Source organism: Girardinichthys multiradiatus, chromosome 14 (genome assembly GCF_021462225.1).
Source record: "Girardinichthys multiradiatus isolate DD_20200921_A chromosome 14, DD_fGirMul_XY1, whole genome shotgun sequence".
Classification (NCBI taxonomy): domain Eukaryota; kingdom Metazoa; phylum Chordata; class Actinopteri; order Cyprinodontiformes; family Goodeidae; genus Girardinichthys; species Girardinichthys multiradiatus.
In genome coordinates, this window is record NC_061807.1 from 3193788 (window position 1) to 3265876 (window position 72089).

At 41.4% G+C, this 72089-nt stretch overlaps 1 protein-coding gene across 1 annotated transcript; it reads right to left on the bottom strand.

The window, feature by feature from the left end:
* Nucleotides 1-9645: 9645 nt before the first annotated feature.
* LOC124880977 lies at nucleotides 9646-52920 on the bottom strand. Its single transcript, XM_047386446.1, has 3 exons — nucleotides 52865-52920; nucleotides 45776-46369; nucleotides 9646-9707 (listed from the first exon to the last, which is right to left on the bottom strand). The coding sequence occupies exons 2-3, from the start codon at nucleotides 46350-46352 to the stop codon at nucleotides 9646-9648; spliced, it is 639 nt and encodes a 212-aa protein (XP_047242402.1). The 5' UTR covers nucleotides 46353-46369; nucleotides 52865-52920.
* Between the last annotated feature and the right edge of the window lie 19169 nt (nucleotides 52921-72089).

The window sequence follows — 72089 nt, forward strand, 5'->3', positions numbered from 1 at the left end:
GGAGGTGCTGCAGCGCCTTCTTCCTCCTCCTCATGCTGTACCACTGCCAGTGTAGCAGGTAGCTGCTCTCCTGGAGGCTGCCGCCTTTGCTGTCTGAAGGCAGCTGTAGTCTCCTCCTCTGGCCGCACCAAAACTGCGGCTGTTAACTTTTCTTTTCGCTTCTCCCTCTTATCCTGCCTCTGTATGTCTCTCAACTTGCTCTGTTCCAACCATTTTTCTGAGCGTTTATATTCAACCTTCCTTTGTTCTTTCTTTTGTCTCCTTTTGGTTTTCATTATATCTAATTTTAAATCCCCTTGTAATTTTTAAGATATCGTTAATATTTAGTTTACCCAAGAAACCATGTTTTTTATTCAATCTATGACAGATCATACCTGCTCCTTTTACATAGTTCTCCGTAAACTTTACATCCCCTTCTAAGTCAATTAGTTGACTTTGTTTCTTTCCCATTATGTTTTATGTCAGTTTAATTGTAGTATGAATGTCCCAGATCAAAGGTCACTGGCATGAGACTTTAAGGAGAGGACATTAACACGCCCTTCTACTGCGACTAATTCGCAGCGGTGTTAATTTTCTGGAATGAAATCCGACCTTAATCTCCAAAGTCACCAGTACGTAGATTTAATCTGGGCAAAAGAAAACACAGGACTAGCAGAATCCTGCTGATTCTATTAAAATGCTTAGTCCTCCATACACACACAACACAGTCACACAGTTAGTTTCAGGTACCTTGTAATTTTTTCTAAGTTAACTTGGTGTTATTTTATGAGCTCAATTTACTCCGTTCTTTTTACTTTTATAGCGCTTATTCTATTCCCTCGCAGGGGAATAACCCTTAGTCGTTTTATTTGGCCCCCTTCTTGGCGGGGCCCTATCTTAATTTATCGCTATTTCTTTCACGGTGGAATAAAACCTTCCCAACGCAGTGTCCTTACCAGCGACACACTACCAACGACTGTTAAGTACTTTTCTTATGAACTGTATTTTAAAGCTGTCTCACCTCGGAGTTGACTTCTTGGTGACTCTCTGAATCCCATGAGAGTCACCTGGCGTCGAGCAAGACGATAATCCACCGGCCTGATGCAAATCTATACACCGGGACTTTCAGCCATCCAGGCTAAGGGAGGCCGTGCGGCAGAATTCACTCGACGTCAGGCTTCCCCCACGGATCCCAAAGTCACTGTTAAAGCAAAGAGAAATAAGGTTGTTGAGTTAATCCGGCTACGAAGGACCAAATAAATGTTAGGTATTATTTAGTCAACTCAGAGGTAAGAATGATACAGGTTCAGTTTTACTTGTGACAAGGGTAGCCCACTTTGTAGTGCAACTACAAAGTTTTGGCACCCTATCTCTTTATTTATATACACAGTTCAACAGTTCAGACAGGGTGTATATGTGTATGTGTGAGGATGAAAGGAGGCTGGTTCTCATGGGAAATAGATAACGGTGATCTCACACACAGGGAGGACTGCATACCAGAGTATGATACAAAGCGGAGTGCAGGTGCCTTGCTGCACAAAGTTTTTACATGAATGATAACAAGTCCTCGCACCCATCCAACAACCATAAAGGCAATATTGGCTTGTTTTTCCTAAACATAAAGTTTCTCAGGAAATGAAGTGCATCGTTTCACAGAGGTTGTTGCTATTTATGTTCTGTTAAAATCAAACATCTGACATCCAAAGGTTTCATTATCAAATTAAAACAATCAACGATATGTTTTCAGAAAACCGTAGTAGGACTTAGTGTCATGATTTGTGATCGACCATGTTGCTCAGCTTAGCACAACTGTCTGATCAATTCACTCACCTGTTTCTCCAGTATTTCTACCCGTTTCTCCTCCGATCCCAGATCATTTATTTGCCTTGCCACAGCGTTCCAGCAGTTTTCATGATCAACTTATTGTCAATGACCCAGTTTCCGTTGCTACATCTATGATTCTTGCTAAACACTTGTTGGACCAATCCTTCCGTGAATGCTCTTTTGCCTGCCTGCTCGTACCTCCTCGTCTTGCCACAAGTCTTCTAGTAGGCTTGTTATTCTCTGCCTCCTCTGTGTATGAACCTATTCTGAAGACCATTTCAGTTTAAAACATTATAAATTGGGGAAAAACTGTACCTGCTTTTTTTCTAGGTCTTTCCTAGGCTTTCTGTGAGTGCTCCTTGACTCTTGGACAACTTGTTTGATTATTCTTTTAACTCCTCTGTCAGAATTCAGTTTTATTTATATAGCGCCAATTCACAACACATGTCATCTTAAGGCACTTTACAAAGTCAATTCAATCAAATCATACAGATTTCAAGTCAGGTACATACATTCCAATTAATCATGACTTTCAAACAGTACAGTCAATTCAGTTACTTATTTAAATTGGTTAAAACATTTTCTATCTAAGGAAACCCAGCAGATTGCATCGAGTCAGTGACTTGCAGCATTCACTCCTCCTGGATTAGCATGTAGAGACTGGACAGTCGCTGTCATTGACTTTGCAGCTTCCCTCATACTCAGCAGGCATGTATGTGTATGAAAGAGAGCACATAAATTTAGTCACAGTGGTTAGTAGTTAGTCACAGTAAAAGCTCAGTCAGTAGCTATGTCTAGGAGAAAGATGGGGTTAAACACTGAAAGACAGGGTCAAGTTTATCATCGGTAGAAGGTAAACATCAAGTTGTTGGCAGCAGAAGCTTGGCCGATGCCCCCCTCCAGGAAGGTGTCACAGGTAGATACAGTGTCAGGCTAGGTGTCGCTTCTAGGAAGAGAAAAGAGAGAGAACATAAAGTTAAAATCTGAAATAACAGCAAATAATGCAGATTTGGAGAGTAGTATGAGAATGTAGCAGAGAGAGTGAAAGTGGTCATTATGTCCTCCAGCAGCCTAAGCCTATAGCAGCATAACTACAGAGATAGCTTAGGATAACCTAAGTCACTCTAACTATAAGCTTTATCATAAAGGAAAGTTTTAAGCCTAGCCTTAAAAGTAGACAGGGTGTCTGCCTCACGGACTAAAACTGGGAGCTGGTTCCAAAGGAGAGGACCCTGATAACTAAAGAATCTGCCTCCCATTCTACTTCTAGAGACTCTAGGAACCACCAGTAAACCTGCAGTCTGAGAATGAAGTGCTCTGTTAGGAACATATGGAACCATCAGATCTCTGATGTATGATGGATCTAGATCATTAAGGGCTTTATATGTGAGGAGGAGAATTTTAAATTCTATTCTGGACTTAACAGGGAGCCAATGAAGGGAAGCTAAAATAGGAGAAATATGATCTCTCTTTTTAATTTTCATCAGAACTCTTGCTGCAGCATTTTGAATCGGCTGAAGGGTTTTAACTGCATTTTGTGGACATCCTGATAGTAACGAATTACAATAGTCCAGCCTTGAAGTAACAAAAGCATGGACCAGCTTTTCAGCGTCACTCCTGGACAGGATATTTCTAATTTTGGCAATGTTCCGGAGGTGAAAGAAGGAAATCCTAGAAACTTGTTAAATGTGGGATTTAAATGACATATCCTGGTCAAAAAGAACACCAAGGTTTTTTACTTTATTATCGGAGGTCAATTTAATGCCATCCAGGTTAAGTGATTGTCTAAACAGTTTCTTTTTCAAAGATGACAACTTCTGTCTTGTCTGAATTTAGAAGCAGATAATGTAAAATCATCCAGGTTTTTATGTCTTCAAGACATGCTTGTAGTCTATCTAACTGGTTGGGCTCATCAGGATTTGTGGATAAGTAAAGCTGAGTATCATCAGCATAACAGGGAAATTTTATCCCACGCTGCCTGATAATTTTACCTATTGGAAGCATACAGATAGGAAAGAGACTTGGCTCCACAATTAACCCTGGAGTTTAAAGATGATTTATCATTTACATGAACAAACTGGAATCTGTCAGACAAATAAGATTGAAACCAGCCAAGCGCTGTTCCCCTGATCCCTACAGCATATTCCAGCCTTTCTAAGAGAATATTGTGGTCGACTGGATCAAATGCAGCACTGAGATCTAACAGAACCAGAACAGACACAAGTCCATTATCTGAGGCCAGAAGAATATAATTGCTGACTTTCACCAGAGCTGTTTCAGTGTTATGATGAGCTCTGAAACCTGACTGAAACTCTTCAAACAGGTCATTGCTGTGTAAATGCTCACACATTTGATTAGCAACTGTTTTCTCAAGAATTTTAGATGAGAACGGTAGATTGGATATAGGTCTGGAATTTATTAAGTCACCTCGATCAAGCGAAGGTTTCTTAAGTAAAGGTTTAATTACAGCTACCTTAAACCAGAAGACCAGACGTCTTTCTAGGGGCACCTGACTTTGACTGGTCTCCATTGAAATTGTCCTTTCCACTTCAGGATTATGGTTGCAGCGGCGCTCACTGGAACAGTCAGAAGCTTAGAAATGCAGCTGTAATCATTGCCATTGGTATGTTTTGCAATAGTAAGACCTTTTTGTGAAGGTCTCTTTGCTTTTACCAGTTTTAGCCCTCTGTGCAATACTTTAGTAATAAGAAACCTTCTTATAGGCTATCAATAAATATTAAACCAGCTGATATTGATTTGATCATATAAAAGATGCTTTCTAAATGCTGACAGATTTAATATGGTTGTTGGCTTTTTATACACCTTCAGAGATCCATTTCTTCATGGGTTAAATCCTTATTCTCTGTCATTCCAAGTTTTTACCCTTAACTTTCTTTGTGGAATAATTGGCTTTAATTTCTTATTACATGAGGAGTATTTGATAGTTGCCAACATCTGGTGTGAATTCTATGTCATTGTTTTTAAAATTTATATTAAACTGAGAAAAAGTTGACATGTTCATTGCTTATTATACCTGCTTTAAAACCTGATTATTCCACATAGAAACTAGTTAAAAATATTAATTATACGGCACACTGTAAACAATCATAGAGAAGCGAGATGGAGAAAAACATTATTAAAATGGTTTTAGTATATGGTTGTTGAGCTTAAGTGAACAGATCATGACATAAATCAACAGACATGAGAAGCAACAATGCAAAATAAAAGGATAAGAATAAATGGTAATTAAACAAAATAATTTAATGTAATTAAAGCACCTAAATATATCTTTATTAAAAAGTGACTCAGTCCAGGCTGAAGTCAAAAAACGTTCTAATATGCATGATGTGTTTCATTGTTTCCTGCAGATGTTAAGCAGATGCTGATGGTTAAAGAAGCAGCTCCTGTAAACCATAGACCTTGTGCTGGCCTACATGACCCAAAGCTCCACCACATAAAGGAGGAACAGGAGGAGGTCCTCACCAGTCTGGGGGGAGAGCAGCTCAATGGGAAGGAGGAGATCGATGCCATCAGGTTTCCAGTCACTGCTACTCCCATAAAGAGTGAGGATGATAAACAGTCCCCTCTGCTCTCACAGCTTTATCAAGACCAAATTAAAGGCAGAGCGCTTCCAGAAGAGACCGATGGAGGAGAAGAATCCATCAGGATACAAGATCATGGAGATGGTTCCATTTCCTCAGAAACTGAAGACACTGAGAAGGATGAAAAGGCCGATGATGTAAAGCACCCCGTCTCTGAGCTCAAACACTTGTCAGACTCTGGACTGAAATCTAAGGACATGGACAATGACTGGAAGGACAGCAGAGCTCCTGAGTCAGATGGAAACATTAACAAACCTTTTAGCTCCCCTGAGTTTGAACAATTTGTTCACCGTGGCTTTCTTCAGAAAGACATGATAAATTCAGAAATAGGATCTTTAAGCTCACTGGATGGGAAGAACTGTTTCACAGAGAAGAAAAATGTTGAATCGCCAAAGAAAGTCCAAACAGGAGTGAAGTTTAGTTGTGAAGACTGTGGTAAAACCTTTATTGGAAAATGCACTTTAAACATACATAAGAGAATCCACACTGGAGAGAAACCTTTCTGTTGTGATCTATGTGGAAAAAGATTTAACCAAAAAACAAATTTAAACAGACACATGAGAATCCACACTGGACAGAAGCTTTTCTGTTGTGATCTATGTGGACAAAGATTTAACCGAAAAGGACATTTAAACACACACATGAGAGTCCACACTGGAGAGAAGCCTTTCTGTTGTGATCTATGTGGACAAAGATTTAACCGAAAAGGAAATTTAAACACACACATGAGAATCCACACTGGAAAGAAGCTTTTCTGTTGTGACCTTTGTGGACAAAGATTTAACCAAAAAGGAAATTTAAACACACACATGAGAATCCACACTGGACAGAAGCTTTTCTGTTGTGATCTATGTGGAAAAAGATTTAGCCATAAATCAGGTTTAAACACACACATGAGATTCCACTCTGGACAGAAACCTTTCTGTTGTGATCTATGTGGACAAAGATTTAACCAAAAAGGACATTTAAACACACACATGAGAATCCACACTGGACAGAAGCTTTTCTGTTGTGATCTATGTGGACAAAGATTTAACCGTAAATCAGGTTTAAACACACACACGAGAATCCACACTGGACAGAAGCTTTTCTGTTGTGATCTATGTGGACACAGATTTAGCCACAAAGGAAGTTTAAACACACACATGAGAATCCACACTGGACAGAAGCTTTTCTGTTGTGATCTATGTGGACACAGATTTACTGAAAAGGGAAGTTTAAACACACACATGAGAATCCACACTGGAGAGAAACCTTTCTGTTGTGTTCTATGTGGACAAAGATTTAGCCACAAAGGAAGTTTAAACACACACATGAGAATCCACACTGGAGAGAGACCTTTCTGTTGTGATCTATGTGGACAAAGATTTAACCAAAAAGGACATTTAAGCAAACACATGAAAATCCACACTGGACAGAAACATTTCTGTTGTGATCTATGTGGACACAGATTTACTGAAAAAGAAAGTTTAAACACACACATGAGAATCCACACTGGAGAGAAACCTTTCTGTTGTGATCTATGTGGACAAAGATTTAATCAAAAAGGACATTTAAACACACACATGACAATCCACACTAGAGAGGAAAATGGTTAAGGTTTAAATGCTCAAACAAATTACGTTCGCTGTAAAATTTGTGATGTGAAGTTCAAGGCCAGTGGCAGGAATCCTTCTAATCTGAGGAAGTACCTAGTTAAGTACCAGATTTTCGTCAAGGCTGAAGAGTTCACAATTTTCTTCAGCCTCAGATATACAGGGGTTGGACAATGAAACTGAAACACCTGGTTTTAGACCACAATAATTTATTAGTATGGTGTAGGGCCTCCTTTTTTGGCCAATACAGCATCAATTCGTCTTGGGAATGACATATACAAGTCCTGCACAGTGGTTAGAGGCATTTTAAGCCATTCTTCTTGCAGGATAGTGGCCAGGTCACTACGTGATACTGGTGGAGGAAAACGTTTCCTGACTCGCTCCTCCAAAACACCCCAAAATGGCTCAATAATATTTAGATCTGGTGACTGTGCAGGCCATGGGAGATGTTCAACTTCACTCTCATGTTCATCAAACCAATCTTTCACCAGTCTTGCTGTGTGTATTGGTGCATTGTCATCCTGATACACGGCACCAGCTTCAGGATATAATGTTTGAACCATTGGATGCACATGGTCCTCAAGAATGGTTTGGTAGTCCTTGGCAGTGACGTGCCCATCTAGCACAAGAATTGGGCCAAGGGAATGCCATGATATGGCAGCCCAAACCATCACTGATCCACCCCCATGCTTCACTCTGGGCATGCAACAGTCTGGGTGGTACGCTTCTTTGGGGCTTCTCCACACCGTAACTCTCCCGGATGTGGGAAAAACAGTAAAGGTGGACTCATCAGAGAACAATACATGTTTCACATTGTCCACAGCCCAAGATTTGCGCTCCTTACACCATTGAAACCTTTGGTCACTCATTGGCTTGAGTGACCAAAGGTTTGGCTATAGCAGCCCGGCCGTGTATATTGACTTTGTGGAGCTCCCGACGGACAGTTCTGGTGGAAACAGGAGAGTTGAGGTGAACATTTAATTCTGCCGTGATTCGGGCAGCCGTGGTTTTATGTTTTCTGGATACAATCTGGGTTAGCACCCGAACATCCCTTTCAGACAGCTTCCTCTTGCATCCACAGTTAATCTTTTTGGATGTGGTTCGTCGTTCTTGGTGGTATGCTGACATTACCCTGGATACCGTGGCTCTTGATAAATCATAAAGACTTGCTGTCTTGAGACGTGCACCAACAATTTGTCTTGTTTTGAACTCTGGTATGTCACCCATAATGTCGTGTGCATTTCAATATTTTGAGCAAAACTGCTCTTACCCTGCTAATTGAACCTTCACACTCTGCTCTTACTGGTGCAATGTGCAATCAATGAAGACTGGCTACCAGGCTGGTCCAATTTAGCCATGAAACCTCCCACACTAAAATGACAGGTGTTTCAGTTTCATTGTCCAACCCCTGTATGGCTACAACTCCTACATTCAGCACCGGATGCAATTTGTGCATTAAATTTGTGCCTTATTAAGAAAACAAAAACTGTGTAGTTAAGGGTTTTCATGTTGAATAAAATGTTTGAAACATCTGAGATGTTACAATACAAACAGCTGGATGTTGTTTTGATATATTCAATAAAGTTTATATATTGAGAAATACATACACTACCGGTCAAAAGTTTTAGATACACTTTTTCACTTAATGGGTCTCTTTATTTTCATGACTGTTTACATTGTAGATTCTCAGCAAAGGCAACAAAACTTTGAAGGAACACATATAGAGTTATGTAGTAAACAAAAAATGTGAAATAACTCTAAACATTTTTATATTTAAGATTACAGCTTTATTTTAGATTTACAGTTTCTTTAAAAGCTTTAATTTTTCTATTTTAGATTCTTCCAAATAGCCTCCCTTTGCTGTGATTACTGCTTTGCTCTCGTAACATTCTCTCCATGAGCTTCAAGAAGTGGTCACCCGAAATGGTTTTCCAAAGAGTCTTGAAAGAACTTACTAAAGCTTCATGTGGAGACGGCCAAAGGTTAATAATTCAGTCATCACAGCAAAGGGCGGCTACTTTAGGCAATCTAAAATATAAAACATATTTAAAGTTCTTTAAAAATTTTCCGTTTGCTACATAAATCCATATGTGTTCATTCACAGTTTTGAGGCTTTTAGTGAGAATCTACGTACAATGGAAATTGTCATAAACACAAAAAACATTGAAAGATAAAGTGGTTCTAAAACGTTTGACAGGTAGTGAATGTTAAATGGAAAACCTTTAAGATTTTATAACATTTAATGCCACATAACACTCATAAAAGTACCGAAAACTGGTACCAGCAAGTACCGGTTTAAATTCCCAGGTACCAAGTATTGGTGCCGTATTCTGTTCAAATGTAAAATGGATCCATCCCTAGTCAGGAGAGGAGGATCAGACTACATTTAGATGTCTTGTCATTTTCAAATGAATATATTTTGGAGCGTTACTGTTTTTTGCCACAGTCAATGTATCTCAATAATATTCTCAGCCCACACATTGCTCCTATGACACAATGACTGCACGTCGTTTTTATGCCAACAACAGCTTTTTTATATAATATAGGTGATGCAGAAAATCCTTCAATGGCAACTGTATGTCGTGCTGTCAGGAATGTTACTGTTGCTCTTAAACTGTTACTGTACAGCAGAGGTGTCCATGGTGTCAACTGCAAACATTCAGTGAAGTCAGGTTGTCCTCCTTAGCAGAGTGTTTCGTGTCCCTACCTGCCACACAGGACACCAGGGTTTAATTCTGTGTAAAAAGTGTAATTGTGGTTTATGACATCAGACATACATAGCTTAGGTTTAGTTAAAGTTTAACTGTGATTCTAGATGGGAGCCTCCACCACTCACTAACACACCAACACACAAGAATAATGAAAGAATAATTTCACAGAACTGCAGGAATCAGTGAAAGCAGTAATTTAGTTGCTATCACATTTTGAGACTTCAAGCATTATCTATTGATATATTTCTGGGTTTCCAGGCATCATTCACTGCATACATAGCAGTTACATTCACTGCTCCTTCACTGAATGAAGGTGATTGTTTTTATTTGTTTTATATTATATTGCAGAGTTTATCATCTGCTCAACAAGTGTTAACATTGATTCTGTCATCTGACTATGCTGCAACTCTCATTGAATTAATCTGAGTATGCTTTGTTGATAACCACACAGTTTGTTCAAATGTAAATTTAATGTTTCCTGGGTTTTATTCTCCTTTATTCTACAGCCTCTTCAAACTTTTTGTGACTCCTGTTTTTCCCAATTGGTTCTTATAGCTTCTATTCGGGTAACTTTTTCTGTGGTTCTTGTAATGTATAAACCTTGATGCTTTCATTGCCTTTTGCTTTGTTTCTGACACACCCAAATTTCTCCCATTGTGGGACAATAAAGGATTTTCTTCTCTATTCTGTATTAAATACTTATTTAATATAAATGTAGTTAACATAGCATCTGTGAAGATCATGTATGATGCAGCCACATTATCAGCAATGTCTGGGTCTGTCCATGACTCCATACTGAGTTCTAGGCTTGCCCGTGGTGAGTTTATATATAATCATAGTTATAATAATTTCTGATTTACCAATCACTTCTCTAACTAAAGACAATTGTCCTTTTATTTCATTAATTGTTCTTTATTGCCTTGAAGTGAAAATACAGTAGTTTTTTGTTAAACAAATAAAATCATCCACCTCTAGGGGCACCTTATCCACATTTAACTGATGCTCCAGCAGTTTTATTTTACATTCCTTTTTATATGTGCAGACATGATGACTTACTTTGTTTTGGGTACATACACAGCAGGCCACTGGTGAGGAAGTATGCCTGTTCTCAGTCTGAAATATTCTGGGCAGGTAGGCGTAAAATCGATGATTAACTATCCATGAGCTTCTCTCGTCGCATCTTCAAAACTCTCCAACAAGAGACCCTTTTGAGATGGAAACATTTGGCAGGCCAGTATATCCAGCTGGAGTTTATCTCTCGGGTTTTTAAACAACACCATATAATTAGCGTTCAGGCTGATGGTGGGACTGTACTTTCCCTGATGAAAAACATTCTGAGTCAACATCATGACGCTCATATTACGATGGTGACGAAACTGGGTAAAGACCTTCATCACGTTTTCATCATCTGAGGCTTGAGCGATAACATCGTCTAGAATAATCAGATGATTCTGATCAGGAGGAAACAGGTTTTCATCTTCAAAAGAATGAGGCAATCCTTCCACAAAGGTAATATTTTTATTCATCTTCTGCAATTCAGCATACATAAGTTGAAAAGAAGTGTAAATCCATACAATATTTTCAGGTGCAACATCCATGACATGATTACAATTTTGCAAAATACTTTTTACAAAGAATGTTTTCCCGCAGCCGCTGGGTCCAACAATCATACATGAGAAAGGTGCTCTAAATCTACGATCAAAATCAATCTCCTGTATATCCATGGAACTTTTTATTTTATTTCTTCTTCTTCTTCTTAATAACCAAAAGGCAGATTTGTCCCGTCAGAAAAAGGACGTCTCTTATCATACACCAACCGAAACTTTTTAAGAAATGTTGCGTTTGTCAAACGGAATCTCTTTTTATCCCCTGATCGTGTGCTGTGGAATTTCAATGAAACCCTCCCTTGACTTCTGTAAGTAGCCCTCGACCAGCCCTTTGATGCTGTCAAAATTGACCCTCTCGCTGCATTCATGTGTCTGAGTAATGCCTTTAGCACGTATCACTACTTTTTTACGGTTTTTGGTCTGGTATGCATAACTCTTGGGTCCTGTTGATGCAAACTCTGAAATGCTGTCACCATCTAACTTGTCAGTAAGATCACCCAGATAATTCCCCAGTTCCAGAGGAGTTTCACCACTTTTTGTCACATAAATCAAATTGTCCGTGTCAATATAAATCAATCTGTCCTGTAACTTCTCCATGCTACTGAGAAGTTTTAAACATGCGTAAGCTGTGGTGAATGCTGCTATAAACACATTATTTGCCTTGCTTGGAGGAAAGATGACACGTTTACTAAAATTCCACTGCACTACACAAATTTCAGGGTTGAAAAAAATGAAAATAGTTAACTCTATATTTAATCGAGAACATGAAGCTGAAAAATTCTTCAGGGTTACTGATGACTGTGGTCTGAGACAGATCACTTCTTTGCGCAAATTTCCCCCAAAAACTGTTTAAGCACAATTTTGCAACCTGCCTTTTGGCAGGATTCACCTCGATTTTCTCAGGGTCTAATTGGATGCCCTGATGGAGTTTGTAGTCTCTTACATACTTTGACTTGCTCTCCTGATCCACTGCTTCAGACGGGTAGCCTAAAGCCTCCTGTTTACCCTTCGGGAAGGTGTTGATATACCCTTTGAAGATTGTGTCACTGCTCTTTTCAAAATGCCACACCTCTGTGATTTTAGCAAGGCAATAACCACACTGCAACGCTTTACTAAACTCTACACTCACCCACACACCCGTCAGAGCTCTGTCCTCATCCTTATGCCTGCAGGGACCTGATTGGTTATTTATTTCAGCACATGTGCGGCAGAGAGTAAACACCAGTTTACCTTGGGATGTTCTGTAAGGCAAAACAGGGAAAAAGAGCCCTCGTGGGGGGTAGACCACAGCTTTGATTATTCCGAAGTAGCTGCTGGGGTCATCAAAATCTTTGTAAATGATGGTGGGGTGACCGAGGGGAAAAACGCAGTTGGCATTTACATAAGGATACAGAGATGTGTAATCCACATAATGTACAGTTTTACCCGGCCCCGCTGTGTACCTCAGTCTCATAGGGCAGGTGCGTCCACCATACAGAGCATCCCGGGTGGATAGCGGTTCGGGTGCGTTAGCTTTCTCAAGAAAGCTGATCACCCCACGGTGGTTTTTTTTCATTTCAGTCCACTCATGCTCCCAAATGACCTCGAGACGAAGGCTGTACACAGTTTGGAGCACCTTGCTTCTCTCGATTGTCGCTGCGTAAAACTGTTCAAATACGACCCCTCTCAACCGACACTTTTCATGAGGCATATAACACTTTTTACAGCCATGGAAAAAACAGCCGTAAAATTCAAACGCAACTTTGACACCGTTAATCTCTGCATACCCATCCACAGTATATGGGCCAATTTTCTTTTCACCCCTATTTAATGCATGCTCGATAAATATGGTTCTGCTGTCTGCAATCCAGCCGAGCCATTGAATGGACACGCTGGAGAACGTTTTACTGCTACGTCTGTAATCCAGAAGTGAGGGGATGGCTAAGGTTTTAGGAGGAAGGAAATTGGTTACAAAAACCTTCATGCACGCAGATGCTATTGTGATGCATTTAAACGGATCCACACTTGTCTCCTTAAAGAACTCGTCTCTGAATTTTAAGCAGCCTTGAGAAAAAATTTCAACGTCATTTTTACAATAACCAATAGCTTCTTTCTGAAAGTCAAAGACCTCTTTGCTCGCTTCTCTGTACCAGCTGTTAAACACCTGTTGTTCTTGAAGACTCATGCGTTCTACAGCGTAGCAGGATATGACCCCACGTACTGGAAGCGCTTTTCGGAGGAGAATAGGTGGGGGAAAAAAACCCTTGCTTTGATCAGTAAAGCCTAACGCTTTCGGCATGGCACTCAACTTCATACACATGAAGGACAGGCTATCAATGTATTTTAACCTGTAATCAGGGTCGGTTAAACAGAGAACTTTACTTCCTAGCATGATGAGATGAGGTTTAATGTCTAACTGCAGCATAGCTGTGAGAATCAGGTAGCTGTCATACCCACTTTAATGAGCTATTAAAGTGAATCCTTTGTACATCGGCCTCCTGAAATGTAGAATAAATTTTTGGGTAAAGTCCAACCCATAAGCATGCCATTCATCACCTTTCAATGTTTTAGCACAGACCAGTCGCTGTGGGTGAGAGTACACAGAGCCAATGATCCATTAAATACCTCGTCTTGATCCCTGCAGATGTAGTATGTTGATTTCTTAGGAGCATTCAATTCACGGGATGAATGCTGGTAGACGGTCACTGGGGTTTCGCACAGAACTGACGTACCTCTTGGCCGACCCGAGGTCTGATTTTCAACCGTGGTTGTTGAAGTTGATGTTGGATCCTCATCATCGGTAGAGTATGTTATGACGGGAATCCCGATAGGTATCTCAGTTGTGGAAGTAGATGATATAGATGATGCAGTTGCTTGTTCAACATCATCTTGACACGCGTTGCGTTTCTCCTCCGCTTGACGATAAACTCTCTTAACTCTAGCCATTGCTGAACGGGTGTTCTTTTCCAATGAATGCTGCATGTAAAGTGCAGAGTTTTATCCCTGTATTTAAAGTAAACACTAAAACACGCCCCATTGTTTTCATTGGGTTATTCAAGGTTTAACGAGGCTTAAAAACACCCCCCCTCTCTATTTTTAATTGGTGCTAATGCCATACAGTTTCTGATAATACCATATTTGTCTTGTTCTATTTATAACAAACACACCCCTGTGTTTTAATTGGTTCATTTAAGGCCTTCCCCGTAACACCCCTTAAACACACCCCCTGTGTTTTCATTGGCTCATTTTAGGTTTCGCCCCTAATGATGACAACCAATCAGCATCCACGGTTACGCCCCTTAGACACACCCCCCTGTTGACCCCATGACCTCCCTGCCCCCATGGCGCCATGACCCCCCTTAAGGTCAAAGGTCACCTGTCAAAAAGTTTGATTGAAGGGTGTACTTTAGTCTCTCTCAGGATTTTGAAAAACGTGCACATGCAGCCATTACATTGAAATAAAAAAATATAGATTTATATTATTATTTTTATTATTATGCTTTTCTCTGATCGGAAGTTAGATACAAACCTCCCTAAAGATAATAAAACACTATAGAAAGGGAATCAACTTTGGAAGAAGAAAAAAATCTGTTTTTATTTGTATGAGAATGAAACTGTCATGTCGAAAACCTTCTCAGTAATGAATAGAAAGTCTTTATTGCCAACCACAGTTCTTATAATTGCTAAAAAGCTTTTTCCAGTGGTATATTTGACCATTCATATTTTGTGATGAGCTACAAGTCTTTGAGGTTGGAACCCCACTTTCCATCACCCTAATCTTTAGCTCCCTCCACATATTCTCTCTCTGACTGAAGATGGAAGTCTAAAAAAATAAAATTGCTTTCATTCAGAAGAAACATGTTGGCAAAATTAAAAGATGACTTCAAATCTAAATCTCCCAAGGGGTGTGATTTATTTTTGGCATTTACTGTAGTTATATTCTGCTATCTCACTTACCTTCCCTCTCTTTTCCTCCTTTAAGCTCTAAGACCTACTAAAGCAAAATGGCAAACAACTCTTCATCCTGATATTTCAGCTGTGATCATTCTAAAAGGGAACAGATGTTCTCCATGACCATCATGATCACCAAGTTTCTTGCTGTTGTACCCCTTGTCATCCTCGTCCTCAGCTTGGGTTACCGGCAAAGGCAGCGTTCCTCCAAGATGTTCGTCTGTGGTCTTTACATTGGTCTCTCAGGTGTTCTAATGGTGGGGATTTATGCAGCAAACATTATTTTTCCAGGAGAAATTGCTCTTCAGATGTTGACAAGCATGGATCACCACCTGGCCGTTGTTCACTCCATAACTTACCAGTGGCTAAAGCAGTGAGGTGGGGTCAGGATCAGAAATATCAGTATTGGCTGTCTTTGGCTGTTCTGCTTTGGATGGGTTGGGGTTGTAGCTCACTTTTACCCTGATACACCCTACATTACATATTTCTCCTTGCTGATCAGCTCCTTAATAAGCATTTCTTTTTCCAGCTTGTCTGTTCTTTGTGCTTTGATTCATTCAGGACCGGTTAAAATTGACAGGAAAAAAACAGAGGGCCGATAAATCATAAAAGAAGGCTTTCTTTACCATCTTAGCGATACTTGGAGCTCTCCTGGTGTATTTTGTGGCTGTCAGTATGTCTATTTCTGTGAAAACATTAAACCTGCTTAGTCATGAAGATGGCTGTCTGATTTTAATTTCTGCACAGTGCTTTGGTGTTCTCTGCAGTTTGGCTTTACCTCTGCTGTTCCTACAGAAAGTAAAGAAATGTTAGTGCTGTGCTAGAACTTAGCAACCAATAGCGAAGCTTTTGCTGAATGGATCAGCTGTAAACAGTCTCTGTCAGTATGTACAGTGGAAAAAATAAGTATAGAGCTCAAAGTGTTTCTCTGTAAATATATTTCTAAGGTCTGCAACATCAAAAAGAGCGGGAACCGGCACTGTTTTCACAGTCTTGCTGCTAAAAAATATATTTTAAAACTGCAACAAGCAATTGTTTTGAGGAGAAGAAAGTACAGGAAGCGAAGGAGGCTTATACACCAGACTCTCACCGCACCAGTGTTTGATGGAAAGGTAACTTCAGTGTTACGTCCTACTGACTGCCCAGACTCACTCTGAACCCAGTGTTATCTTACAATGTGTAGCCTGGAAAACCAGTAAAAAAAATTTTTTTCGGCTTACTGTCTAAAATTTACGCAGCTCTAATTATTCTGATTTCATGGTGGATTACATTGATGGTTGTGATTGGTTTTTGCTCAGAACGTCATCTGCAGCAGTGAATTGTGGTGAAGTCCACATAGATGCGCGCTTAGCCGAAGTGTGGATTGAGGGCACAATGGGGACGTGGGCTAGGCACCTCGTACTCGTACTCGTCGTCTTCCGCTTTATCCGGGACCGGGTCACGGGGGCAGCAGACTCAGCAGAGACGCCCAGACGTCCCTGTCCCCAGGAGCCCAACGCGTTCCCATGCCAGCCGAGAGACATAGTCCCTCTAGCGTGTCCTGGGCTGTCCAGGAGGCATCCGGTATAGATGCCCGAGCCACCTCAACTGGCTCCTCTCAATGTGGAGGAGCAGCGGCTCTACTCCGAGCCCCTCCCGGATGGCCGAGCTCCTCACCCTATCTCTAAGGGAGTGCCTGACCACCCTACGGTAGAAGCTCATTTCAGCCGCTTGTATCCGGGATCTCGTTCTTTCGGTCATGACCCAAAGTTCATGGCCATAGGTGAGGGTAGGAACGTAGACCGACCGGTAAATCGAGCGCTTCGCTTTTCGGCTCAGCTCTCTCTTCACCACAACGGACCGGCACAGTTCACCCTCTTAGCAACATTCTCACACTGTGAGATCTCTGCTGGCTGGTTCTGGCACTTCATTGTTCTCAGCTGCAACTCATCCAGCTAATGAGCTCATGGCTTTTTAAGACAGCTGCTGACACAGTCTGTTGCTGGAACATAGTCTCTGTTATGTGGACTTTTGTCAGCCTGCCCGATCGCTTGTTGTCCTGCCTTCCTGTCGATCTGCCCATCTGTCTGCCTGCCTGTCGCCATATGGAAGTCTTCTTCAGGAAATCTGCACTGTAAATATTTCCACCGCCAGAACACTCTCTCTCTGCTCGGATCCTTGGGGCTTCCTCATCCTCTGGCTTCTAACAACTCTAATCAAGGTCTACCTAAGTTGGAACAATAAAACCTCATTTCAATCTAATTCTGTGCAACGAATCTGTGTCATCTTCTGATTTGGTTATATTTCGACAACCTGAGTAAATTAATGATAGTATGTTCCAGCCAGCAGCCATGTCGAAAAACAAATCAGATGAAGATGAACAGATCTCCTGGAGGGAACGCCTCCAATCCACTGAGACCATACTTCAACAGTTGCTACAACAACAAAGGACGACAGATGCCCATCTCACGGAACTTGGTTGTATGGTACATGCCTTAAGTGAAATATTAACCAAAATCTCACCCGCTCCTTCCAATCCTCCAGCTCGTTCTGAGAATCCTCAGCCACCCACGACCCACTCGTCCGGGATCCGAGAACCTGATTTCCGTCTGTCTGAATTTTTGATGGCAACCCTAATAATTTTGGTGGGTTTTCTCTCCAATGTGAGTTGGCTTTTAGTCGTTCCCCCTCTCTGTTTCCGACTGCTGCTTCCAAGATCAATTTTATTGTTACCTCCCTAAAAGGATCTGCTTTACGCTGGGCGCACGCTTTTCTCACAACTAACCCTATTGAGTCTCTGAGTTACGCTGTTTTTTTTCAGTCACTTCAAGGAAGTCTTTGATCAACCACTCCAACAGGAGACAGCTGCTAAGAAGTTACTTACCCTCAAACAGGGAAAGAAGGCATTGGCGGAGTTCGCCATCGACTTCCGGGTGGCAGCACAGGAGGTGGGTTGGGATGAAGCGGCACTCAAGGGTATTTTTGTGAATTCCCTTACAGATCAGATAAAGGACCAGTTGGTTTTAAGAGATCAACCCGTGAGACTGGATGATTTAATCAAACTGTCAATCCGTATTGACAACCGCCTAAGAGAGAGACAAGCAGAGAGGAATCATAAGTCAGAGTGGCAGCACTTTATGGCACCTCGGACCGCTTACCTTGATACACCCACTTCCTCTTCGGAGGGATCTGTGGAACCTGAGCCTATGCAGGTTGGTCACACTTGTCTCTCTCCTGAAGAGCGACAACGTCATTTTGGGGCTGGTCTTTGTTTGTATTGTGGACAAGGTGGACATTATGTTGCAAGATGCCCTAAGAAGGGAAAAGAGGGGGCTCGTCAATAGGTCAGGGGACTTTGATGAGCATGTCCCATTTTTCCCCTATATCTCGTCTGTGTTTTCCAGTCACTATTATTATTGGCCAAGAAAAGTGTCCAGTGGATGCTTTTATTGATTATGGTGCGGAACAGAATCTTATTTCCTTGGATCTAGTTGACAAACTTAAGATACCTTCTCAGTCTCTCAACCACCCCCTTTCTGTTTCGGGCATCACTGGTCAAACCATATCTCAGGTGAAGTTTAAAGTGCCCCACCTTCACATCATTACCTCAGGTAACCACCATGAATGGGGTGAGTTCTTTGTTGTCTCCTCTATCTCCCCACAATTGGTTCTAGGATTTCCGTGGTTGCAGAGACATAATCCCGCGATTAGTTGGGTGGAGGGCAGAGTAGAGAAGTGGAGTGATTACTGTCTCCAGAATTGTCTAAAGACTGCTGTCTCTCACTCTAGCAAACAAATTGAACCACCTGAGCCTGTTGATCTGTCTAAGATTCCTCCTGAATACCACAATCTTGCATCTGTTTTTAGTAAACAGGGGGCTCTTTCTTTACCCATGCATCGCCCCTATGACTGTGCTATTGATCTCCTCCCAGGTGCTCCGTTACCATCCAGCAGACTATACAATCTCTCTGGACCGGAGAGAAGAGTCATGAAGGAGTACATTGAGGATTCCTTAGCATCCGGGATCATTTGGCCATCTACCTCCCCCGTTGGCGCCGGCTTCTTCTTTGTGGGGAAAAAAGACGGCACATTAAGACCCTGCATTGATTATAGGGGGTTGAATCAAATCACAATCAAAAATAAGTACCCCTTACCACTCATTGATTCTATACATGACCAATTACACTCTGCCAAGATTTTTACCAAGCTCGACCTGCGCAATGCGTATTATCTGGTTCGGATCCGAGAGGGTGACGAGTGGAAGACAGCTTTCAAGACTCCCCTGGGACATTTTGAATATTTGGTGATGCCTTTTGGATTGACTAACGCACCCGCTGTTTTTAAGGCTCTTATAAATGATGTTCTCCGTGATTTCCTCAACCTCTTTGTGTTTGTTTATCTGGATGATATTTTGATTTTCTCTCAGAACATTGATCAGCATCACCAGCATGTCAGGACCATACTCACTCAACTTACCTCCTCTCTGAAGACATTCCATTGGTCCCCTGAGGCAGAGAAAGCTTTTTGCAAATTGAAAACTTTATTTTCTTCTGCACCCATTCTGACTCATCCTGATCCTAGTGCGCAATTCATTGTGGAGGTTGATGCTTCTGACATCGGAGTAGGGGCCATCTTGTCTCAAAGTTCTCCTATAGACAACAAGGTGCATCCTTGTGCTTATTTTTCTCATCGTTTGTCGTCAGCAGAGCAGAACTACGATGTGGGAAATCGAGAGCTTCTGGCTATCAAGTTGGCGCTTGAGGAGTGGCGGCATTGGTTAGAGGGGGCGGAAGTCCCTTTTCTCATTTGGACTGACCATAAAAACCTCTCTTACATCCAAAATGCCAAGAGACTTAACTCCAGACAAGCCCGTTGGTCCCTGTTTTTTGCTCGTTTTAATTTTTCTATCTCTTACAGACCCGGCTCCAAGAACATCAAGCCCGACGCTGAAGCTTCCATCTTACCGGAATCCTGCATTGTGGGTGCCCTCACCTGGGCCATTGAAAAGGACATCAGGGAGGCACAACAATCTGAACCGGACCCAGGTACTGGTCCTGTAGGCAAACTGTTCGTTCCGAACTCCGTCATCAATAAAGTTCTGGATTGGGTTCATAATAATAAACTTACCTGTCATCCGGGGATTAATCGTATGATCACTTTTACCAAGAGGTATTTCTGGTGGCCCACTATGAATCCCGACATTAGAGAGTTTGTCGCAGCTTGTCCCACATGTGCCCGTAACAAGAACTCAAATCAACCTCCTGCCAGTCTTCTTCAACCTCTGTCTACCCCCAGTCGCCCATGGTCCCACATCTCTATTGACTGAATTGAATTGAATTGAACCCTGAGTCCCCAGCCTCTGTTTCCACCAGGGAATGCATGATGGCAGGATTGAGGAGATCCTCAAAGTACTCCTTCCACCGCCCGATAATGTCCCCAGTCGAGGTCAGCAGCTCCCCACCCCCACTGTAAACAGTGTTGGCGAAGCAATGCTTCCCCCTCCTGAGGCGCTGGACGGTTTGGCAGAATCGCTTCGGGGCCAACCGGTAGTCCTTCTCCATGGCCTCACCGAACTCCTCCCAGGTTCGGGTTTTTGCCTCTGCCACTGCACGGGCCGCGGCACGCTTGGCCCCACGGTACCCGTCAGCCGCCTCAGGAGTCCCACAAGCCAACCACAGCCGATAGGACTCCTTCTTCAGCTTGACAGCGTCCCTTACTGCCGGTGTCCACCACCGGGTTCGGGTATTGCCGCGGCGAAAGGCACCGCAGACCTTACGGCCGCAGCTATGGGCGGCAGCATCGATAATAGATGCGGAGAACATGGTCCACTCGGACTCTATGTCTCCAACATCCCTCGAAATCTGGTCAAAGCTCTCCCGGAGGTGAGAGTTGAATACATCCCTGGCCAAGGGGTCCGCCAGACGTTCCCAGCAGACCCTCACTATGCGCTTGGGCCTGCCAAGTCTGTCCAACTTTCTCCTCCCCCAGCGGATCCAACTCACCACCAGGTGATGATCAGTGGACAGCTCAGCCCCTCTCTTCACCTGACCCTCTCATCCACAGGGGTAAACCCCAACACGATACGGCTGAGCTGGGGGCGACAAGCAAACCCACCCCAGCCCGCCGCCTCTCCCCGTGGGCCACTCCAGAGTAGAAGAGAGTCCAGCCCCTCTCGTGGAGATGGGTTCCAGAGCCCACGCTGTGCGTGGAGGCGAGCCTGACTATTTCTAGTCGATATCTCTCGACCTCCCGCACAAGCTCAGGCTCCTTCCCCCCCAGCGAGGTGACATTCCACATCCCTAGAGCCATCCTAAGCATTCGGGCATCGGGCCGCCGAGGTCTCCACCTTCGTCCGCCGCCCAATCCTCTTTGCACCGGTCCCTCACGGTTCCCCCTGCAGGTGGTGGGCCCACTGGGGGATGGTCTTGCGTCTCTTGTTCGGGGTTGGCCGGGCCGGGTTCCGCGAGGAGAAATATAAAGATAACTGGAAAGAAAAAACAGGCTGAGATAAATAGGATAGAGGAATGGGCATCTCAATGGGGATTCAAATTCTGAATTGAGAAAACAAAAGTTATGGTATTTTCACCGATAAAAATAGAGGAAACAAAGTTAAAATTATATAATCAAGTATTAGAACAAGTAAAAATTATAAAGTTTCTAGGCAATCAGAAAAGCTTTATTGCCAAGTACATTTTTGGACATACAAGGAATTTGTTTAGGCGTAGTTGGTGCAATACAATACAAATTAAACAGTATAAACATATCTACAATATAATATAAATATATGTGCACAGTCTTAAGTGAGTGAGATTAAATATAGAACAGTATAGGGTGCGAGAGCAATACAACAGTGCAGGTGATCATTGTGCAAGTATGGCAGTGCAAGTAAAGCAGGAGTCCATGCTGAGCGTTAATGTAACGCATAGAGTTGCAGGTTACAGGTGTCCTGTCGGCAAAAAAAGGGGGTGTGGGGAAAGGGAGAGTGTCAGGGTGGTTTCCGGGCTTTGTTAACAAGGCTGGTGGCAGATGGGAAAAAACTGTTTTTGTGGCGTGAGGTTTTGGTCCGGATGGACCGCAGCCTCCTGCCAGAGGGGAGAGTCTCAAAGAGTCTGTGACCGGGGTGGGAGGGATCAGCCAGAATCTTCCCTGCCCGCTTCAGGGTCCTGGAGGTGTACAGTTCCTGGAGCGACAGTAGACTGCAGCCAATCACCTTCTCAGCAGACCGAATGATTCTCTATGGGGTTCAGGTCAGGAGAGTTGGCAGGCCAATTGAGCACAGTGATAACATGGTCAGTAAACCATTTACCAGTGGTTTTGGCACTGTGAGCAGGTGCCAGGTCGTGCTGAAAAATGAAATCTTCATCTCCATAAAGCTTTTCAGCAGATGGAAACATGAAGTGCTCCAAAATCTCCTGATAGCTAGCTGCATTGATCCTGCCCTTGATAAAAGACAATGGACCAACACCAGCAGCTGACACGGCACCCCAGACCATCACTGACTATGGGTACTTGACACTGGACTTCTGGCATTTTGGCATTTCCTTCTCCCCAGTCTTCCTCCAGACTCTGGCACCTTGATTTCCGAATGACATGCAGAATTTGCTTTCATCCGAAAAAAATACTTTGGACCACTTCAGCAACAGTCCAGTGCTGCTTCTCTGTAGCCCAGGTCAGGCGCTTCTGCCGCTGTTTCTGGTTCAAAAGTGGCTTGACCTGGGGAATGTGGCACCTGTAGCCCATTTCCTGCACACGCCTGTGCACGGTGGCTCTGGAAGTTTCTACTCCAGACTCAGTCCACTGCTTCCGCAGGTCCCCCAAGGTCTGGAATCGGCCCTTCTCCACAATCTTCCTCAGGGTCCGGTCCCCTCTTCTTGTTGTGCAGCGTTTTCTGCCACACTTTTTCCTTCCCACAGACTTCCCACTGAGGTGCCTTGATACAGCACTCTGGGAACAGCCTATTCGTTCAGAAATTTCTTTCTGTGTCTTACCCTCTTGCTTGAGGGTGTCAATAGTGGCCTTCTGGACAGCAGTCAGGTCAGCAGTCTTACCCATGATTGGGGTTTTGAGTGATGAACCAGGCTGGGAGTTTTAAAGGCCTCAGGAATCTTTTGCAGGTGTTTAGAGTTAACATGTTGATTCAGATAATTAGGTTCATAGCTCGTTTAGAGACCCTTTTAAAGATATGCTAATTTTGTGAGATAGGAATTTTGGGTTTTCATGAGCTGTATGCCAAAATCATCCGTATTAAGACAATAAAAGACCTGAAATATTTCAGTTAGTGTGCAATGAATCTAAAATATATGAATGTTAAATTTTCATCATTACATTATGGAAAATACTGAACTTTATCACAATATGCTAATATTTTGAGAAGGACCTGTACAGGCATCAAGAATGGAGGGTCAAACTGGACAAAATTAATACAATAAAATCATCATTAAATAAATAAATGTTGTGAATGTCCCATAAGTGAAGTAAATGTAACATGAAAGAAATGTAACATTAAATGTGCCATTAAATTAAAGGTACCATTTATTTATTTAATACATCATTAGAAACAATAAATGTACCATTATATCATGAAATGGACTATAATGCAATTAAATGTGTAACTGAATAATTAAGTATAATTTTAAAGACGACATGACGTAATTAGTGGTACACTTAATATTTAATGATGTATTAAATAAATTGTACATTTAATGGTACATTCAATTTTTTTCTATTTCACAACATATTTATTTAATATCTTCCCTTGATGAAGCCTTTCTACGAGGTACATGAGGGGACATGGGGGGATTTTTTCTCTTTTGTGTCCCCACGCAATAGTCTTTGCGTTATTTTGCAATACTTTGTGGGATAGTTTCCAAACCAGATAACTGCAAAATTGAAACAAACACTACACCCGTTTTGAGATATATTGTGTTTTATTTTGAAATCAGCATTAAATAAAATTATCTTCAATCAGACTAAAAGACAGTTTTTATCAACAAGCTGTCAAACAAACTACTGAACTCTGGACCATAAAACTGCACGAAACCACATCTGTGACACTTTATTTCCTTATTACTGCTGCATGATGTGTACTTTTTTTTTGTACGCCATTAATGTTTTTGTTTTTATCGTGATTTGAACGGTTCTTCTTATCCTAAGCATTTTATCGCATTGTTTACTGCGTGTTAACCTGCATATGACAAATAAACCATATCAATGACATATCAGTGTTTGTTTTATGAGCAGTTTGTCATCTGTGCTGTTGCTCCAAAATGCCGAACGCAAACGTATTGCGTGGAGACGCAAAAGAAATAAATTTCCCCATGTCCCCTCACGGGCTTCCGTACCTTACCTCTTAAATCTTTAGAGCACATGCAGCAATTTTGTTGGTCAGATGAGACTTGACACATGTTGGTACTTTTGGTGTGATGAATGAAGAGATGCAGGGCTGATTTAATCCAGAATCTGTTTTACAAGTGTCCCTTAATCACTGGTGAACTTGATTACAACTAAACACGTTTTACAACCAGCAGACTGCGTGTTAAAACCGCTACATTGAACTCTCCTGAAGTTCGGTCATATTTGCGACTTTCCTGTCAGCTCTATGAGTTTAATAGATAAGTCCTTATTTCTGACTTTACGTTACAAATCCAATTTTACCACGTCCAGTTCTCCCCCTGCGTTTGTTCCCTCCATCCTGAACGCAGGTGGAAAACACCGAGCAGAAGCACTGTTGGCTTGTGGGTCGTGTAGTTCGTTTGACTCGCATTATATTATAGGCTTCTTGGAAAAAAACTACACAATGGCGGCGTCGATCCAAGTTTTTTTTTCTTAAAGTTTATAACAAAGTCTCAGTTTACATTTCCAAGGACAATTGATCCTAGTTTATTTTCCCTCCTATTAGTTAGCTCCCGCTCCCGTCTGCTCCCGTTCATTTTTTATCCTGTACCGTCCCAATCACGGGATCTTTACTGATGCTGTCTCCCGTCCCGCGGGTTTCCCGTGGGAATCCCGTGACCCGTGGGACTCCCGAAAAAATGTCAGCCTCTAGTCTGAATCAGACAGCTAACTGAACAGCTTAGCCTGTTGTGTGCGGCTAATTAATTTTAGCAATCCTTTAATCACTGAACAGCTCAGCCTGTGGTGTGCTGCTAATTTCTTTAGTGGTGGTTCATATATAAACAGTTTTGTGTGTTTGCATTGTGCATTTTGGACCAAAGATGGAGGGAACATCCCAGACTGCAGCTGGAGATGTGTGTATGGTGGAGGACCCCATAGGAATGCAGGCACAAGAGGTGATTGGGTCATTGATTCTGTTGTCCCCAGAGGAGCGTAAAGGTCTCAATGATTATGGCATTGAGCAATGTGAAGCCAGGATTCAGGAGTTGCTCCAAGTCATTAAAAACCCACCGAAGGACAGACGGGTCTCAGATGTGTTAGGACAGTTCACTCTGTTATTTCAGCGAAGGTTAATGTTGGAAGTTGACCAGTGCGTTAAACTGCAGTTCGAGCTGAATGATACTTTGCAGACAGTGGATGTCCTTAGAGGTGAAATAACAGAAGTTGGAAATAGATTGGAAGCAATAGAGGGTAGCCATGCCACCCCTCCCCCCCTGGAAGAATGGGGGGACGAATCGAAACCCACCTCACAGGTTGAAACCTTCGGAGGTGAGCCACACCTGCAAAACCCTGAGAGAACCTGCAGGTCAGATCTGGAGGATGTAGAAGCTGCTCTCCAGAGATTACCTTTCCAGGCTCATAGGGTTCCCCATACATCCACCGAGGCAAGAACAGGTGTACGTAGTCAGAATAGGTTCAGTTGTGCAGTGCCCCACCCCACTGCAATCAGCAGCCATGAACGGTACCTAGCTGGGGACCCAGCAGGTGTAAATAGTTCACGGCTCAGATGCGAGCAGCCGTCAAACGTGACTCGCAGTACGGTCCTCTACGATCCCTCACCTCCGCCAAGGCGACAGGAGTGCTGCCCCTGGGATTCAGGTGGTTCCTACCGCCCTCAACCGCTGCCCAGGACCCGAGTCCGGGAAGCACAGGGCCCACCGTTATACCGGGAGCAGCCTCCACTGCCTCCTCCGAGGATGAGGCGTGATGCACTGATACCCCCTGTCAAAATAAGGTGAGATCTTTCCATGTAATCCATGCAACATATAGCAAACTTCTTATAATTGACTATAGAACAAATGTAATAAAGAATATCCCCAAGTGTAATTCATGGAGTGTATATTGAAGGCACACAGTTGATCTGAAGTTCTGGAGCTGGGGAAGTAAAGAGGACTGTAACGAACAAAGTATAATCTGTGAAATGTTATGTGTTTTATCTGTGAAAGGTTAGGTGGTTTATCTCTAGCAGCAATATGAACAAAAGTTCATGTGTTGCAGGTTCAGCAGAATCTTTTCTGTTGCAGGTGTAAAGATTATGATCTTTTGCATGTAAACTGTAACGAACAAAGTGTAATCTGTGAAATGCTATGTGGTTTATCTCTAGCAGCAATATGAACAAAAGCGATGATATTCTGTTGCAGGTGTAAAGATTGTGATCTTTTGCATGTACAACGAGCTAAAATAACTGCTGAAAATGTATGATAACATGTTGAGGTTAGGAAACAGTGTGGGCGGTTTGGAACTTGCCATGACTGAGAAGCAGCTGAGTGGTTTTGGAACTTTCCATGACGGAGAAACAGAAAGAAGTTTGAACAGAAAAACATTGAAGACCGTTGAAGTCCTATTTCCTTCAAGAAATCACTCGTTGTTACCAGAGGGAATCATTCAGTCTATGGAAGAATCTCCATCTTCAAAGCCTCTCAAACCCACTAGTTTCAGCTTCAGGGAAAGACAGGTTGAGTTGACTGATTTGTTTTTTATTATCGTTGAAATAATCATTATTGCTGAATTAAAGCTGTTGCTTGCTCCTGCCAAAGCTCTACTAATTAAAGAAAGCATATAAAATTCTAGTTAAGTTGTGGACATTCAATTATTTAAGTCACAGTACTGTTGATTTTTCATTGGTGGTAAAAAGTCTTGTTGTTTGGTCCTATTAGATTATAGGAGGTTTTTAACGGTTGCCTTAGTCAAATAAGTTAAAACAGCGCCCTTGAAGCTCGTGCCGAGCTACTAAAATTATCCTAGTCCATATACCAAGTGCCAGTTGTAAAATAAGGAATGAGCAGCCGTGAACAAAAGTGACTGTGCAAGGTGAGGATGACCGCGAAAGGCTACTCGGTCACCCGGGCCTCCAGTTGAAGAAGGGCGAGACTTTTGGATGAAGGCTGTCAGGGGCTAGGCGAGTCATTTCCCGACACCAGCTTAAACAGAACTTTCAGTGAGCCTGTTAGGCAAGACCCTTCAGGTTTAGGGAAGTCCGGACCCGTTGGATGGAGAGCTGGTTTGAGCAATACCTCTAAGGAAAGGGAAGTAAGTGGGAGGGGTTAGCTCATCAGACAACGAAACCCCTTAGTGCAGCCGGAGTGAACTCTCCGATGATGACTCAGATGGGCCGGCACCAATCCCTGAGAGTGGATTGCGCACCCGCCAGCTTGAGTCCCTTGCCAAAGACATAGAGCGTTTCAACCCTAATAAGGCAGAATCAAACATTGATGATTACCTTAGGGAAGTTGAACGCTGTCTTCTAGATTTGTATTGCCCATCAGCACGGAAAAAACGGAAGCTCATCTGGAAGGCAACATCCAGGAGCTTCCATGTTTTCATGGAGAGCCTGACACCCGCAGTCCGAGACCGTTATTCAACCCTTTGCGAAGCTTTAAGGGAAGAATATTCTGTGTACACGGAACGGGCCTCCGCCACACTTGGTGCTTTCACTATCCAACAGAAGAAAAGCGAAGCACCCAGGGAGTATTACCGGCACTTGAGAGCCGTTTACTTCCAAGGACGCAATGCGCCCGGCATTGAGGAGGAACATGCTTTTAAATCCCTGTTCCTCCACAACCTTCATGAAAGTGTGCGATACGACGTTACTATGTATTGCAGAAAAAAAGGCCATGAGCATGCAAGAGATCCGCAAATATGCTCAGATGGCGTGGGAAACACGTGCTCGCCCGACCAAGGGATCGGAGAGCGAGGCTAGGGTTTGGGTGGTACCAACGGACCACAGGGGGGTCATGTTAGCCTACGCTCATGACTGTAGGGGGTCACAGAGGTCTTAAAGCCACACTCCACACCCTACAACAGGTGGCATTCTGGCCTTCGATGGCTCACGACACCCAAATCTTCATCCAAGGATGTTTGACTTGCTGTCAGTTCCAACCGTCACAACCACTCGGTCGGGCCCCACTTCAGCGAAGGGGGGTCACATTCCCGTGGTCCCACCTGCAAATCGACTGGGTTGGACCAGTCCCCAAATCGACCAGAGGTAACAAATACCTCCTAACAGTGACGTGCAGTTTCAACAAGTGGGTTGAATGCTTACCTGCACCAAACGACACAGCTGTAACCACAGCTGTTCTTCTGCTTAACCATGTTTTCAGCCGGTAGGGCCTTCCCCTGTCCATTAACTCAGACAGAGGGACACATTTCCCCTCAAGCGTCCTGATAGCGCTGTTTGACTTTCTGGGAGTGGAAGTAAAATTTCACATTCCCTACCACCCTCAATCGTCGAATCAGGTGGAGCGGATGAACCATACCATAGTGGCCATGCTAAAGAAGTATGCTAGCAGCAACGGAAAGGACTGGGACATCAAACTCCCTTTAGTCCTGATGGCCATCCGGTCCACCCCCCAAACCCTCTACAGGAGTGACACCTTTTGAGATGATGACTGGAAGGCAAATGACTCTCCCACTTCATCTACTGTACCATCCAGAAGATGTGAGTGACAACTGCCTACACAGCACACCAATATGTCGCAGTCTTGAAGGGGCACCTCAGATCCACATTCGCTTGGGCGCAAACAAACCTGGAAGCCAGCGTAGAGGGCGCAAAAGCATATTATGACCGGAAAGCAGCCCACCGTGAATACAAAGTGGGTGAAAAAGTTTTCTATTTCAGATTTGCCCTACCAACCGGACGCTCCAGAAAATTTCTCCCAAAATGGGCAGGCCCCTTCAAAATTGTGGGGAAACTCTCACCAGTTGCCTACAGAATAAGAATCTCAAAATCCAAACAGGCCCCGATGTACAAATGGGTTCACGCGAACCAGATCAAAGCCTACCACAGACTCTTCTCCACAGAAACAGGGCTCCCTTGCGGAACTGAGGGAGGAGAGAGTAGCGCACAGGGTCAGCCAGATAGATGCATGTAAATAAACTCCACACTAACATGCACTAACCACTAACAACTCCACCCATAAAATGTTTCCCTTCTATAATCAGGATTTCTCTGTTGCTGGATGGAGGTCATCTGGATGATTGGCATTCTTATTGGCTCCACATTTGCTCTACCAACCGGTGTAACACAGATAGGACCACCAACCGGCACAGTCCTGCAAGACGCCCCCAGGCTCCTTATTACGCACTGTAGACTCCACACGCAGAGGGTCTTCGTGCGCCTAGACCCGTGGGACGTGTACCGTAAACACATCCGTCTTCCGCCACTGATGACTGAAGGAAGACCTCAGGGGACTCAAACCCCCGACACCATAGACCATGCCAAACAGACTACAATCTATATCCTCAAACAACTGCAGAGATTCATGGTCACCGAAGAGGACCTCAGCAGCAGTAAACGCCCAAAGAGATTCCTAGGTGGATTGATAGCCTCAGCTGCGGCGCTGGGATCTCTGTTTTCCGTTGGCCTTTCAGCAGCAAATTCCGTTAGCCTGAAAACTATTCAGAGACACGTGCAAGAATTGGATGACGAAATGCCAGAAATCCAACAAAGACTCCTCCTCCAACAGAGACTATTAGACATACAAACCAAGACCCTCCCTGCATGCACTGCAAACCCTCACAGAAGTGGTCAGGAATGATTTGATCTACACACAGGTTGTAAGAGATTTGATGCAGGACCTGATTAGGGAGGTTGGTTCATCGGTAGACAGCCTAACCGAAGGGCGGATACCCACTTACCTAGTTCCGCTGGATTTGGTAGAGAAAATCCTAAAGTCCACCACAACAGACACCTTGCAACCTCCACAAACACACCTAGCTTATAGCTTAGGCAGTGCAATCCCAATTTTCGTCAATCCGGATAACCTAGAGATAGGATTCATGCTCAATCTTCCTATCATTGAAAGAGCAAACGTATACAGCCTCAGCACTGAACTCTGTAATCATTCCTCTGCCTTAATTTAGATTAAAGGAGCTAAAAGTTAGAAACTGGTTAAGAGTCGGTCCTTTAAGAGTCTTTAGATAGAGTGTGTGATCGCTTCATGGGGACCAAGTACCGGAGGGGCTCCGAGGCGTTTGACCGCCACCAGCGTGTGTTAGCTTGGACAAATGTGACTCCTTGCTTATTGTTCATATTATTTTCTGCAGGTTAAATGTTGCATTTGTTCGACAGAACTTTCCTATTTAAACAAAAGCACCTCCTCAATGCTGAGGTATGATAGGGCCAGACATGAGAATGAAGTCCCAGATATACCCAGGATAAACTCAGGTATACAGCCATTCTACAACTTACTAACAGCTGCTTTATTGATAAATAATCCCTGTTAATTTATTCCAGATGCTGGATGGGGCTCTGCTGAATTTTATCCTGAAGGACTGCCAGCCCCTCGGTATTGTGGAGACCAAGACCCTCCAGGGCACCGTGGTTACTGTAAACTTACACTCCACTCTTATTAACAATACCCTGCATGCACTGCAAACCCTCACAGAAGTGGTCAGGAATGATTTGATCTACACACAGGTTGTAAGAGATTTGATGCAGGACCTGATTAGGGAGGTTGGTTCATCGGTAGACAGCCTAACCGAAGGACGGATACCCACTTACCTAGTTCCGCTGGATTTGGTAGAGAAAATCCTAAAGTCCACCACAACAGACACCTTGCAACCTCCACAAACACACCTAGCTTATAGCTTAGGCAGTGCAATCCCAATTTTCGTCAATCCGGATAACCTAGAGATAGGATTCATGCTCAATCTTCCTATCATTGAAAGAGCAAACGTATACAGGCTTAAAACAGTGTTAAATGTCGGGTTTTGGAAGGAAAACACACACGTACAACTAAAAACCCCATCACTCTTGGCTTACCACGAGGCCGACCCAAAGTTTTATTTGATTCCCAATTTAGACCTATGCACCAAAACCAAGGACCTCAATTGGGTGTGCCTGAGTAACCCGTTTATTAGAGATGTCACCGATTACATGTGTGGTTTAAGGGAGGGATCTCCCGAACAAAATTGTCAGGCAAAGGTAACTCTGAAGGATGTAGGGTTAGAAACCAAGGTCGAACGTACGGGTAACCGATGGCTTGTAAGCACACCAGTAACAGAAGCCTTGCTATCCTACGATCAGCATGACACCGTTACCAGAATAAAATTACCCAACCAAACAATGTTCGTCTCCGTACCCCAAGGTGCACTCCTACATCTCGGGGACATAATACTTCATCACCTTAATCTCGATCGATATGATACAGAAATTGAAATTATGGATGCCTTCAAGGGATATAATTTCAGCATTGACGCTAGTATTGAAAAACAACTGATAGTGGAAGGTACCAAACAGATTAAGTTCAGCCTCACCCCTGCAGAATTAAGCTTCACACCTCTCCCTCAGTTCCCCCAGCGAACAGAATGGACAGAAACCCACACTATGACCGTTACGGTAGTTCTCCTTGTAATCGGGTGGGTCGTGACGGCAGGAATGGCACACACCGCATACAGACAGGTTAAGTGTTTATAGGTCAGGATTGATTCCCTCACATTCATTCCCCCACGGTTCATAGCACCGCCTTTGCCAATGACACAGCCAGGTTCCAGTGCCAAATAGAAGTTGGACGAATAAGCTATGAACCATGATTTTATTTTTTTTATATATACATATATGTGTGTGGTATCTCTTATTGCGGTTTCATTTTGTCTCAGGGTTACCAAAGCTGATGACCAAGGAATGTAATGATGATATGAATGTATTGTCCTGTATTTTCTCATGGAACAATGTAGAAAGGTATGAGTTAGTCAGAGTTTAGTCCTGCCCAGGCTAACCTCTATCCTGCCCAGTCGTAGGTTTTGAGGAACACAGAGACAGTTTTGTTTTGTTCTGCTTCGCCACGGATCACTGATTGTTCAGCAATTGACAGAATGGTCCCATTAGCTTCAAAGACTGCGATTCATCTCACCCTTTGAACCTAGGGGGGAATGTTGGACCACCTGTTTCTGAATATTGGACTATCTGCACGTTGTTGGACGTCACTGTGCCTCTCCAATGGCATCGGCCATTTTGTATCCAGGACAGTCAGCTCCTACATATCCCATTGAGCATTGCGACTGATATGACTGGGCGTCCCAAGTCTGACGTCACAGGACGCTATATAGGAAGGCGCCCATTTTGATCATACGCCTTTTGCTAGAGACCGAATAACTGAGTTACAGTTGGAGTTGCGCCCCCCACTCTCCACTCACCACCACACCTCTTCGTCATATTCTCAATTTTGCCATAACTGCTGGTTGATTCAATACACACCCACTGCTGTTTTCTTTATTTTTGCTTAGTTAGATGTGTTACCCTTGTTATGTAGAATTTTACATGTTGAGTAGGTGAAGATTAATAAATATCCACATAGAATAAAAAGAGAGAGCGTTTTGTGTTCATTGAGTGCGAAATGATTCGTCAGTCAAGATAAGGTTAAAGTTCCACACGTTTCGGCAGAAACAGTCAATTAAACAGTGACATCTCCGGCAATAGTTATTAATTATTACGGAGTATTTAACGGTTGTAATTGTCAAAGGCGTTGAGCCACAATTACAACACCAGAAACATCTCTGGTCTCGATTCATAAATGAGGATTTTGGTTAAGAAATTTATTTAGTCAAATTATGATTTTTAATTATAATTATTGATCAAGATTAATCAATCAATAATCATAACCCCCAACAGATACAAATAGTTAAGGGGTCGGGCCCCTCAAATAAAGGATGTAAGAAAGAGGGGGCCGTGATCAGGCTCACTGGATTGACCGAGGATAACCCATAAGTGAAAAGGGGGGCCGCCGTCTGACCCGATATCCTTTACAGTGATTTCTGTGACTTAATGAATAATGTTGATATTAAAGGAATCAGAATATTTGATTCAATGGTATGAATGCTGTACAGATAATCAGATAAGTTAATGACAGATTGATTAAATGAAATTAGTTAAGCACATGTCATGAATGAAAGTATTAATAGGACCTCGCAGGTTATTTTTAGTTATGTGTTCACCTCTCCATAGGTTGATTTTTAGGACGTGTTACAATTGGGCGTAATCTGCCCGGAATGAACATATGATTCTATATTCCATTTTAAGACTAACCTTTTCAGGTAGCTGAACCTGCCAAAAGACGCTTGGGGATGGATGTCGCTCAGGGGGCAGAGAAGATGGACAAAGACAATCAACACTTAGGGTCTACATTAACTGATTCACATGATGTTAGACAGAACTTTCTGCTGTGCTTCAAGCTGTTGTCCTTTCTCTCTCTTTTCTCTAAATCATGCACATACAGGTTTTATGGGGTTAGAGTTGTTTCCACTAGGTGTATCAACTGTTGCTTAGATACAACCAGGGGTCTACCGAAGGGATGGCGTTCCTCCTTGGGGGAGGAGGAACCACGTGACAGCTGGAAGAAGATTCCCTGGTCATATATAGGTTTAACACACACATACAGGGTTGAATGATTGTTTCAGGGGATGGGTACCCAGTTGCAGGTGGTCCACTACCCAGTGTCTAGGGGTTAACTGATCTAAATTAGTGAGGTGCCTTTAAATGACACCTCATCAGGAGGGTTGTTAGGAATAACCTTTATTAATATACTCATAGCTGTTTTTCCCATTTATACTATAGTGAAATAAAATATAAGTTCCAATGTTTCCCTTTTGTTAGAATAGGATAAGAATACTCATAAACATACAGTACAAGGATAAATGGCCCAAGGGTTGTCATAAATGACCTGAAGCTGGGGCACTGGGGTAGATAGTGGAGCAGCCGGTATAACTGGGTTGATTAGAAAACTACAGCACACTTAGATTAAGGATGGACACCCACTACTACACAATCTAACAGATAGACACCACAATGGTGACACATAGTCTACTGTTAATTACTGAGGGAGTGCACATCCATTGCATTGGAGTGCCAGATATAAAACTACATGTGACCTTCTATCGGGGCTCTTTGTTATCCTCTAACAGATGGCAACGGTCCGAGACGGGAGCCTCAGCACTGAACTCTGTAATCATTCCTCTGCCTTAATTTAGATTAAAGGAGCTAAAAGTTAGAAACTGGTTAAGAGTCGGTCCTTTAAGAGTCTTTAGATAGAGTGTGTGATCGCTTCATGGGGACCAAGTACCGGAGGGGCTCCGAGGCGTTTGACCGCCACCAGCGTGTGTTAGCTTGGACAAATGTGACTCCTTGCTTATTGTTCATATTATTTTCTGCAGGTTAAATGTTGCATTTGTTCGACAGAACTTTCCTATTTAAACAAAAGCACCTCCTCAATGCTGAGGTATGATAGGGCCAGACATGAGAATGAAGTCCCAGATATACCCAGGATAAACTCAGGTATACAGCCATTCTACAACTTACTAACAGCTGCTTTATTGATAAATAATCCCTGTTAATTTATTCCAGATGCTGGATGGGGCTCTGCTGAATTTTATCCTGAAGGACTGCCAGCCCCTCGGTATTGTGGAGAGTAAAGGGTTCAGGGAACTGGTTCAGGTTCTTTAGCCCTCATATGTTTTGCCAACCAGAAAGGTTTGTGTAGAAATTATCTAAAGCGGTAGTTGATATATTCAATTTATTTAATCTTTAATTTAAATTCATTGATTTGCCTTTGGTTTGACTTGGTGTAATTTTAAGACCATCAAACAAATGGTGGACAAAAAGTATGAGGAGGAAAGGGAACGAGTGAAAATGGAAGTACAGTAAGATGTGGCCGTGAGTATAACAGCTGACATGTGGACATCTGTGAACATGAAGGCTTACTTGGTTCTCACTACATTAATGAGAGTTTGCAGTTATGTACATCTGTGTTGGGAGTGCAATACTTTCCACAAAGTCACACTGCTGATAATTTGGCTCAAGTCAATAGGGCTATGAGGAGGACAGGGTCATAACCAATAAAGTAAAATATCTTGTGACCGACGCAGCACCAAACATGATTGCATTCACTAGACAGGTCCAAATTCGACTCTCAATTTGTATTGCACAAAGTCTCAATTTATTAGTTAGAAAATCATGTGATCAGATCCCCACTCTTACATCCATCAGACACAAAGCCAGGCACATTGTCACATACTTTAGATCAAGCACTACAGGCAAGGAGAAGCTTGCTTAAGTGCAGCAACAGATGGGACAACCAACCCTGAAACTTATGAATGAGGTCCCAACACGCTGGAACAGCACATATGAAATGCTGTCAAGGCTACATGATGGGAAAGAACCAGCGTGGGTACCATCATAGGAGAAACGCATCTTGTGCTTGCTTCTTTCCATCAAGAGGCGAAGAGAGGCGAATGTCAGGGTCAAAGGTCATTGCGATGATGAAAATGCTCTATCTTACACTGGGAGGTAATGCTTCAACCTTGCATACACCTACATGAACACCTGAAGTGTCGAGTCACAGACACTGCTTCCAATATGGAGTCACTAAGTGTGTTGACCCTAGCAACACTTCTAGACCCCAGATTTAAATCACTCGGGTTCTGCAGTTTGTCCAAGTGCAATGAGGCCATCAGTAGACTGCGGTCAGAATGTGCGTCTGTAATCGGACGCACAAATGAGCCCAAGCCGGGATCGTTTTCACAACAGCTGTCTGCATGCACGTCAGGCATGTTATTCAGCATTAATTGTTTGTTGCTGTTTGGAAATCATGTACTAAAATGCCAATTTGTTGTTTTTTAGATAACTTTCGACAACATCTCGACATCAAAGTGGGCAGGCATACCAAAAGTGCCACAGCTGACGCTATACAGTAGATGCAAAGATGCCTGGCAGAGGGCATAATTGCCAGGTCCCAGGATCCTATGAGATACTGAGACAACCAAAAGACAATCTATCCAAACCTCTTCTGCCTTTCCTTACAATTTCTCTGTGGTAAGGCGTCGCTAGCTTAGCGTTAGCTTTAACTCCACCATGGCTACGCATTCTGCTGTTTCTCTCTCTGAGTCTCTTCCTTTCTCCTGCTCTCTGTGTCAGATGTTCAGTTATTCCTCTGCCTCCTTTAGTGATAATGGTACGTGTAATAAATGTAGCATTTTTGTAGCTTTGGAGGCGAGGGTGTTGGAATTGAAGGCCACCGAGGGTAGCTCCCCGTAGCAGTTCTTAAGCAGAGCTCGTGCAGCCGGGGCCTCAGGCCGGCTGGTTGACAGTACGTAGAAAGCATAGTCCTAGATCCTAGCCCACAGGTCACCACCAACCCGTCTTCGTTTCTAACAGATTTTTCCCGCTCAGCGACACACCCGCTGAGAAACCAAATCTGGTAATTGGCAGCTCCATAGTGATGGCACTAGAGACACCAGCAACCATGTGATCAGTGACGACATGTTTAGCCGCATGCTGTCATTCAACCGCTGCCTGTCTAGATGGTTTCCAGAAAACAATTTGGGCTACATTGATAATTGGCAAACATTTTGGAGAAAACCTGGTCTGATCCGGAGAGACGGCATCCATCCCACTTTGGATGGAGCAGCTCTTCTTTCTAGGAATCTGGCCGAATTTATAAGTTATCCAAAACTCTGACAACCCAGGGTTCAGACCAGGATGCAGGGTCCTGTTTTAACACTCCTCTCTGCAGCTTCTGTTCTGCTACCCACCCATTACCCTATTAAGACAGTGTCTCACCCACAGCCAAAATTGCATAGATCAAAAAATAATCTAAAAGGAGGAAATCAGGAAAATATCATAAAAATAAACACAACTCAGACTAAAAATAAAAATAAAACAATTAAATTTGGCCTACTGAACATAAGATCTCTCTCTTCAAAGACATTGCTAGTTAGTTAGCTGATTTGTGACAATCAGATTGATTTATTTGCCTCACAGAAACCTGGTTGCAGCAAGAGGATTATGTTACTATAAATGAGTCAACTCCTACTAATTATTTAAATTTTCTCATTCCTCGAAATACTGGGCAAGGAGGAGGAGTAGCAACCATCTTTCAGTCTGATTTATTGACTAGTCCCAGACCAATCAATAGCTACAACTCTTTTGAATATTTAATCCTTAGTTTTCCTCATCCAAATTGCAAAGCTCAAAAACCACTTCTGTTTGTTGTTTTGTACCGTCCACCAGGCCCTTACTCTCAATTTTTAGATCAGTTTTCAGACCTTTTATCTGATTTAGTGTTAAATACAGATAAAGTTATTATAGTGGGGGATTTTAAAATTCACATTGACACTGAAAGTGATAGCCTAAATATACTCTTTAATGCTCTCTTAGACTCAATTGGCTTTGCTCAAAACATTAACAAACATACCCACCTTTGTCTTCATTCTCTGGACCTTGTGCTGACATATGGCAGTGGAGTGTAAAGTGTTAACTGGAGGCCTTTGCGGCTGGATTACCAGTGAGAGATAATAATAACGGCAGAGGAAGGTGGAAGTAGCAATTGGTTTATTCAGGCGCACACCATCAAGCCTAACAGCATCAAGCCTCTCAACATGACACAATTGCAGCCTTAAATAGGCACAGCTGATAAAAGGACATAACCATTTTCTACATGGAATTTAACATCTCACATATTCCCCCTTACTTTTTATAAATATTTTATATTTTTTTAAACCTACACACCCTAACACCATAAAACCTCACAAATACTAAGTGCACAAATCCCCCACATTTTCCATGGTCTCTCCCGGTACCTATAAATGGTGTCTGGACCCCCGGGGAAGTATTTGTCCAAACACCCTGGAGAGAACACAGAAAAGATAGGTGAGTCACTTCCTTAGCACAACACTTCTCCTTCACTGACACTTTTAAACAGGCTTTACACAAACACTTGCTCAAGTTTCACAACAATAGACCTTATTTGCTCTGACTAACAATTCACCTTTCACAGACACCCACGCCACTTCTTAACGAGGAGCAGCTGTGCAGAGCCTGGAACAAAAGGCTACGTGCTCATCACTAAAACACTCAATAAATATTAAATAAAAAGTTAAAACTTGTGTGCAAATGATTATGTGCAAATCCATGCCTAAAGTGCAGTGCTAGATAAAGTGTTTGTTAAAATGCTAGATAAAGTGTTTTTAATAAAGTGCAAAGGTGCTCTTAAAGTGCTATGAATTACTTAGACCTCTTCATTACATAAAGACATAACAATATTTTCTCATAACACTGTCCTGTCTGACTATTTTTTAATAACCCTTGAGTTTAATTTAACCCAGTACTCCACACCTGAAAGAAAATTTCATTATAACCTTTAAAGAATCTGTTCCACTTTCAATTTCCAATGTCAAAGAAAAACACAGTGGAGGGCAATAATTCTGTTTCTGCCCCTTCACAAATTGATTATCTTGTTCATAGTGTTACTTCATCATTGCGTGATGCATTAGAAAATGGCGCTCTGCACACCTAGAGGATTCCTACTTAATCTGGAAAAATAGCCAACTGTTGTATAAAAAGACACTTTGCCAAGCCAGAACAGCTTATTTCTCATCATTAATAGAAGAGAACAAGAATATTCCTAGATTTCTCTTTAGTACAGTTGCTAAACTTACACAGAGTCATAGCTCTGTTGAGCCATCCATTCCCTTAGCTCTTAGCAGCCATGACTTTATGGTATTCTTCTTAAATAAAATTGATTGTATTAATAATAAAATCTTTGACATACACTCGAAAATGATTACTTCATCTGTAGCAAGTAAGAAAGCGTTGGAAGTAAATGAAGAACTTGTTCTGTGTTTGGACTGTTTTCATTCTGTGAAGCTTCCTGAGTTATCAGAAATATTAGCTTAATCTAAACCTTCAACTTGTATGTTAGACCCAATCCCAACCAAATTATTTAAGGAAGTGTTCCCTCTGATTACCAGCCCCATTTTAGATATGATTAATCTATCCTTAGTAAATGGATATGTACCACAAGCTTTTAAGGTAGCTGTAATTAAACCTTTACTTAAGAAACCTTCGCTTGATCGAGATGACTTGAAAAATTACAGACCAATATCCAATCTTCCATTCTTATCTAAAATTCTTGAGAAAATTGTTGCTAATCAAATGTTGGTTAGGAATAATTGGAATGTATGCACCTGATTTTTGTGAAGTTCCTTGAGACAACATGTGTTGTGAATTGGCACTTTATAAATAAACTGAATTGAATTGAATGGGTACATTACTAAGGTGCAAAGTGGTTTTAGAACAGGGAGAAATACTAATGACCCAATAAGATGTTTAGAACATGAAATCAGAAGAGCGCTAGAAAATAGAGAAAGTGTAGTGGCTGTATTCTTTAAATAGAGAAAGCCTATGAAATGATGTGGGTTGAAGGATTAATGATTAAATAAAATAAAATGAGAATTACTGAAAAAATGTTTAACTGGATTACAATTTTTTAAGAAATACAACTCTAGAAGTTAGAACTGGTCAAGAAATATCAATAAAATATGTCGTAGATAATGGAACACCTCAAGGTAGTATTATACACTGCTCAAAAAAATAAAGGTAATACTTTGTTCTGTACAAAGTTGAATGTGCTGACAACAAAATCACACAAAAATCATCAATGGAAATCAAATTTATTAACCAATGGAGGCCTGGATTTGGAGTCACACACAAAATTAAAGTGGATAAAAACACTACAGGCTGATCCAACTTTGATGTAATGTCCTTAAAACAAGTCAAAATGAGACTCAGTATTGTGTGTGGCCTCCACGTGCCTGTATGACCTCCCTTCAACGCCTGAGCATGCTCCTGATGAAACGGATGGTTTCCTGAGGGATCTCCTCCCAGACCTTGATTGAAGCATCCGCCAACTGGACAGTCTGTGGTGTAACGTGAAACACTCCAGCCACATGAGGTCTAGCAATGTCCTGCATTAGGAGGAACCCAGGGCCAACCGCACCAGCATATGGTCTCACAAGGGGTCTGAGGATCTCATCTCGGTACCTAATGGCAGTCAGGCTACCTCTGGCGAGCACAATGCCACCCCACACCAATACTGACCCACTGCCAAACCGGTCATGCTGAAGGATGTTGCAGGCAGCAGATCGCTCTCCACGGTGTTTCCAGACTCGGTCACGTCTGTCACATGTGCTCAGTGTGAACCTGCTTTCATCTGTGAAGAGCACAGGGCGCCAGTGGCGAATTTGACAATCCTGGTGTTCTCTGGCAAATGCCAAGCATTCTGCACGGTGTTGGGCTGTGAGCACAACCCCCATTTGTGGACATCGGGCCCTCGTACCATCCTCATGAAGTCGGTTTCTAACCGTTTGTGCAGACACATGCACACGTCTCCTGGTAGTGCCTCCAGGCTCTGGAAACAAGATCCTTTCAATTTTACAGTACATTTAAGTAAATCAGAGGCAAAGAACATCATCAAACAGAAATTGAAGGAAGAATGGTAAACTGCGAGCAGATAGCAAAAACCGAGAGCACAGTTTAATAAAGTGTGAGAACGGTTTTGTACCGGCTTTGTTTTTTTTGTACCCGGCGACACTTGCCGTGCTCCGTAAAATACAACAGCTGGAGCATCAGTTAAATGTGGATGAGGTGCCCGTACAGCTGGATGATTTTATTTATTTAACCAAAAACTAAAGTATTTTCACTTGCAGGCAAGAAAGAACACTTAATGAAATAAAAGGACAAATGGAGTTTAAACGAAAATTCAACCTGGAAGACTCACCTCTACCTCCAGCTCCATTCAATTACTCCACCATGTGTCTCCGCTTGAACCAATCAACGTCAAGTCCTCATCCCTCTCCAGCCAATCATCATTCAAGCTTTGCTGTAAAATACTTTCATTCATGGAGCCACCCGATCTTCGGCCGAGCCTCGATCTTCTTCCACCCCATCTCCACCATCCTGCTTCCAAACTTCTCCAGGCTCCCTTACCTCCTCTGGCCTCCACTCCACCACCAGTCAGATTTCAGGGGTAAGATATCTCTAATTCTAATTCTGAGATGTTCATTCAAGCTCACATCATTCTCAGCATTCAGGTCTTCCTCCGGGGTCCGAGCGCCAAAGAAATAAGCTTTTGCTAAAAGACTTTTCTAATTGTCATCTGTGTTTCTCTCATTTCTGAGTCTTTCCAGGTTGAAATGTCTTTACTTAGAGAAGTAATTGGCAAATCAGAAATTATTACACCTATGATTATATATAAACTCACCACGGGCAAGCCTAGAACTCAGTATGTAGTCATGCACAGACCCAGGCATTGGTGATAATGTGGGCTGCATCATACATGTTCTTCACAGACGCTATGTTAATTACATTTATATTAAATAAGTATTTAATACAGAAAAGGGTAGAAAATCCTTTATTGTCCCACAATAGGGGAAATTTGGGTGTGTCAGAAACAAAGCAAAATGGAATAAAAGCATCAAGGTTCATACATCACTAGGACCATAGAAAAAGTTACCAAAATAGATGCTATAAGAACCAACCGGGAAAAACAGGAGTCACAAAAAGTTTGAAGAGGCTGTATAGTAAAGGAGAATAAAACCCAGGAAACATTAAATTAACATTTGAACAAACTGTGTGGTTATCAACAAAGCATACTCAGATTAATTAAATGAGAGGTGCAGCATAGTCAGATGACAGAATCAATGTTAACACTTGTTGAGCAGATGATAAACTCTGCAATATAATATAAAACAAATAAAAAACAATCTCCGTCATTCAGTGAAGGAGCAGTGAATATACAGTATCAGTTTAAGAGCAACAGTAACATTCCTGACAGCACGACAAACAGTTGCCTTTCAAGGATTTTTTGCATCTCCTACAGGTCCTTCTCAAAATATTAGCATATTGTGATAAAGTTAATTATTTTCCATAATGTTATGACAAAAATTCAACATTCATATATTTTAGATTCATTGCACACTAACTGAAATATTTCAGGTCTTTTATTGTCTTAATACGGATGATTTTGGCATACAGCTCATGAAAACCCAAAATTCCTATCTTACAAAATTAGCATATCATTAAAAGGGTCTCTAAACGAGCTATGAACCTAATCATCTGAATCAACGAGTTAACTCTAAACACCTGCAAAAGATTCCTGAGGCCTTTAAAACTCCCAGCCTGGTTCATCACTCAAAATCCAAATCATGGGTAAGACTGCCGACCTGACTGCTGTCCAGAAGGCCACTATTGACACCCTCAAGCAAGAGGGTAAGACACAGAAAGAAATTTCTGAACGAATAGGCTGTTCCCAGAGTGCTGTATCAAGGCACCTCAGTGGGAAGTCTGTGGGAAGGAAAAAGTGTGGCAGAAAACGCTGTACAACAAGAAGAGGTGACCGGACCCTGAGGAAGATTGTGGAGAAGGGCCGATTCCAGACCTTGGGGGACCTGTGGAAGCATTGGACTGAGTCTGGAGTAGAAACATCCAGAGCCACCGTGCACAGGCGTGTGCAGGAAATGGGCTACAGGTGCCGCATTCCCCAGGTCAAGCCACTTTTGAACCAGAAACAGCGGCAGAAGCGCCTGACCTGGGCTACAGAGAAGCTGCACTGGACTGTTGCTTAGTGGTCCAAAGTACTTTTTTCGGATGAAAGCAAATTCTGCATGTCATTCGGAAATCAAGGTGCCAGAGTCTGGAGGAAGACTGGGGAGAAGGAAATGCCAAAATGCCAGAAGTCCAGTGTCAAGTACCCACAGTCAGTGATGGTCTGGGGTGCCGTGTCAGCTGCTGGTGTTGGTCCACTGTGTTTTATCAAGGGCAGGGTCAATGCAGCTAGCTATCAGGAGATTTTGGAGCACTTCATGCTTCCATCTGCTGAAAAGCTTTATGAAGATGATTTCATTTTTCAGCACGACCTGGCACCTGCTCACAGTGCCAAAACCACTGGTAAATGGTTTACTGACCATGGTATCACTGTGCTCAATTGGCCTGCCAACTCTCCTGACCTGAACCCCATAGAGAATCTGTGGGATATTGTGAAGAGAACGTTGAGAGACTCAAGACCCAACACTCTGGATGAGCTAAAGGCCGCTATCGAAGCATCCTGGGCCTCCATAAGACCTCAGCAGTGCCACAGGCTAATTGCCTCCATGCCACGCCGCATTGAAGCAGTCATTTCTGCAAAAGGATTCCCGACCAAGTATTGAGTGCATAACTGTACATGATTATTTGAAGGTTGACGTTTTTTGTATTAAAAACACTTTTCTTTTATTGGTCGGATGAAATATGCTAATTTTGTGAGATAGGAATTTTGGGTTTTCATGAGCTGTGTGCCAAAATCATCCGTATTAAGACAATAAAAGACCTGAAATATTTCAGTTAGTGTGCAATGAATCTAAAATATATGAATGTTAAATTTTCATCATGACATTATGTTCTCTCTAAAGGCATCAAAACTGTGAATGAACACATGGATTCATGTAGCAAACAAAACAGTTAGTTCAAATTTTTTGTTTACTTCATAACTCAATATGTGTTCCTTCAAAGTTTTGTTGCCTTTGCTGAGAATCTACAATGTAAATAATCATGAAAACAATGAGACCCATTAAGTGAGAAAGTATATTTAAAAAGTTTGACCGGTAGTGTATGTATTTCTCAATATATAAACTTTATTGAATATATCAAAACAACATCCAGCTGTTTGTATTGTAACATCTCAGATGTTGAGTTGTAGCTATATATCTGAGGCTGACGAAAATTGTGAACTCTTCAACCTTGATGAAAATCTGGTGCTTAACTAGGTGCTTCCTCAGACTAGAAGTATTCCCACCACTGGCCTTGAACTTCACATCACTAATTTTACAGCAACCGTGATCTGTTTGAGCATTTAAACCTTAATCATTTTCTTCTCTAGTGTGGATTCTCATGTGTCTGTTTAAATGTCCTTTTTGATTAAATCTCTGTCCACATAGATCACAACAGATAGGTTTCTGTCCAGTGTGGATTCTCATGTGTGTGTTTAAACTTAATTTATGGTTAAATCTTTTTCCACATAGATCACAACAGAAAGGTTTCTCTCCAGTGTGGATTCTCATGTGTGTATTTAAACTTCCTTTTTGGCTAAATCTTTGTCCACATAGATCACAACAGAAAGGTTTCTGTCCAGTGTGGATTCTCATGTGTGCGTGTGAATGTCCTTTTTCAGTAAATCTTTGTCCACATAGATCACAACAGAAAGGTTTCTGTCCAGTGTGGATTCTCATGTGTGTGTTTAAATTTGATTTCTGTTTAAATCTTTGTCCACATAGATCACAACAGAACGGTTTCTCTCCAGTGTGGATTCTCATGTGTGTGTTTAAACTTCCTTTTTGGCTAAATCTTTGTCCACATAGATCACAACAGAAAGGTTTCTGTCCAGTGTGGATTCTCATGTGTGCGTTTAAATGTCCTTTTTCAGTAAATCTTTGTCCACATAGATCACAACAGAAAGGTTTCTGTCCAGTGTGGACTCTCAAGTGTCTGTTTAAACTTGATTTCTTTTTAAATCTTTGTCCACATAGATCACAACAGAAAGGTTTCTCTCCAGTGTGGAATCTCATGTGTGTCTTTAAAGGTCCTTTTTGGTTAAATCTTTGTCCACATAGATCACAACAGAAAGGCTTCTCTCCAGTGTGGATTCTCATGTGTGTGTTTAAACTTAATTTATGGTTAAATCTTTGCCCACATTGATCACAACAGAAAGGTTTCTCTCCAGTGTGGATTCTCATGTGTGTGTTTAAACTTCCTTTTTGGCTAAATCTTTGTCCACATAGATCACAACAGAAAGGTTTCTGTCCAGTGTGGATTCTCATGTGTGCGTTTAAATGTCCTTTTTCAGTAAATCTTTGTCCACATAGATCACAACAGAAAGGTTTCTCTCCAGTGTGGATTCTCATGTGTGTGTTTATATTTGATTTCTTTATAAATCTTTGTCCACATAGATCACAACAGAAAGGTTTCTCTCCAGTGTGGATTCTCATGTGTGTGTTTAAACTTCCTGTTTGGCTAAATCTTTGTCCACATAGATCACAACAGAAAGGTTTCTGTCCAGTGTGGATTCTCATGTGTGCGTTTAAATGTCCTTTTTCAGTAAATCTTTGTCCACATAGATCACAACAGAAAGGTTTCTGTCCAGTGTGGACTCTCATGTGTCTGTTTAAACTTGATTTCTGTTTAAATCTTTGTCCACATAGATCACAACAGAAAGGTCTCTCTCCAGTGTGGATTCTCATGTGTCTGTTTAAAGCGCATTTTCCAATAAAGGTTTTACCACAGTCTTCACAGCTAAACTTCACTCCTGTCTGGACTTTCTTTGGCGATTCCACATTTTTCTTCTCTGTGAAACATTTCTTCCCATCTAGCGAGCTTAAAGATTCTATTTCTGAATTTATCATGTCTTCATGAAGAAAACCACGGTGAACAAATTGTTCAGCAAACTCAGGGGAGCTAAAAGGTTTGTTAATGTTTCCATCTGACTCAGGAGCTCTGCTGTCCTTCCAGTCATTGTCCATGTTCTTGGATTTCAGTCCAGAGTCTGACAAGTGTTTGAGCTCAGAGACGGGGTGCTTTACATCATCGGCCTTTTCATTCTTCTCAGTGTCTTCAGTTTCTGAGGAAATGGAACCATCTCCATGATCTTGTATCCTGGTGGATTCTTCTCCATCGATGTCTTCTGGATTCACTCTGCCTTTAATTTGGTCTTGATAAAGCTGTGAGAGCAGAGGGGACTGTTTATCATCCTCACTCTTTATGGGAGTAGCAGTGACTGGAAACCTGATGGCATCGATCTCCTCCTTCCCATTGAGCTGCTCTCCCCCCAGACTGGTGTAGACCTCCTCCTGTTCCTCCTTTATGTGGTGGGGCTTTGGGTCATGTAGGCCAGCACAAGGTCTATGGTTTACAGGAGTTTCTTCTTTAACCATCGGGATCTGCTTAACATCTGCAGGAAACAATGAAACACATCATGCATATTAGAAAGTTTTTGACTTCAGCCTGGACTGAGTGACTTTTAATAAAGATATTTAGGTGCTTTGATTACATTAAATTCTATGATTTAATTACCATTTATTCTTATCCTTTTATTTTGCAAGGTGACTTAATAAATTACAGACCTATATCCAATCTACCGTCCTCATCTACAATTTGTTCCATCTGGACCAAAACCTCACGCCACAAGAACAGTTTCTTCCCATCTGCCACCAGCCTTGTTAACAAAGCCCGGAAACCACCCTGACAGGACACTTGTAAACTGTAACTCTATGAGTTACATTAACGCTCAGCTTGGACTCCTGCTTTACTTGCACAATGATCACCTGCACTGTTGTATTGCTCTTGCATCTTATACTGCTCTATATTTAGTCTCACTCACTTAAAACTGCACATATATTTATATTATATTGTAGATATGTTTATATTGTTTAATTTGTACTGTATTGCACCGACTACGCCAAAACAAATTCCTTGTATGTCCAAAAACGTACTTGGCAATAAAGCTTTTCTGATTCTGATTGAAAATAGCTGCTAAACAAATGTGTGAACATTTACACAACAATGATCTGTTTGAAGAGTTTCAGTCAGGTTTCAGAGCTCATCATAGCACTGAAACAGCTCTGCTGAAAGTTACTAATGATATTCTTATGGCCTCAGATAATGGACTTGTGTCTGTACTGGTTCTGTTAGATCTCAGTGCTGCATTTGAAAGTCGATCACAATATTCTCTTAGAAAGGCTGGAAAATGGTTTCTAGGATTTCCTTCTTTCATTGCCAAAATTAGAAATATCCTACTCACGTTTGACGCTAAAAAATTTATCCATGAATCTGTTACTTCAAGGCTGCAGTATTGTAAGCCTTCAGCTGATCCTAAATGCTGCAGCAAGAGTTCTGATAAAAATTAAAATGAGAGATCATATTTCTCCTATTTTAGCTTCCCTTCATTGGCTCCCTGTTAAATCCAGAATAGAATTTTAAATTCTCCTCCTCACATAAAAAAAACTCTTAATGATCAAACTTCTTCATACATCAGAGATCTGATTGTTCCATATGTTCCTAACAGAGCACTTTGTTCTCAGACTGCAGGTTTACTGGTGGTTCCTAGAGTCTCTAGAAGTAGAATGGGAGGCAGATTCTTTAGTTATCAGGCTCCTCTGCTGTGGATCCAGCTCCCAGTTTTAGTCCGTGAGGCAGACACGCTGTCTACTTTTAAGGCTAGGCTTAAAACTTTCCTTTTTGATAAAGCTTATAGTTAGAGTGGCTTAGGTTATCCTGAGCTATCTCTGTAGTTATGCTGCTATAGGCTTAGGCTGCTGGAGGACATAATGACCACTTTCACTCTGTGCTACATTCTCATACTACTCTCCAAATTTGCATTATTTGCTGTTATTTCAGGTTTTAACTTTATGTTCTCTCTCTTTTCTCTTCCTAGAAGCAACACCTAGCCTGACACTGTATCTACCTGTGACACCTTCCTGGAGGGGGGCATCGGCCAAGCTTCTGCTGCCAACAACTTGATGTTTACCTTCTACCGATGATACACTTGGTCCTGTATTTCAGTGTTTAACCCTATCTTTCTCCTAGATATAGCTACTAACTGAGCTTTTACTGTGACTAACTACTAACCACTGTGACTAAATTTATGTGCTCTCTTTCATACTCATACATGCCTGCTGAGTATGAGGGATGCTGCAAAGTCAATGACAGCGACTGTCCACTGTCTCTACATGCTAATCCAGGAGGAGTGAATGCTGCAAGTCACTGACTTGATGCAATCTGCAGGGTTTCCTTAGACAGAATTTTTTTTTAACCAATTTAAATAGATAATTGAATTGACTGCACTGTTTGAAAGTTAGGATTAATTGGAACCTGGAAAAAGCAGGTACAGTCTTTCCCCAATTTTAATGTTTTCAACTGCAATGGTCTTCAGAATAAGTTCATACACAGAGGAGGCAGAGAATAATAAGCCTACTAGAAGACATGAGGCAAGACGAGGAGGTACGAGCAGGAAGGCAAAAGAGCAGACATGGAAGGCTTGGTCCAACAAGTGTTTAGCAAGAACCATAGATGTAGCAACGGAAACTGGGTCATACACAGTAAGTTGACCATGAACACTGCTGGAACGCTGTGGCAAGGCAAATAAATTATCTGGGATCGGAGGAGAAACAGGTAGAAATACTGGAGAAACAGGTGAGTGAAATGACCAGATAGTTGTGCTAAGCTGAGCAACATGGCCGATCACAAATCATGACACCAAGTCCTACTAAGGTTTTCTGAAAACATATCGTTGATTGTTTTAATTTGATAATGAAACCTTTGGATATCAGATGTTTGATTTTAACACAACATAAATAGCAACTACCTCTGTGAAATGATGCACTTCATTACCTGAGAAACGTTGTGTTTAGGAAAGAAAACAAGCCAATATTGCCTTTATGGTCTGGCTGCTGGCTCCCGTATAGCTACCCGTGGTTGCCATGGCAGAAATTTGTACTTTGAACTGTGCTACGTTCCTGTCTCCCAGCCTTGTTGTTCTTTCCCTTGAATGTTACTCACTGCTTCATAATGCTGGTAGAAAAACCTGTTTCCAATGGAACGCTGGGAAAAGAGCATACTCCTAGAATATGAATACCTCATTCATCCTGGTTCACAACAAAGTCATTAAAATATATGCATCTGGAAAGGGTTAAAGACATTTCAAAAGATTTGGGAATCCAGATAACCACCGTGAGAGCTATCCTCCGTAAAAAGAGACAATGTGGAACAACAGGGAACCTTTCCAGGAGTAACCTGCCTATAGCGACTATCAAATTCCATTCATTTTTAGTCGCTTCTGGGTGCGGGGAATCTAGGTCTTAATGCGCTCATAAGGTAATGTCCAGACTGGGAGATAAGTTTGGGAATGCTCCCATTTATTAAATACAAGGTAAGTATTGAATGAAATCCAAAATCCAGGGTGGCGGTTTATGGCAGCATGCAAAAAGATGGCAATTATGGTCAATATGTGGATATGATGAAGCCAAACCAGTATACAACAGAGAGCGGTAACAAACTGTATGACCTCCACACACCCCAACCCCTGATGCCCTCTAACCCTGACACCTATATAGATTTCACCCACCAGTGGTAGAGTAAAATATAGGTCAGAGTGTCCATTCACATATAAACCAAACACTGTCACCCAACCAAAAACATCTGTTTAGCACTGTAAAGGTGTTCTACATAATCAAATCATTTTGAATAGCTCTAATAGATTTAAATGAACTGGAGTGGAGAGACCATAGTGTACATACAGATACATTTATGAAACTGATACTGTAGTGCAGTATAAAAGACATTAAACAGATAAAAAAATAAACAGCAGATACAGAATTGGACAGAATGCTGCCTTATAATTAATTGAATTTCACATCATTTGTTTTTAATGTTTTAACTCAGGACAGACGGGCAGACAGAGAGATAGATAGATAGATAGATAGATAGATAGATAGATAGATAGATAGATAGATAGATAGATAGATAGATAGATAGATAGATAGATAGATAGATAGATAGATAGATAGATAGATAGATAGATAGATAGATAGATAGATAGATAGATAGATAGATAGATAGATAGATAGATAGATAGATAGATAGATAGATAGATAGATAGATAGATAGATAGATAGATAGATAGATAGATAGATAGATAGATAGATAGATAGATAGATAGATAGATAGATAGATAGATAGATAGATAGATAGATAGATAGATAGATAGATAGATAGATAGATAGATAGATAGATAGATAGATAGATAGATAGATAGATAGATAGATAGATAGATAGATAGATAGATAGATAGATAGATAGATAGATAGATAGATAGATAGATAGATCGATCGATCGATCGATCGATAGATAGATAGATTTGAATTAAAACAATAAAAACAAATGATGTGATATACAGGGGTTAGACAATTAAACTGAAACACGTGGTTTTAGACCACAATAATTTATTAGTATGGTGTAGGGCCTCCTTTTGCGGCCAATAGAGTGTCAATTCGTCTTGGGAATGACATATACAAGTCCTGCACAGTGGTCAGAGGGATTTTAAGCCATTCTTCTTGCAGGATAGTGGCCAGGTCACTACGTGATACTGGTGGAGGAAAACGTTTCCTGACTCGCTCCTCCAAAACACCCCAAAATGGCTCAATAATATTTAGATCTGGTGACTGTGCAGGCCATGGGAGATGTTCAACTTCACTTTCATGTTCATCAAACCAATCTTTCACCAGTCTTGCTGTGTGTATTGGTGCATTGTCATCCTGATACACGGCACTGCCTTCAGGATACAATGTTTGAACCATTGGATGCACATGGTCCTCAAGAATGGTTCGGTAGTCCTTGGCAGTGGCGTGCCCATCTAGCACAAGTATTGGGCCAAGGGAATGCCATGATATGGCAGTCCAAACCATCACTGATCCACCCCCATGCTTCACTCTGGGCATGCAACAGTATGGGTGGTACGCTTCTTTGGGGCTTCTCCACACCGTAACTCTCCCGGATGTGGGGAAAACAGTAAAGGTGGACTCATCTGAGAACAATACATGTTTCACATTGTCCACAGCCCAAGATTTGCACTCCTTGCAGCATTGAAACCGACGTTTGGTATTGGCATGAGTGACCAAAGGTTTGGCTATAGCAGCCCAGCCGTGTATATTGACCCTGTGGAGCTCCCGACGGACAGTTCTGGTGGAAACAGGAGAGTTGAGGTGCACATTTAATTCTGCCGTGAATTGGGCAGCCGTGGTTTTATGTTTTTTGGATACAATCCGGGTTAGCACCCGAACATCCCTTTCAGACAGCTTCCTCTTGCGTCCAAAGTTAATCCTGTTGGATGTGGTTCGACTTTTTGGTACATCAGGAAATATAACAACATCTCAGCGCACATGTATAAAACCTTGCAAAGTGAACATGTTGGGTTTTTCTTTTTACCAAGAACCTGCCCTAATAAAACATTCACTCAGGATGAGACACAGAAACACAATAAATAAAACTATAATTTAGTTCACCACACACATAAGACTTTAAAAAGAGTTTCTTGAGTTTACCTACATTGTTGCTCATACCGTTGTTGGCCAGTACCTTAACCTTCTCCTAGTTTGACCTAGCAAAGTCCTGTCTCCAGTAATACAACAGCCTTATAACCACTTGGTGTGTAGAGAAAATGTAGAACAACTGCAATGGGAGGATTTGTAGTTGAATTTAAGTTATGTTAACTTTTATTTAAAGTTCTTCAACGTATTTTAAGTTTTTATTTATTTATTTAAAAAACCCTGATATTAAGTGGTGTTTTTCTGCATTTAGAACATCAGAAAATGTTTATGGGGATTTTCTTGTAAGGATAACCTTTATTAATATGACTCATAGCTGTTTCTCACACTTATACTATAATAATATAAAGCTTTAGTTCTAATGTTTCCCTTTTGTTAGAGTAGGATAAGGAAGCTCATCAACACGTTACAAGGAAATGGCCCAAAGTTTGTTATGAATGACCTGAGGCTTAGTGGACTGGGTTTTTGATGGTGGAGCCGACTGGAACTGGGTTTGATTAGAAAGCTGCAGCAACACTTAGATTAAGGATGGACACCCACTACTACACAACCTACCAGATAGACACCACAATGGTGACACATAGTCTACTGATAAACACTGAGGGAGTGGACATCCATTGCATTGGAGAACCAGATATAACACTACATGTGACCTTCTTTCGGGAGCCTCAGCGCTGATCTCTGTAATCATTCTTCTGCCTAATTCAGATTAAATGTTCTAAAAGATAGAAACAGTTTAAGAGTTGTTCCTTTAAGAGTCAGTGTTATATAGAGTGTGATGAACTGACGTGTTGGAATGGAAATTATATATTTAATTGATATATTTCTATGAACTCAGAGTAGAAAGACAAACACTGCATCAGGAAAGTATTCACAGCGCATCACATTTTGTTATGTTACAGCCTCATTCAAATTTGTATTAATCTATTGCTTCAAATTTCTACAAACAAATACGGAGTACGTGTAGAAATTTGGTGGATAGATATTAATACAATTTGTAAAGAAGCTGTAACTTAACAAAATATGAAGCGCTGTGAATACTTTCCTGATGCTCTGTAAGTATTTGTTCATATATTACAAGTCATATCGTCATCACACTATTAGACACTGTTATCACACATCACAGGTTTCTCTAATATCATGCAGCCCTATTAATTAGTTTCTAAACAAACTTGTATCGGTGTCGAAGGACAACAAACCAATCAAAATGGCGGACGTGGGTCGTTTCCACCGAGTAACGAAGCGTTTACGTTTTAAGTCTATGATGAACATTTGGTCTTTAAGAAGCTAATCCATTAGTCACCTAAAATGTTCCTAAACTGTAACTGACATGAAAACATACAAACCTAATCTGTGCAGCAGAACTTTAGGGTTGAAATCAGCCTCCAGGATGTTGAGACGCTGCTGATCTTCTTTGTCCTCTTTAGCTGTTTGGGAAATCTCTCCCACTGCTGCACTCTGCCACCGTTTGAGCTGCTGTCTCCACATCTTTGTTGTTAGCTTCTCTTCAAAAGATCCTTTAACAGTTACTGAGTAGTTATAACTCGGCTTCGATCCAAACTCTAGAGATGGAACATTTGAAGCAAAGCTTCGAGGAGTTTACAGAGTAAAAAGGTTCAATGCTTGTAAATGCGGTAAACCACGTGACCGATGACAAACGATGTCTCGCATTTCCGTGAACACGTCACTGCTTCATTTCGCGTGTGGAATTTCAAAATAAAAGCGCGATGAAACTTGTGATTTGATCGCATGACAGCAGAGATAGAAGCAGGCGCGTAGTTAGACCCGGATGTTTTCTGAATAGCCCCGGACTTCTTGATAGAAGAAATTTAGAAGTATTAAAAAGGTGCAGCCACAAAATGGTATTGGATTTTTATTTAAAAACAATCAGATTTTTTCAATTGTGTTCCATATAATCACGTACCGCTCCACCTAACCTGACAATGAGTTAAAAGGAGAGGACAAAAAATGACCGATGACAAACGAAGCCTCTTCTTCGTCTTCATTACCGCCACCAACTGGTAAGGAGTGTGAACCACATGACATCTATACATACTTATACAAACCCCTTCATACACTAAATCCTATTATACAACTTACACTGTTTTAAAAAATAAAATATAACTTGATATCCTCTGTGTTCTGAATCTTTTGCAATAAATCAACAATGTCTAATTTAATTTTCATATCACTAAGATTCCTAACCAACTTATTCCTGTAGACCTGATATTTCCTACAATGCAAAATAACATGTTCTATTGTCTCATCTTCCCCGCACACCCATTTCCCTGTTTGATCTTTTCCTTTTCCTGGTTCTTTTTCTGCTCTCGGTGGAGGCTTTTTCTCTGTCTCCCGCACCCCTCCCATATCTGCCCTGCTTCAGCTCTTTGTCTTGTCTTTTTTGGGGCCTCTTCTTGCATATCTTCCAAATTCTTCCAAAATATGGATTTGGTCAGCTGGTCTCTCAATGCAATTGATCAAATTTTCTCGACGAGAAGACAGGGGTTGGGAGAGCCCACTTGCCCGGACGGGACATTTTTCTCCGGATACACGATGGACTCCTGGCAGAAGTGGAGGATTGTGTGTCGGTCGATAATGTCAGTCGAGGACGTGGAAGATATGTATATAATTGGATGTTTGATATCAGGATTTCTGCTTTTTGGAGTCAGTGGTTACCTGGCATATCGAGAAATTCGGAGAATGTCAACAGCTGTTCTGGCCATTGTAAGGCTGCCTGGCATGTATGATGGGATCTTCAGAGCAATCAACACTCAGACTGAGATGTTATATGAGCTGAATCGCAGACTGGATGTGATCCTTACACAGGATTGCAGGCAGGTTGCGGTTCCTGGACTCAGGAGTGAAATGGGATAAATCTTGGAGAAAGTTGTTCGCTCGGATCTGGCAGAAGGACCAGGAATTTGGCTGTTTGGATTCGCCTTTGAGAAGCACCAGCGAGACTCTCAAGGCTGACGGAAAATTAAGAGTCAGCCTAACCCAAATAATTATTGTTTTTCTGAATCTGGCTCCCCTGCACAGCCTTGATGGCTGGCTATCTTCAACTTCTCCTGGAAGTTATGTAAACATGACGCTCTGCTCCCTCTGACCCCTCCCTTCCTTGAGGACATCTGTGGACCTGCTCAGAACTTTGTGGCAGGTTGATGTACATTCCAACGAACCATCAAGGACAATGGTCTCTGTGACAGTGCTTCATGGACTTACTCGCACACACACGCATGCTCAAGATAAACATATGCACCCCTCACACCACCTTCACCGTTCCCGGTATGATGTTGTTTTGTCAATTTGTTGCTTCTCTGTGCTGATGTTTTTTGCAATCTCAAACTGTATCCTGCTAAGGATAAAGTGTGAAATATGATTTTTTTTCCCTCTAATTACCTAATGTGGCCTCTTTTCTCATCTAACAAGGGCAGCGCCTGTGAGTGGGCAGCAAAGCCTCGGTGACCCGTCCCCCCCTTGTCTTGTATCATGATGTATGTTTGGATGGGTTGTACTGGAATTCTAATTTCCCCTCGGGGATCAATAAAGTATCTTTGAATTGAATTTAATTGAATTTTATAAATAAGGTTCTGTTCAATCCAGTATGTCCAATTCTAAGATGTGATATAATTGTCTCTTCTCTCCTGTTTCTTTCTGTTCTTCTCATTTCTCCTATTTTCCTTTGTATTTTATAAAACCAGCATCCTTTCCTTTCTTCTTTCCGTAACTTCTGCCACCTCTCTTCCACTTTTTGTTTTATTATACCCTTTACTTCTTTTACACTAAACCTAACATTAATGTCAACCATTATCCTTTTGGCGCTCTTCTTAGCCATATTATCCGCCATTTCATTCCCCTTAACCCCGTGATGTGCTGGAACCTTTTATAGAATCATAATGATTGTATAAAGTGTTTGTTGTATTTCAATTAATATATCTGGTCAACTATCTGATTGACTATGTTGCAAACTGGCCAGTGATGAACTAGAGTCTGAGGAAATGATTGATTTTAATAGTCTAACCTCTTCCACCCACTGATCTGCTAGAAGTAAAGCAAACATTTCTCCTGTATAAACCGATACTCCATCATTTACCCTTTTTCCAACTTTAATATTAAATTGTGGTACAATAAAAGGTGTTCCTATCCTATTTTCAGTATTTTTTTATGTATCAGTATATATATATGTATATAGTTATAATACTGGTTCTTCTTTTCTAATAATAAAAAATCTATTTTTGCATCAGGAAGTATCCAAGGTGGTATTGTAGGTAATGGAACTGTCTGACCTATATCTAATTTATCTAAATGAATTTCATTAGCTTTATAATTTATTATCCATCCAAAGCTTTTTCTTTTTTTCTTTTCCCAACCTGTTGTAAGCACTTTTAATGTTGGATGGTCATTTCTTTGTCCTTGTAAATTTGTCCAATAATTCAAAGATAACTGGTCCCTTCTAAATTTAAGAGGCATTTCTCCCATTTCAACTTGTAATGCTGCTATTGAAGATGTTTTAAAAGCACCTGTACATATTCTTAAAGCTTGATATTGAATATAATTTAGCTTTTGGAGATTTGTATCTGCTGCTGAATTATGTACTATGGACCCATAATCCAAGACTGACCTAATTAATCCAGTATAAATGGCTTCCAATGTCTTTCTATCAGCTCCCCCACTCGGCTGCAACACCTGATTATATTTAACACCTTCCTACATTTATCTAATATTTTCTTAATGTGTACACCCCATGTCATTCTTTCATCAAACCACAACCCAAGAAACTTAATTTTTTTTACTCTTTCCAACTCCTCATCATATAATTTCAAATTGATTTTTTCATCAACTCTTTTCCGTATAAAAAACATTATTTTAGTTTTTTCCACTGAAAACGTAAAACCCTATTTATATGACCATTTTTCTACAACTGAATTTGTCCCCTGCAGCTTCTTTACAATAAATTTTTAATTCCTTCCCCTTTTCCACATTGCTCCATCATCAACAAAAAGTCAAAATCCCTTTCCACCCCCTACTTCCTTAAACACATCATTAATTATAACAGAAAATAATAACGGGCTTACTATGCTTCCCTGTGGTGTCCCATTTTCTATATTCAATCTCTCAGAATACTCCTTCCCTATCCTCACTTGTATTTGTCTTCCTTCTAAAAAATTCTCAATCCATCTAAACATACGACCATTTATACTCATTCTTCTAATCTTCATTAATAACCCTTCCCTCCACATCATATCATATGCTCTTTCATTATCAAAAATACCGCCTCAACACTCTTTATTCACATGAGCCTTTCTAATCTCATTCTCTAAACATAATATTGGATCCATTGTGTTTCTCCCTCTCCTGAATCCACTATGATACGTTGATATAAGACCTTTATTTTCCATATAATATAACAATCTTTCATTTATCATTCTCTCCATTAATTTACATATGTTTGACGTTAAAGCTACAGGTGGGTAATTTTCTGGTTTTTTCTCATCTTTCCCTGGTTTTTGAATTGGTATAATCACTGTTTCTTTCCAACTTTTTGGCAATTCTCCATCCTCCCATACTTGATTATACAATTAAAATAAAATATTTTTATTTGTTTCACTTAAATTACTTATCATCACATAACAAACCTGTTCTTTTCCTGGAGCTGATAGTTTATATTTTTAAGTGCCCTATTTAGCTCTGTTATTGTAAACAACATATTTAATGAATTATTTGAATCTTCCGTTTCCTCCAATAACTCCTTATTCTCTAAAATTGTCTTTTCTCCTCCTCTTTTCCCTTCTTCAGTAATATTTTCAGAAATATGAATTTTAACAAACGCCTTTACCAACATTTCTGCCTTTTCTTTATCTTTCACTGCTGATATTTCCCTATTATTTAGTATTGGATATCCACTCACTCTTTTAATCCCATTCATCCTTTTAATCATTGCCTATGCCATAGAAATGTATTTCGGTCTGTTAAGGGTTGTCCTGTGAATACCAGCCCAGTAAGGCGATGGTATTAGGACAAAATAGAAAGGTGTGAGACGAGTTCTGACATTATTGAACAGCATAAACTCTGCACATGTATGGAATGAATTCACACAATTTCTTAAAATACAAGAATTTATTAACAAAAATAAGTCAACTCAAAGTCAAACATATTTCAATCAACCAACTCTTTACTATGCTAAAACAATCCAACTAAACTACCAAGCAGAATTAAAGAATGATTGGAAATCATGACCAAAAAGAGTGATGCAACATTACCATGCAATGTTTATGTTTGAGAACCAAGGATTATCTTGAAGAATCTGGAAATGAAGTTAAGTTAGTCTTGGAACCAACTTAGGCAATAATCAGCAACATCTAGACAACCTTTCACAATGCAAGATCAGGTAAAATATTATTTTAATAAAATAATGTTTTAAATAATGATCTGCTGAATAAAACCAACCTTCTGGATGACTAATTCTCAACGGTGTCTAATTAACTGCCTTTATTTATTGAAATAATATTTGAAGAAATATTATTAAGGGAGTATATTGGAAAAGAGCCAAATCTTTCTGGAGAAATGGGGCTTAATGGTGTTTACTTAGTTATCAGATTTAGTGAAATAATGTTTAGGAACTATTATTCACTAGCTTGAAAACCAACAACCTTTCTGTTGAATAGTCTCTAGTAGCAACCACATGTTCTCTACCGGTTAGCCATTAAGCTAACAAAGAAGCGGATAGCTTAGCACCAGAATCAACACGTACCTTTAAAATACCAGGGTTAATAAAAGGGTTAAAATGCATAAGCGCGGACGGCGCGTTATGAGCAATGTTCTGTTAAAACCACCCTTTAAATAAAGTTTATCTTAACTGTAAAACATACAAAGAACACAAACCGGCACGTGCTGTAGCTAGCCTCCTAGCACTAAGATAGCCAGGTTTCACAAAAACAAAACTTCATAGAATGAAAACGCTCAGATTATTTCATCCTAACTGTTAATCTCTATATTATTCCGCCCAAACACTTAACCTCATGAATTGTGGTGAGGAATGTTGTCCAAGGGGCGAAGCTTGAAGAAACGTCCACAGTCAACAAGCGGTTAGCTTTCAGCTAACCTCTGCGTTCGCTCTGTGAACAAAAGGGTTAGCTCCGGAGAGCTGGTGGCTCGTCTTGTCCGCTGCGGTCTCTGCTGTCTTCCTTCCAGGCTGGGAGACATCGTCTTTGCAGGAGCTTCTCTCGAACACCGCTTGTGTCTGCAGGGCCTCGGAGAGACAGTCAAGTAATGCTTGTATCTTAATTACCCCCGTTCATGAATGAAAATACCGGATACACAGACAGTATTTCATCCGTACTTAACTTTGCATATGATCGATGATCGTATGGCTTCCTTGGATCCGATGAAGAGTTTATGTCTTTTTGCCAGAAAAAGACATCAGCGTGCTTTGTTTCCCTCCTATCCCGATGGTCATCGGTGTGGAAGAGAGCGGACGTAGCAACAGCCGTGCTTTTATTTGGGTAGTGGCATCACAGGAAGTCCGCAGTTATCCTGTTTTCTGGCTGTGCCGGAAGAAGGTTAATGCACTTTATTTTGAAAGTTCCAGAAAAGTATGTACTGGAGTTTAATGTTGAAATCCATGGTTGTAGGTCCCAACAAGAGTGAGTCTGGGCAGTCAGTAGGACATAACACTGAAGTTACCTTTCCAACACACACTGGTGCGGCGAGAGTCTGGTGTATAAGCCTCCTTCGCTTCCTGCACTTTCTTCTCCTCAAAACAATTGCTTGTTGCAGTTTTTAAATATATTTTTTAGCAGCAAGACTGCGAAAACAGTGCCGGTTCCCGCTCTTTTTGATGTTGCAGACCTTAGAAATATATTTACAGAGAAAAACTTTGAGTTCTATGCTTATTTTTTCCACTCTACATACTGACAGAGACTGTTTACAGCCGATCCATTCAGCAAAAGCTTTGCTATTGGTTGCTAAGCTCTAGCACAGCACTAACGTTTCTTTACTTTCTGTAGGAACAGCAGAGGTAAAGCCAAACTGCAGGGAACACCAAAGCACTGTGCAGAAATTAAAATCAGACAGCCATCTTCCTGCCTCCATACTGACAGCCACAAAATACATCAGCAGAGCTCCAAGTATCGCTAAGATGGTAAAGAAAGCCTTCTTTTATGATTTATCGGCCCTCTGTTTTTTTCCTGTCAATTTTACCTGGTCCTGAATTAATCAAAGCACAAAGAACCGACAAGCTCAAAAAAGAAATGCTTATTAAGGAGCTGATCAGCAAGGAGAAATATGTAATGTAGGGTGTATCAGGGTAAAAGTGAGCTACAACCCCAACCCATCCAAAGCAGAACAGCCAAACACAGCCAATACTGATATTTCTGATCCTGACCCCACCTCACTGCTTTAGCCACTGGTAAGTTATGGAGTGAACAACGGCCAGGTGGTGATCCATGCTTGTCAAGATCTGAAGAGCAATATATCCTGGAAAAATAATGTTTGGTGCCTAAATCCCCACCATTAGAACACCTGAGAGACCAGTGTAAAGACCACAGACGAACATCTTAGAGGAACGTTGCCTTTGCCGGTAACCTCAGCAGAGGACGAGGATGGCAAGGGGTACAACAGCAAGAAACTTGGTGATCATGAAGGTCATGGAGAACATCTGTTCCCTTGTAGAATGATCACAGCTGAAATATCAGGATGAAGAGTTGTTTGCCATTTTGCTTTAGCAGGTCTTTGAGCTTAAAGGAGGAAAAGAGAGAAAAGGTAAGTGAGATAGCAGAATATAACTACAGTAAATGCCAAAAATAAATCAAACCCCTTGGTAGATTTAGATTTAAAGTCATCTTTTAATTTTGCCAACATGTTTCTTCTGAATGAAAGCAATTTTATTTTTTTAGACTTCCATCTTCAGTCACAGAGAGAGAATATGTGGAGGGAGCTAAAGATTAGGGTGATGGAAAGTGGGGTTCCAACCTCAAAGACTTGTAGCTCATCACAAAATATGAATGGTCAAATATACAACTGGGAAAAGCTTTTTAGCAATTATAAGAATTGTGGTTGGCAATAAATACTTTCTATTCATTACTGAGAAGGTTTTCGACATGACAGTTTCATTCCCATACAAATAAAAACTGAGTTTTTTTTTCCCAAAATTGATTCCCTTTCTATAGTGTTTTATTATCTTTAGGGATGTTTGTATCTAACTTCCGATCAGAGAAAAGCATAATAATAAAAATAATAATATAAATCTATATTTTTTTATTTCAATGTAATGGCTGCATGTGCACGTTTTTCAAAATCCTGAATGACTTATTGTTTTTAAAAATTGTTAAGAAGATAACAAAACGTTAAGAAGATAAAACTTTGCAGTCTGATTACAGTTATAAAAGGATGTGGGAAATCAGGTAAAGAAAATGCTGATGATTAGGTCAAAATTGGTTAGTAATAGAGAATATACCAATAATTTATTAATTTTAAAGAAGTATTATTCATGACTAACAAAACATCAGAAAGAACATTTCTTCTCAGTAAATTAAAAGAGAAACAAAGTTTTGAGATAACAAATCTAATGTAGTCTCAGGGTTGTGCAGTACTTTTAGCTGTAGTAACCTGAACCTTATTTCTAAAGAACTGAACTGAACAGAGATCCTTTAGGACTGTTTTGCTGGAATCTCTTCCTACTTTTATTTTATATCTGTTGTATATGTTGGTCGTGTAATTCTTTACAGGTTCTTATTGTCAAGTTTTTTTTCCATCTGAAGTCACTTCAGCATTTTCCCAAACTTGAAAAGGCTTGCTTCCTCCAAATTTAAAACAAGATTTACTCAGAGTTGGAAAGATCCATCAAAAAGCAAATAAACGGGGAGCAGCAAGAAACCTACTTGTATCTTGTGTAGCTCCAGTTGGACTGCTTCCAGCCAGCACCGACACAAATATAAAACTGGTTTTGCATGAATCTAAATCTTGCTGTCAGAGTAAAAAGCAAGAGCACATGCCTTAGTGTACAAATGACAAACTTTAGCTTCATAGCAGACTGCATTTACAAAATAAAAAAAAAGGAAAAGATTTTTGGGCTGCATGGTGGCACAGTTGGTAGCACTGTTGCCTTGCAGCAAGAAGGTCCTGGGTTCCACTCCTGGCTTGGGGTCTTTATGCACAGAATGTGTATGTTCTCCCTGTGCATGCATGGGTTCTCTTCAGGTACTCTGGCTTCCTCCCACAGTCCAAAACATGACTATTAGGTTTATTGGTCTCTATGTAGGTGTCACTGATTGTGTGCATGGTTGTGTTTCCCTGTGATGGACTGGTGACCTGTTCAGGGTCTTGCCCGGAGATAGGCACCCCTCATTATCAAAGCTTTTGGTTACATAATTGAAAGCAATAAAACATTGTTTTTATATTGTTATACACTGAAATGTTATTTTAAGCAGGGCTGTGTCCACTCTTCATCCATTTACTTTGTTTGATAGAATTCAAATCCCCTGTAAGCAAAGGCTGGTGGCTCCAGCTACCATTTCTCAGTAAATTTGTCTTCTTAAAATGCTTCTAATTTTAGTCCAAATTCTTTAGATGGAAAGAATCAATTATGTACTTCTGTTTTAATAAATTAGATGAAAAAGACAAGTCAGTGTCCTTCTGTTGTTAACAGGAATGTTTGGATTTCTTGTGAATTGAATCACAAACAATGATAGTATGTATTAGAGTAAGTATTATATTATCTAGATAATAACCAGTGATGTGTGAGTTTTTTAGGGTTGGTTTGAGCACAGAAAGAGGGGTACACCCAGGGTGTTATTCCATCAAGAAGCTCCATGGTAAGAACCACAACAAAGAAAATGTAGACAAAGATACGTTGTAAATGTCTCCAGAGTGACGCCCTGTAGCTACTAATGATGGGATGCTAGTGTTTGAAGACAGCAGGACTCAAATGTTTTTATTCGTCCTGGTGGCACAGTTATGTGGGGATCAAGCGATGGGGATACGGCAAGTGGAGGCGTCAAATAATCTCGAGTCTTGCAATACCCAATACGGTCAAATAAAGAGGACATAATAAATTTAAGAGAATCAAACTTTTATTGCCACATGTAAAAGTACAGTGTACAGATTATAGTCAAATCCTGCTTGAATGCCTCCTCCCCAGATGGGACAGTTAACAATCGATCCAACATAAATACCATTATGAACAACAATAAAACGAGACAATAGACGACACAGTCCACAGGTTCAATAAAGAAGCTCATTTCTTTAACATTTCGAGGGAGACAGAGGAAAAGCGTCCTCCTCCACCGAGAGCAGAAAGCAGATAAAAAATAACAACAGAGATGGTAAATAGCAGAATATCTCAGCTTTAACCTGTAAGTTCAAAACAAAAGACAAATACAGACCGGTCAGCTAAACACATTTGAATTATAAAAAATATAAAATGCTGAAAACGTTTTCTAACTTTCACAATATAAAAACTATTTTATTCACGTTATTTAATGAGTTTATTTAAACAGAACTTTAACAAAACATAAGAAACAGTGACTTGAGTTACTGAAATAAATGAATGTTTCAATAATGTTCTAATTTATTTAACATGACTGTATGTAGAGGTAAGTTCAATAATAGTTCAATTAAGTACATGATAGAGTTAAAAAGCTGATAAACACAGACAAGTGTAAAATAAGACACAAGTGAACCAAATAAATTTGAGTTGCAAGGGTGAGACAGTCCTCTGCCAGAACAGCGACTTCCTTCTCACATCGGGACAAGTCCTTGCACCAGCCTTTTCTTTACAAGTAACATTCATTCAAGTAAAAAAGGAAATTGGTTCAACCAATTCTTACAGAGATTTCAACCTAAATGTAGTCATTCCCATATATGGTATATGTTATGATTTGGGGTTGTTTGGTTTTTGGTTTCTGGTTTTTTCTTATGTTTTTTACAGTTAAGGTTTTGACTCGTTTTTTGTTATTATTCTTCTTAGATTTTGAATCATGCTTCTGTTATTTTCCTGGTCTTGCTTTAGTTTTGTCGTCTTGTTCATGTTTTGTCAAGTTTGGTTTTGTTTGTATATTAGAGTTTCTGTTTTTGCAGCAGCTACGTTTTGTTCTGTCTGTCAATTAAGTTTATTCGGTTCACCTGTCCAAGTTAATCTGTCTCCTTGCTCCACCTGGTTTTCACTCAATATATACACACCTGTTCAGTTAGTCATCGCAGAAACATTTCTCATTCTCATGCTCATGTCTTGTTCTCTAACCAAGTCTTGTCTTTTTGATCATGCCATGCGTGTCTTGCCTGCCCGTTTGTTTTGTTCCTGCCTCCTGTAGTGAGTGAGTTTTTTGTTATTAAATCTTTTGCACTTACCGTCATGCTGCCTTCTGGTCTGCATTCTGGGGTCCTATATCAAGTAAACCATAACAGTATAAGCTTGTCATGTCCGGGGAGTAATCCACTCCAGGCCGCATTCCTTAACTTTCCACAAACATTTTTTCACACTAAAAAACAATCATAAGAACCATTTTAACTATAGTAGAACTTCAAACATAAACATGATTTAAACTAAACAATGATAACTTATATACATTTTTCCAATAATTCCCTCAAATCAGCCAGGAGTTAGAAGTTAGACTTTTAAAATTTTTTCATTCAAAGCAACTGCAATCTGGGCCTCGCCTGACCATTCATTGTTCGATTTTTATTGCTGGAGATTTTCCACTGAGTTCCCGCCTCAGAGTTTTATGACCCTTTGTCAAGATTTGGAGCGATCAGCTGGTTGTGGCTAAAGGGGCGTGGCCCCACCGTTTCATCAGCTGATTGCTGCGATCGAGACAGCAACATGACAGGAGGATTTCTTTCCATTTAACCCAAATTACACATTTTGTCCATAAAACTGTGGGTTTGATCTTTATAGACACTAAATGCATAGATATATTTTTCTTTTTTTATTAGGTAGTCATTGTTATTCCCTTTGTGTAGAATGGTGCTTGTTAGTTAGATGAAGGTTTTTGGACCAGAATAATGGTATATCAAGATTATTAGGCTTCAAAAAATCTTCATATATATAATTAAGTGAAGCGTTTGTGTTTATTTCGTGCAAGAGTGATTTATCTGTCAAAACAAGGTCAAAGTTCCCCCACCTTCGGTGAAGTGGTTGAATAAACTGACAGTTTGTGGTTTTGGTTAATAATTTGTAATTATTAAAGAGCTTTGAGCCCATAATCACAACACCAGAGGATATCTCTGATTTCTATTTGTAAGTGATGATTTTTGGTTAAGAAATTAATATTTTTCGAATTATTATTTTAAATTATAATTCTTGATGAATATTAATTAATCAATAATCATAATCTTATATTATGACGTCCCTGGGTGGGCCTTGAAATGACAGATACCACTATTACACGAAGTTACACAATTGTGATATCCTGGATATCCTACAGCTGTAACACTCCCAGTCAGGGAGGAAGCTACACCACGGTCTGGTGGCCATTGAGTGAATTACAGTTGCAACAGGATTTTCTCTGCTGCAGACAGGCGTTTATTGCCACCTTGTGGTCACTAGTGAGAATTACAGTTGCTGCCACAGAAATTGACTACTTTGATTAGTTTTATTAACACAGACAGATAATCCCGTCACTGATGATCAAAAAGACATAGCTTGAGCTAAAATCAAGTTATTGATCATTCATTGCCACTTCTGCTCTGAAATATATGCATTTTTGCTGGGTTTTCTTGTGTGTGTGAAGCGGGTTTTAACCAGACTCGCATAACTAACTTTAGTTGTCGAACTTGGTAGGTCTTGCAAGAAAGTAAATAACCCATAGTATGCATCACTAATATTCAATTGAAGCTAAGAATAGCGTTGGAATGTTTTAGTTTATTTATCCCACTTTTAAAATGTTATTTTAAAATTTGGGTTTTGTTTCAAAAAAGTTTTTTGTGTGTTGCTGCTAATTGATTTTAGCGATCATTCAAAACTAAACAGCTTAGTCTGTTTGTGTTACTGCTAATTGTCACTACTGGTAATTTTAGTGGTCATTAATAGCTGAACACCTTGTTTGTTGTTGTGCATTTTGGGCAAAGATGGAGAAAACATCCCAGATTGCAGCTGGAGATGTGAGTGAGGAGGGCCCCACAGAAATGCAGGCACAGGAAGCAATTGGAGCTTTGATTTTATTGTCATCAGAGGAGCATAAAGCTCTTAATGATTATGGCATTGAGGATTGTGAAGCAAGGATACAGGAATTGCTCCAGGTCATTAAGAACCCACCAAAAGACACACAGGTGGCCAATGTGTTAGGACAGTTCACTCTTTTATATCAGCCAATGGTCAAGTTGGAAGTTGAACAGCATTTTAAACTACAGTTTATGCTGAATAATACTTTGCAGACAGCAGAGGCAACTAGGTGTGAACTGTTAGAAGTGGAAGAGAGGTTGGAAGCAGCCAGAAGGTGGGATTTAGCTGAGCGTAGCCAGGACACACCCCCATCCCCGGAGGACTGGGGGGTGCAGATAAATCCTGTCTCACAGGTTGAAACCTCTGAAGGTGAGCCACACGTGCAACACCCTGAGAGAACCTTCCACTCAGAGCTGGAAAACGTAGAAGCTGCTCTCCAGAGACAACCTTCACAAGCTTGTGGTTTTGCCCACACATCCACACAGTCCAGAACAGGTATGAGTAGGCAGATTACATTCAGTGGTGCGGTGTCCCACCCCACTGTAGTAGACAGCCATGAGCAATACCTGGCGGTGGACTCACTAGAAGTAAATGCTTCAAGTTTTAGGGGCGAGCAGCCTTCACACTTGACTTGCAGGACCCTGCTCTACAATCCCTCATCTCCGCCAAGGCGACGTGAGAGCCATCTCGGGGACTCAGGTGATTCATACCGCCCTCAACCGCTGGCCAGGACCCAATTCCATGGAGCACAGGGCCCACCGTTGTACCATGATCAGCTTCCAGTGCTGGGAGTGCAATACTTTCCACAAAGTCACCCTGCTGATAATTTGGCTCAAGTCAAAAGGGCCATGAGGAGGACAGGGCCATAACCAATAACATAAAATGTCTTGTGACCAACACAGCACCAAACATGATTGCATCCACTAGACAGGTCCAAATTCGACCCTCAATTTGAATTGCACAGAGTCTCAATTTATTAGTTAGAAAATCATGTGATCAGATCCCTACTTTTACATTCATCAGACACAAAGCCAGGCACATTGTCACATACTTTAGATCAAGTACTACAGGCAAGAAGAAGCTTGCTTAAATTTTCTTTTTCCTGCTCTCGGTGGAGGTGGACGCTTTTTCTCTGTCTCCCGCACCCCTCCCATATCTGCCCTGCTTCAGCTCTGTGTCTTGTCTTTTTTTTTGGAGCCTCTTTTTGCACATCTTCCAATTTCTTCCAAAATATGGATTTGGTCAGCTGGTCTCTCAATGCAATTGATCAAATTTTCTCGACGAGAAGACAGGGGTCGGGAGAGCCCACTTGCCCAGACGGGACATTTTTCTCCGGATACACGATGGACTCCTGGCAGAAGTGGAGGATTGTGTGTCTGTCAATAATGTCAGTCGAGGATGTGGAAGATGTGTATATAATTGGATGTTTGATATCAGGATTTCTGGTTTTTGGAGTCAGCGGTTACCTGGCATATCGAGAAATTCGGAGAATGTCAGCAGCTGTTCTGCCCATTGTAAGGCTGCCTGGCATGTGTGATGGGATCTTCAGAGCGATCAACACTCAGACTGAGATGTTACGTGAGCTGAATCGCAGACTGGATGTGATCCTTACACAGGATTGCAGGCAGGTTGCGGTTCCTGGACTCAGGGGTGAAATGGGATAAATCTTGGAGAAAGTTGTTTGCTCGGATCTGGCAGAAAGACCAGGAATTTGGCTGTTTGGATTTGCCTTTGAGAAGCACCAGTGAGACTCTCAAGGCTGATGGAAAATTAAGAGTCAGCCTAACCCAAATAATTATTGTTTTTCTGAATCTGTCTCCCCTGAACGGCCTTGATGGCTGGCCATCTTCAACTTCTCCTGGAAGTTATGTAAACATGACGCTCTGCTCCCTCTGCCCCCTCCCTTCCCTGAGGACACCTGTGGACCTGCTCAGAACTTGGCCGGTTGATGAACATTCCAACGAACCATCAAGGACAATGGCCTCTGGGACAGTGCTTCATGGACTTACTTGCACACACTCACTTGCACACACACACATGCTCAAGATAAACATATGCACTCCTCACACCACCTTCACCGTTCCCAGCATGATGTTGTTTTGTAAATTTGTGGCTTCTTTGTGCTGAGCTTTTTTGCTATCTCAAACTGTATACTGCTAAGGATAAAGTGTGAAATATGATTCTTTTTTCCCTCTACTTACCTAATGTGGCCTCTTTTCTCATCTAGCAAGGCCAGCGCCTGTGAGTGGGCAGCAAAGCCTCGGTGACCCGTCCCCCCATTGTCTTGTGTCATGATGTATGTTTGGATGGGTTGTACTGGAATTCTAATTTCCCCTCGGGGATCAATAAACTATCTTTGAATTGAATTGAACTGAATTGAATTGAAGTGCAGCAACAGATGGGACAACCAACCCTGAAACTTATCAATGAGGTGCCAAGCTAAGAATAGCGTTGGAATGTTTTAGTTTATTTATCCCACTTTTAAAATGTTATTTTAAAATTTGGGTTTTGTTTCAAAAAAGTTTTTTGTGTGTTGCTGCTAATTGATTTTAGCGATCATTCAAAACTAAACAGCTTAGTCTGTTTGTGTTACTGCTAATTGTCACTACTGGTAATTTTAGTGGTCATTAATAGCTGAACACCTTGTTTGTTGTTGTGCATTTTGGGCAAAGATGGAGAAAACATCCCAGATTGCAGCTGGAGATGTGAGTGAGGAGGGCCCCACAGAAATGCAGGCACAGGAAGCAATTGGAGCTTTGATTTTATTGTCATCAGAGGAGCATAAAGCTCTTAATGATTATGGCATTGAGGATTGTGAAGCAAGGATACAGGAATTGCTCCAGGTCATTAAGAACCCACCAAAAGACACACAGGTGGCCAATGTGTTAGGACAGTTCACTCTTTTATATCAGCCAATGGTCAAGTTGGAAGTTGAACAGCATTTTAAACTACAGTTTATGCTGAATAATACTTTGCAGACAGCAGAGGCAACTAGGTGTGAACTGTTAGAAGTGGAAGAGAGGTTGGAAGCAGCCAGAAGGTGGGATTTAGCTGAGCGTAGCCAGGACACACCCCCATCCCCGGAGGACTGGGGGGTGCAGATAAATCCTGTCTCACAGGTTGAAACCTCTGAAGGTGAGCCACACGTGCAACACCCTGAGAGAACCTTCCACTCAGAGCTGGAAAACGTAGAAGCTGCTCTCCAGAGACAACCTTCACAAGCTTGTGGTTTTGCCCACACATCCACACAGTCCAGAACAGGTATGAGTAGGCAGATTACATTCAGTGGTGCGGTGTCCCACCCCACTGTAGTAGACAGCCATGAGCAATACCTGGCGGTGGACTCACTAGAAGTAAATGCTTCAAGTTTTAGGGGCGAGCAGCCTTCACACTTGACTTGCAGGACCCTGCTCTACAATCCCTCATCTCCGCCAAGGCGACGTGAGAGCCATCTCGGGGACTCAGGTGATTCATACCGCCCTCAACCGCTGGCCAGGACCCAATTCCATGGAGCACAGGGCCCACCGTTGTACCATGATCAGCTTCCAGTGCTGGGAGTGCAATACTTTCCACAAAGTCACCCTGCTGATAATTTGGCTCAAGTCAAAAGGGCCATGAGGAGGACAGGGCCATAACCAATAACATAAAATGTCTTGTGACCAACACAGCACCAAACATGATTGCATCCACTAGACAGGTCCAAATTCGACCCTCAATTTGAATTGCACAGAGTCTCAATTTATTAGTTAGAAAATCATGTGATCAGATCCCTACTTTTACATTCATCAGACACAAAGCCAGGCACATTGTCACATACTTTAGATCAAGTACTACAGGCAAGAAGAAGCTTGCTTAAATTTTCTTTTTCCTGCTCTCGGTGGAGGTGGACGCTTTTTCTCTGTCTCCCGCACCCCTCCCATATCTGCCCTGCTTCAGCTCTGTGTCTTGTCTTTTTTTTTGGAGCCTCTTTTTGCACATCTTCCAATTTCTTCCAAAATATGGATTTGGTCAGCTGGTCTCTCAATGCAATTGATCAAATTTTCTCGACGAGAAGACAGGGGTCGGGAGAGCCCACTTGCCCAGACGGGACATTTTTCTCCGGATACACGATGGACTCCTGGCAGAAGTGGAGGATTGTGTGTCTGTCAATAATGTCAGTCGAGGATGTGGAAGATGTGTATATAATTGGATGTTTGATATCAGGATTTCTGGTTTTTGGAGTCAGCGGTTACCTGGCATATCGAGAAATTCGGAGAATGTCAGCAGCTGTTCTGCCCATTGTAAGGCTGCCTGGCATGTGTGATGGGATCTTCAGAGCGATCAACACTCAGACTGAGATGTTACGTGAGCTGAATCGCAGACTGGATGTGATCCTTACACAGGATTGCAGGCAGGTTGCGGTTCCTGGACTCAGGGGTGAAATGGGATAAATCTTGGAGAAAGTTGTTTGCTCGGATCTGGCAGAAAGACCAGGAATTTGGCTGTTTGGATTTGCCTTTGAGAAGCACCAGTGAGACTCTCAAGGCTGATGGAAAATTAAGAGTCAGCCTAACCCAAATAATTATTGTTTTTCTGAATCTGTCTCCCCTGAACGGCCTTGATGGCTGGCCATCTTCAACTTCTCCTGGAAGTTATGTAAACATGACGCTCTGCTCCCTCTGCCCCCTCCCTTCCCTGAGGACACCTGTGGACCTGCTCAGAACTTGGCCGGTTGATGAACATTCCAACGAACCATCAAGGACAATGGCCTCTGGGACAGTGCTTCATGGACTTACTTGCACACACTCACTTGCACACACACACATGCTCAAGATAAACATATGCACTCCTCACACCACCTTCACCGTTCCCAGCATGATGTTGTTTTGTAAATTTGTGGCTTCTTTGTGCTGAGCTTTTTTGCTATCTCAAACTGTATACTGCTAAGGATAAAGTGTGAAATATGATTCTTTTTTCCCTCTACTTACCTAATGTGGCCTCTTTTCTCATCTAGCAAGGCCAGCGCCTGTGAGTGGGCAGCAAAGCCTCGGTGACCCGTCCCCCCATTGTCTTGTGTCATGATGTATGTTTGGATGGGTTGTACTGGAATTCTAATTTCCCCTCGGGGATCAATAAACTATCTTTGAATTGAATTGAACTGAATTGAATTGAAGTGCAGCAACAGATGGGACAACCAACCCTGAAACTTATCAATGAGGTGCCAACACGCTGGATCAGCACATATGAAATGCTGTCAAGGCTACATGATGGGAAAGAACCAGTGTGGGTACCATCATAGGAGAAACGCATCTTGTGCTTGCTTCTTTCCATCAAGAGGTGAAGAGAAGCGAATGTCAGGGTCAAAGGTCATCCCGATGATGAAAATGCTCTATCTTACATTGGGAGGTAATGCTTCAACCTTGCACACACAGGCAGCCATACACCTACATGAACACCTGAAGTGTCGAGTCACCGACACTGCTTCCAATATGGAGTCACTAAGTGTGTTGACCCTAGCAACACTTCTAGACCCCAGATTTAAATCACTCGGGTTCCACAGTTCGTCCAAATGCAATGAGGCCATTAGTAGACTGCTGTCAGAATGTGCGTCTGTAATTGGACGCACAAATGAGCCCAAGCCGGGACCGTTTTCACAACAGCTGTCTGCACCCACGTCAGGCATGTTATTTAGCATTAATTGTTTGTTGCCGTTTGGAAATTATGTACTAAAATGCCAATTTGTTGTTTTTTAGATAAGTTTTGGGAACATCTGGACATCAAAGTGGGCAGGCAGACTAAAAGTGCCACAGCTGATGCCATCCAGGAGGTGCAAAGATGCCTGGCAGAGGGCAATATTGCCAGGTCCCAGGTTCCTATGAGATACTGAGACAACCAAAAGACAATCTGTCCAAACCTCTTCTGCCTTTCCTTACCTCTGTGGTAAGGCGTCGCTAGCTTAGCGTTAGCTTTAACTCCACCATGGCTACGCGTTCTGCTATTTCTCTCTCTGAGTCTCTTCCTCTCTCCTGCTCTCTGTGTCAGATGTTCAGTTATTCCTCTGCCTCCTTTAGTGATAATGGTAAGTGTAATAAATGTAGCATTTTTGTAGCTCTGGAGGCAAGGGTGTCGGAATTGGAGGCCACCGAGGGTAGCTCCCGGTAGCAGTACTTAAGCAGAGCTTGTGCTGCCGGGGCCTCAGGCCGGCTGGGTGACGGTACGTAGAAAGCATAGTCCTAGATCCTAGCCCACAGGTCACCACCAACCTGTCTTCATTTCTAACAGATTTTTCCTGCTCAGCGACACACCCACTGAGAAACCAACTCTGGTAATTGCAGCTCCATAGTCAGAAACATGGCACTAGAGACACCAGCAACCATAGTCAAATGTCTGCCAGGGCCCAGAACGGGCAACATCAAATCCTACCTGAAACTGCT

Coding starts and splice junctions, on each gene's coding strand:
- LOC124880977 (XM_047386446.1), bottom strand. CDS start 46,352: ATGGTTAAAGAAGAAACTCCTGTAAACCATAGACCTTGTGCTGGCCTA. Junction 9,708..45,775: donor CTCGCTAGATGGGAAGAAAT/GTTTCACAGAGA, acceptor CCTGTGTGGCAG/GTAGGGACACGAAACACTCT.